Here is a 68,706-nt window from a genome sequence, read left to right as displayed (position 1 = left end):
GCGGGGAGAGAGGAGCAGCAGCGGGGGGGGAGGAGCAGCAGCGGGGGAGAGTAGCAGCAGCAGGGAGAGAGGAGCAGCAGCGTGGTGAGGGGAGCAGCAGCGGGGGGAGAGGAGCAGCAGCGGGGAGAGATGAGCAGCAGCGTGGAGAGAGGAGCAGCAGCGGGGCGAGGGGAGCAGCAGCGGGGGAGTAGCAGCAGCAGGGGAGAGGAGCAGCAGCGGGGGGAGAGGAGCAGCAGCGGGCCGAGGGGAGCAGCAGTGAGGAGAGAGGAGCAGCATCGGGGAGAGAGGAGCAGCAGCGGGGAGAGAGGAGCAGCAGCGGTGAGAGAGGAGCAGCAGTGGGGCGTGAGGAGCAGCAGCGGTGGGAGAGAAGCCGCAGTGTGGCGAGGGGAGCAGCAGCGGGGGGAGGAGCAGCAGCAGGGGGAGAGGAGCAGCAGCGGGGGGAGAGGAGCAGCAGCGGGGAGAGAGGAGCAGGAGCGGGGAGAGAGGAGCAGCAGCGGGGGGAGGGGTGCAGCAGTGGGGCGTGAGGAGCAGCAGCGGGACGAGAGGAGCAGCAGCGGGCGGAGAGGAGCAGGAGCGGGGAGAGAGGAGCAGCAGAGGGGAGAGAGGAGCAGCAGTGGGGAGAGAGGAGAAGCAGCGGGGAGAGAAGAGCAGCAGTGGGGAGAGAGGAGCAGCAGAGGGGAGAGAGGAGCAGCAGTGGGGAGAAAGGAGCAGCAGTGGGGAGAGAGGAGCAGCAGTGGGGAGAGAGGAGCAGCAGTGGAGAGAGAGGAGCAGCAGTGGGGAGAGAGGAGCAGCAGCGGGGGGCGGGGAGCAGCAGTGGGGCGTGAGGAGCAGCAGCGGGACGAGAGGAGCAGCAGCGGGCGGAGAGGAGCAGCAGCGGGGAGAGAGGAGCAGCAGCGGGGGAGAGGAGCAGCAGCGGGGAGAGAGGAGCAGCAGTGGGGAGAGAGGAGCAGCAGTGGGGAGAGAGGAGCAGCAGTGGGGAGAGAGGAGCAGCAGTGGGGAGAGAGGTGCAGCAGCGGTGGGAGGGGAGCAGCAGTGGGGAGAGAGGAGCAGCAGTGGGGAGAGAGGAGCAGCAGCGGGGAGAGAGGAGCAGCAGTGGGGAGAGAGGAGCAGCAGTGGGGAGAGAGGAGCAGTAGTGGCGATGAGAGGAGCAGCAGTGGGGAGAGAGGAGCAGCAGTGGGGAGAGAAGAGCAGCCGCGGGGGGGAGAGGAGCAGCAGCGAGAAGAGAGAGGAGCAGCAGCGCGGAGAGAGGTGCAGCAGCACGGAGAGAGGTGCAGCAGCGGGCGGAGGGGAGCAGCAGCGGGGGGAGGGGAGCAGCAGCGGGGAGAGAGGAGCAGCAGCGGGGGGAGAGGAGCAGCAGCGGGGAAGAGAGGTGCAGCAGCGGGGAGAGAGGAGCTGCAGCAGGGAGAGAGGAGCAGCAGCGGGGAGAGAGGAGCAGCAGCGGGGGGAGAGGAGCAGCAGCGGGAAGAGAGGTGCAGCAGCGGGGAGAGAGGAGCAGCAGCGGGGGAGAGGAGCAGCAATGGGGGAGAGGAGCTGCAGCGGGTAGAGAGGAGCAGCAGCGGGGGGAGAGGAGCAGCAGCGGGGGAGAGGAGCAGCAACGGGGGAGAGGAGCTGCAGCGGGTAGAGAGGAGCAGCAACGGGGTGAGAGGATCAGCAGCGGGGGGAGAGGAGCAGCAGCGGGGGGAGAGGAGCAGCAGCGGGGGGAGAGGAGCAGCAGTGAGAACGGAGAGGAGCAGCAGCACGGAGAGAGGTGCAGCAGCGCGGAGAGAAGAGCAGCAGCGGGAGGAGGGAAGCAGCAGCGGTGGGAGAGGCGCAGCAGCGGGGGGAGAGGAGCAGCAGCGGGGGGAGAGGAGCTGCAGCGGGGTGAGGGGAGCAGCAGCGAGAAGAGAGAGGAGCAGCAGCGCGGAGAGAGGTGCAGCAGCGCGTAGAGAGGTGCAGCAGCGGGGAGAGAAGAGTAGCAGCGGGTAAAGGGGAGCAGCAGTGGGGAGAGATGAGCAGCAGCGGTGGGAGAGGAGCAGCAGCGGTGGGAGAGGAGCAGCAGCGGGGGGAGAGGAGCAGCAGCGGTGGGAGAGGAGCAGCAGCGGGGAGAGAGGAGCAGCAGCGGCGGCAGAGGAGTAGCAGCGGGGGGAGAGGAGCAGCAGCGGAGGGACAGGAACAGCAGCGGGGAGAGGGGAGCAGCAGCGGCGGCAGAGGAGTAGCAGCGGGTAAAGGGGAGCAGCAGTGGGGAGAGAGGAGCAGCAGCGGAGAGAACTTAGCAGCAGCGGGGAGAGAGGTGCAGCAGCGGGGGGCGAGTAGCAGCAGCGGGGGGAGAGGAGCAGCAGCGGGGGGAGAGGAGAAGCAGCGGGGGGAGAGGAGCAGCAGCGGGGAGGAGCAGCAGCGGTGAGAGAGGAGCAGCATCGGGGAGAGAGGAGCAGCAGCAGGGAGAGAGGAGCAGCAGCGGGGGGAGAGGAGCAGCAGCGGGGAGAGAGGAGCAGCAGCGGGGGGAGAGGAGCAGTAGCGGGGGGAGAGGAGCAGTAGCGGGGAGAGAGGAGCAGCAGCGGGGAGAGAGGAGCAGCAGCGGGGGGGGAGGAGCAGCAGCGGGGGAGAGTAGCAGCAGCAGGGAGAGAGGAGCAGCAGCGTGGTGAGGGGAGCAGCAGCGGGGGGAGAGGAGCAGCAGCGGGGAGAGATGAGCAGCAGCGTGGAGAGAGGAGCAGCAGCGGGGCGAGGGGAGCAGCAGCGGGGGAGTAGCAGCAGCAGGGGAGAGGAGCAGCAGCGGGGGGAGAGGAGCAGCAGCGGGCCGAGGGGAGCAGCAGTGAGGAGAGAGGAGCAGCATCGGGGAGAGAGGAGCAGCAGCGGGGAGAGAGGAGCAGCAGCGGTGAGAGAGGAGCAGCAGTGGGGCGTGAGGAGCAGCAGCGGTGGGAGAGAAGCCGCAGTGTGGCGAGGGGAGCAGCAGCGGGGGGAGGAGCAGCAGCAGGGGGAGAGGAGCAGCAGCGGGGGGAGAGGAGCAGCAGCGGGGAGAGAGGAGCAGGAGCGGGGAGAGAGGAGCAGCAGCGGGGGGAGGGGTGCAGCAGTGGGGCGTGAGGAGCAGCAGCGGGACGAGAGGAGCAGCAGCGGGCGGAGAGGAGCAGGAGCGGGGAGAGAGGAGCAGCAGAGGGGAGAGAGGAGCAGCAGTGGGGAGAGAGGAGAAGCAGCGGGGAGAGAAGAGCAGCAGTGGGGAGAGAGGAGCAGCAGTGGGGAGAGAGGAGCAGCAGTGGGGAGAAAGGAGCAGCAGTGGGGAGAGAGGAGCAGCAGTGGGGAGAGAGGAGCAGCAGTGGAGAGAGAGGAGCAGCAGTGGGGAGAGAGGAGCAGCAGCGGGGGGCGGGGAGCAGCAGTGGGGCGTGAGGAGCAGCAGCGGGACGAGAGGAGCAGCAGCGGGCGGAGAGGAGCAGCAGCGGGGAGAGAGGAGCAGCAGCGGGGGAGAGGAGCAGCAGCGGGGAGAGAGGAGCAGCAGTGGGGAGAGAGGAGCAGCAGTGGGGAGAGAGGAGCAGCAGTGGGGAGAGAGGAGCAGCAGTGGGGAGAGAGGTGCAGCAGCGGTGGGAGGGGAGCAGCAGTGGGGAGAGAGGAGCAGCAGTGGGGAGAGAGGAGCAGCAGCGGGGAGAGAGGAGCAGCAGTGGGGAGAGAGGAGCAGCAGTGGGGAGAGAGGAGCAGTAGTGGCGATGAGAGGAGCAGCAGTGGGGAGAGAGGAGCAGCAGTGGGGAGAGAAGAGCAGCCGCGGGGGGGAGAGGAGCAGCAGCGAGAAGAGAGAGGAGCAGCAGCGCGGAGAGAGGTGCAGCAGCACGGAGAGAGGTGCAGCAGCGGGCGGAGGGGAGCAGCAGCGGGGGGAGGGGAGCAGCAGCGGGGAGAGAGGAGCAGCAGCGGGGGGAGAGGAGCAGCAGCGGGGAAGAGAGGTGCAGCAGCGGGGAGAGAGGAGCTGCAGCAGGGAGAGAGGAGCAGCAGCGGGGAGAGAGGAGCAGCAGCGGGGGGAGAGGAGCAGCAGCGGGAAGAGAGGTGCAGCAGCGGGGAGAGAGGAGCAGCAGCGGGGGAGAGGAGCAGCAATGGGGGAGAGGAGCTGCAGCGGGTAGAGAGGAGCAGCAGCGGGGGGAGAGGAGCAGCAGCGGGGGAGAGGAGCAGCAACGGGGGAGAGGAGCTGCAGCGGGTAGAGAGGAGCAGCAACGGGGTGAGAGGATCAGCAGCGGGGGGAGAGGAGCAGCAGCGGGGGGAGAGGAGCAGCAGCGGGGGGAGAGGAGCAGCAGTGAGAACGGAGAGGAGCAGCAGCACGGAGAGAGGTGCAGCAGCGCGGAGAGAAGAGCAGCAGCGGGAGGAGGGAAGCAGCAGCGGTGGGAGAGGCGCAGCAGCGGGGGGAGAGGAGCAGCAGCGGGGGGAGAGGAGCTGCAGCGGGGTGAGGGGAGCAGCAGCGAGAAGAGAGAGGAGCAGCAGCGCGGAGAGAGGTGCAGCAGCGCGTAGAGAGGTGCAGCAGCGGGGAGAGAAGAGTAGCAGCGGGTAAAGGGGAGCAGCAGTGGGGAGAGATGAGCAGCAGCGGTGGGAGAGGAGCAGCAGCGGTGGGAGAGGAGCAGCAGCGGGGGGAGAGGAGCAGCAGCGGTGGGAGAGGAGCAGCAGCGGGGAGAGAGGAGCAGCAGCGGCGGCAGAGGAGTAGCAGCGGGGGGAGAGGAGCAGCAGCGGAGGGACAGGAACAGCAGCGGGGAGAGGGGAGCAGCAGCGGCGGCAGAGGAGTAGCAGCGGGTAAAGGGGAGCAGCAGTGGGGAGAGAGGAGCAGCAGCGGTGGGAGAGGAGCAGCAGCTGTGGGAGAGGAGCAGCAGCGGGTAAAGGGGAGCAGCAGTGGGGAGAGATGAGCAGCAACAGGGAGATAGGAGCAGCAGCGGGGGAGAGGAGCAGCAACGGGGAGAGAGGAGCAGCAGCGGGGGGAGAGGAGCAGCAACGGGGGGAGAGGATCAGCAGCGGGGGGAGAGGAGCAGTAGTGGGGAGAGAGGAGCAGCAGTGGGGAGAGAGGAGCAGCAGTGGGGAGAGAAGAGCAGCCGCGGGGGGGAGAGGAGCAGCAGCGAGAAGAGAGAGGAGCAGCAGCGCGGAGAGAGGTGCAGCAGCACGGAGAGAGGTGCAGCAGCGGGCGGAGGGGAGCAGCAGCGGGGGGATGGGAGCAGCAGCGGGGAGAGAGGAGCAGCAGCGGGCGGAGAGGAGCAGCAGCGGGGAAGAGAGGTGCAGCAGCGGGGAGATAGGAGCTGCAGCAGGGAGAGAGGAGCAGCAGCGGGGAGAGAGGAGCAGCAGCGGGGGGAGAGGAGCAGCAGCGGGAAGAGAGGTGCCGCAGCGGGGAGAGAGGAGCAGCAGCGGGGGAGAGGAGCAGCAACGGGGGAGAGGAGCTGCAGCGGGTAGAGAGGAGCAGCAGCGGGGGGAGAGGAGCAGCAGCGGGGGAGAGGAGCAGCAACGGGGGAGAGGAGCTGCAGCGGGTAGAGAGGAGCAGCAAGGGGGGGAGAGGATCAGCAGCGGGGGGAGAGGAGCAGCAGCGGGGGGAGAGGAGCAGCAGCGGGGGGAGAGGAGCAGCAGTGAGAACGGAGAGGAGCAGCAGCACGGAGAGAGGTGCAGCAGCGCGGAGAGAAGAGCAGCAGCGGGGGGAGGGGAGCAGCAGCGGTGGGAGAGGCGCAGCAGAGGGGGAGAGGAGCAGCAGCGGGGGGAGAGGAGCTGCAGCGGGGTGAGGGGAGCAGCAGCGAGAAGAGAGAGGAGCAGCAGCGCGGAGAGAGGTGCAGCAGCGCGTAGAGAGGTGCAGCAGCGGGGAGAGAAGAGTAGCAGCGGGTAAAGGGGAGCAGCAGTGGGGAGAGATGAGCAGCAGCGGTGGGAGAGGAGCAGCAGCGGTGGGAGAGGAGCAGCAGCGGGGGGAGAGGAGCAGCAGCGGTGGGAGAGGAGGAGCAGCGGGGAGAGGGGAGCAGCAGCGGCGGCAGAGGAGTAGCAGCGGGGGGAGAGGAGCAGCAGCGGAGGGACAGGAACAGCAGCGGGGAGAGGGGAGCAGCAGCGGCGGCAGAGGAGTAGCAGCGGGTAAAGGTGAGCAGCAGTGGGGAGAGAGGAGCAGCAGCGGTGGGCGAGGAGCAGCAGCGGTGGGAGAGGAGCAGCAGCGCGGAGAGAGGTGCAGCAGCGCGTAGAGAGGTGCAGCAGCGGGGAGAGAAGAGTAGCAGCGGGTAAAGGGGAGCAGCAGTGGGGAGAGATGAGCAGCAGCGGTGGGAGAAGAGCAGCAGCGGTGGGAGAGGAGCAGCAGCGGGGGGAGAGGAGCAGCAGCGGTGGGAGAGGAGCAGCAGCGGGGAGAGAGGAGCAGCAGCGGCGGCAGAGGAGTAGCAGCGGGGGGAGAGGAGCAGCAGCGGAGGGACAGGAACAGCAGCGGGGGGAGAGGAGCAACAGCGGCGGCAGAGGAGTAGCAGCGGGTAAAGGGGAGCAGCAGTGGGGAGAGAGGAGCAGCAGCGGTGGGAGAGGAGCAGCAGCGGTGGGAGAGGAGCAGCAGCGGGGGGAGAGGAGCAGCAGCGGTGGGAGAGGAGCAGCAGCGGGGAGAGAGGAGCAGCAGCGGCGGCAGAGGAGTAGCAGCGGGTAAAGGGGAGCAGCAGTGGGGAGAGATGAGCAGCAACAGGGAGATAGGAGCAGCAGCGGGGGAGAGGAGCAGCAACGGGGAGAGAGGAGCAGCAGCGGGGGGAGAGGAGCAGCAACGGGGGGAGAGGATCAGCAGCGGGGGGAGAGGAGCAGTAGTGGGGAGAGAGGAGCAGCAGTGGGGAGAGAGGAGCAGCAGTGGGGAGAGAAGAGCAGCCGCGGGGGGGAGAGGAGCAGCAGCGAGAAGAGAGAGGAGCAGCAGCGCGGAGAGAGGTGCAGCAGCACGGAGAGAGGTGCAGCAGCGGGCGGAGGGGAGCAGCAGCGGGGGGAGGGGAGCAGCAGCGGGGAGAGAGGAGCAGCAGCGGGGGGAGAGGAGCAGCAGCGGGGAAGAGAGGTGCAGCAGCGGGGAGAGAGGAGCTGCAGCAGGGAGAGAGGAGCAGCAGCGGGGAGAGAGGAGCAGCAGCGGGGGGAGAGGAGCAGCAGCGGGAAGAGAGGTGCCGCAGCGGGGAGAGAGGAGCAGCAGCGGGGGAGAGGAGCAGCAACGGGGGAGAGGAGCTGCAGCGGGTAGAGAGGAGCAGCAGCGGGGGGAGAGGAGCAGCAGCGGGGGAGAGGAGCAGCAACGGGGGAGAGGAGCTGCAGCGGGTAGAGAGGAGCAGCAAGGGGGGGAGAGGATCAGCAGCGGGGGGAGAGGAGCAGCAGCGGGGGGAGAGGAGCAGCAGCGGGGGGAGAGGAGCAGCAGTGAGAACGGAGAGGAGCAGCAGCACGGAGAGAGGTGCAGCAGCGCGGAGAGAAGAGCAGCAGCGGGGGGAGGGGAGCAGCAGCGGTGGGAGAGGCGCAGCAGAGGGGGAGAGGAGCAGCAGCGGGGGGAGAGGAGCTGCAGCGGGGTGAGGGGAGCAGCAGCGAGAAGAGAGAGGAGCAGCAGCGCGGAGAGAGGTGCAGCAGCGCGTAGAGAGGTGCAGCAGCGGGGAGAGAAGAGTAGCAGCGGGTAAAGGGGAGCAGCAGTGGGGAGAGATGAGCAGCAGCGGTGGGAGAGGAGCAGCAGCGGTGGGAGAGGAGCAGCAGCGGTGGGAGAGGAGCAGCAGCGGGGGGAGAGGAGCAGCAGCGGTGGGAGAGGAGGAGCAGCGGGGAGAGGGGAGCAGCAGCGGCGGCAGAGGAGTAGCAGCGGGGGGAGAGGAGCAGCAGCGGAGGGACAGGAACAGCAGCGGGGAGAGGGGAGCAGCAGCGGCGGCAGAGGAGTAGCAGCGGGTAAAGGTGAGCAGCAGTGGGGAGAGAGGAGCAGCAGCGGTGGGCGAGGAGCAGCAGCGGTGGGAGAGGAGCAGCAGCGGGGGGAGAGGAGCAGCAGCGGTGGGAGAGGAGCAGCAGCGGGAGAGAGGAGCAGCAGCGGCGGCAGAGGAGTAGCAGCGGGTAAAGGGGAGCAGCAGTGGGGAGAGATGAGCAGCAACAGGGAGATAGGAGCAGCAGCGGGGGAGAGGAGCAGCAACGGGGGGAGAGGATCAGCAGCGGGGGGAGAGGAGCAGTAGTGGGGAGAGAGGAGCAGCAGTGGGGAGAGAGGAGCAGCAGTGGGGAGAGAAGAGCAGCCGCGGGGGGGAGAGGAGCAGCAGCGAGAAGAGAGAGGTGCAGCAGCGCGTAGAGAGGTGCAGCAGCGGGGAGAGAAGAGTAGCAGCGGGTAAAGGGGAGCAGCAGTGGGGAGAGATGAGCAGCAGCGGTGGGAGAGGAGCAGCAGCGGTGGGAGAGGAGCAGCAGCGGGGGGAGAGGAGCAGCAGCGGTGGGAGAGGAGGAGCAGCGGGGAGAGGGGAGCAGCAGCGGCGGCAGAGGAGTAGCAGCGGGGGGAGAGGAGCAGCAGCGGAGGAACAGGAACAGCAGCGGGGAGAGGGGAGCAGCAGCGGCGGCAGAGGAGTAGCAGCGGGTAAAGGTGAGCAGCAGTGGGGAGAGAGGAGCAGAAGCGGTGGGCGAGGAGCAGCAGCGGTGGGAGAGGAGCAGCAGCGGGGGGAGAGGAGCAGCAGCGGGAGAGAGGAGCAGCAGCGGAGGCAGAGGAGTAGCAGCGGGTAAAGGGGAGCAGCAGTGGGGAGAGATGAGCAGCAGCAGGGAGATAGGAGCAGCAGCGGGGGAGAGGAGCAGCAACGGGGAGAGAGGAGCAGCAGCGGGGGGAGAGGAGCAGCAACGGGGGGAGAGGATCAGCAGCGGGGGGAGAGGAGCAGCAGCGGGGGGAGAGGAGCAGCAGCGGGGAGAGAGGAGAAGCAGCGGGGACAGAGGAGCAGCAGCGGGGAGAGAGGAGCACAGCGTGGGGAGAGGAGCAGCAGCGAGAACGGAGAGGAGCAGCAGCACGGAGAGAGGTGCAGCAGCGGGGGGAGGGGAGCAGCAGCGGGGAGAGAGGAGCAACAGCGGGGGGAGAGAAGCAGCAGCTGGGGGAGAGGAGCAGCAGCGGGGCGAGTGGAGCAGCAGTGGGGCGAGAGGAGCAGCAGCGGGGCGAGAGGAGCAGCAGCTGGGGGAGAGGAGCAGCAGCGAGGGAAGAGGAGCAGCAGCTGGGGGAGAGGAGCAGCAGCGGTGGGAGAGGAACAGCAGCGGGGAGAGGGGAGCAGCAGCTGGGGGAGAGGAGCAGCAGCGGGGCGAGTGGAGCAGCAGTGGGGCGGGAGGAGCAGCAGCGGGGCGAGAGGAGCAGCAGCTGGGGGAGAGGAGCAGCAGCGAGGTGAGAGGAGCAGCAGCTGGGGGAGAGGAGCAGCAGCGGTGGGAGAGGAACAGCAGCGGGGGGAGGGGAGCAGCAGCGGTGGGAGAGGCGCAGCAGCGGGGGGAGAGGAGCAGCAGCGGGGGGAGAGGAGCTGCAGCGGGGTGAGGGGAGCAGCAGCGAGAAGAGAGAGGAGCAGCAGCGCGGAGAGAGGTGCAGCAGCGCGTAGAGAGGTGCAGCAGCGGGGAGAGAAGAGTAGCAGCGGGTAAAGGGGAGCAGCAGTGGGGAGAGATGAGCAGCAGCGGTGGGAGAGGAGCAGTAGCGGTGGGAGAGGAGCAGCAGCGGGGGGAGAGGAGCAGCAGCGGTGGGAGAGGAGCAGCAGCGGGGAGAGAGTAGCAGCAGCGGCGGCAGAGGAGTAGCAGCGGGGGGAGAGGAGCAGCAGCGGAGGGAGAGGAACAGCAGCGGGGAGAGGGGAGCAGCAGCGGCGGCAGAGGAGTAGCAGCGGGTAAAGGGGAGCAGCAGTGGGGAGAGAGGAGCAGCAGCGGTGGGAGAGGAGCAGCAGCGGTGGGAGAGGAGCAGCAGCGGGGGGAGAGGAGCAGCAGCGGTGGGAGAGGAGCAGCAGCGGGGAGAGAGGAGCAGCAGCGGCGGCAGAGGAGTCGCAGCGGGTAAAGGGGAGCAGCAGTGGAGAGAGATGAGCAGCAGCAGGGAGATAGGAGCAGCAGCGGGGGAGAGGAGCAGCAACGGGGAGAGAGGAGCAGCAGCGGGGGGAGAGGAGCAGCAACGGGGGGAGAGGATCAGCAGCGGGGGGAGAGGAGCAGCAGCGGGGGGAGAGGAGCAGCAGCGGGGAGAGAGGAGAAGCAGCGGGGACAGAGGAGCAGCAGCGGGGAGAGAGGAGCACAGCGTGGGGAGAGGAGCAGCAGCGAGAACGGAGAGGAGCAGCAGCACGGAGAGAGGTGCAGCAGCGCGGAGAGAAGAGCAGCAGCGGGGGGAGGGGAGCAGCAGCGGGGAGAGCGGAGCAACAGCGGGGGGAGAGGAGCAGCAGCTGGGGGAGAGGAGCAGCAGTGGGGCGAGTGGAGCAGCAGTGGGGCGAGAGGAGCAGCAGCGGGGCGAGAGGAGCAGCAGCTGGGGGAGAGGAGCAGCAGTGAGGGGAGAGGAGCAGCAGCTGGGGGAGAGGAGCAGCAGCGGTGGGAGAGGAACAGCAGCGGGGAGAGGGGAGCAGCAGCGGGGTGAGAGGAGCAGCAGCGGGGGAGAGGAACAGCAGCGGGGAGAGTGGAGCAGCAGCGGTGGGAGAGGAACAGCAGCGGGGAGAGGGGAGCAGCAGCGGGGTGAGAGGAGCAGCAGCGGGGGGAGAGGAACAGCAGCGGGGAGAGTGGAGCAGCAGCGGGGGGAGAGGAGCAGCAGTGGGGGGAGAGGAACAGCAGCGGGGGGAGAGGAGCAGCAGCGGGGGGAGAGGACCAGCAGCGGGGAGAGGGGAGCAGCAGCGGGGTGAGAGGAGCAGCAGCGGGGGGGAGAGGAGCAGCAGCGAGAAGAGAGAGGAGCAGCAGCGCGGAGAGAGGTGCAGCAGCACGGAGAGAGGTGCAGCAGCGGGCGGAGGGGAGCAGCAGCGGGGGGAGGGGAGCAGCAGCGGGGAGAGAGGAGCAGCAGCGGGGGGAGAGGAGCAGCAGCGGGGGGAGAGGAGCAGCAGCGGGAAGAGAGGTGCAGCAGCGGGGAGAGAGGAGCAGCAGCGGGGGAGAGGAGCAGCAACGGGGGAGAGGAGCTGCAGCGGGTAGAGAGGAGCAGCAGCGGGGGGAGAGGAGCAGCAGCGGGGGAGAGGAGCAGCAACGGGGGAGAGGAGCTGCAGCGGGTAGAGAGGAGCAGCAACGGGGGGAGAGGATCAGCAGCGGGGGAGAGAGGAGCAGCAGCGGGGGGAGAGGAGCAGCAGCGGGGGGAGAGGAGCAGCAGTGAGAACGGAGAGGAGCAGCAGCACGGAGAGAGGTGCAGCAGCGCGGAGAGAAGAGCAGCAGCGGGGGGAGGGGAGCAGCAGCGGTGGGAGAGGCGCAGCAGCGGGGGGAGAGGAGCAGCAGCGGGGGGAGAGGAGCTGCAGCGGGGTGAGGGGAGCAGCAGCGAGAAGAGAGAGGAGCAGCAGCGCGGAGAGAGGTGCAGCAGCGCGTAGAGAGGTGCAGCAGCGGGGAGAGAAGAGTAGCAGCGGGTAAAGGGGAGCAGCAGTGGGGAGAGATGAGCAGCAGCGGTGGGAGAGGAGCAGCAGCGGTGGGAGAGGAGCAGCAGCGGGGGGAGAGGAGCAGCAGCGGTGGGAGAGGAGGAGCAGCGGGGAGAGGGGAGCAGCAGCGGCGGCAGAGGAGTAGCAGCGGGGGGAGAGGAGCAGCAGCGGGGGGAGAGGAGCAGCAGTGAGAACGGAGAGGAGCAGCAGCACGGAGAGAGGTGCAGCAGCGCGGAGAGAAGAGCAGCAGCGGGGGGAGGGGAGCAGCAGCGGTGGGAGAGGCGCAGCAGCGGGGGGAGAGGAGCAGCAGCGGGGGGAGAGGAGCTGCAGCGGGGTGAGGGGAGCAGCAGCGAGAAGAGAGAGGAGCAGCAGCGCGGAGAGAGGTGCAGCAGCGCGTAGAGAGGTGCAGCAGCGGGGAGAGAAGAGTAGCAGCGGGTAAAGGGGAGCAGCAGTGGGGAGAGATGAGCAGCAGCGGTGGGAGAGGAGCAGCAGCGGTGGGAGAGGAGCAGCAGCGGGGGGAGAGGAGCAGCAGCGGTGGGAGAGGAGGAGCAGCGGGGAGAGGGGAGCAGCAGCGGCGGCAGAGGAGTAGCAGCGGGGGGAGAGGAGCAGCAGCGGAGGGACAGGAACAGCAGCGGGGAGAGGGGAGCAGCAGCGGCGGCAGAGGAGTAGCAGCGGGTAAAGGTGAGCAGCAGTGGGGAGAGAGGAGGAGCAGCGGTGGGCGAGGAGCAGCAGCGGTGGGAGAGGAGCAGCAGCGGGGGGAGAGGAGCAGCAGCGGTGGGAGAGGAGCAGCAGCGGGAGAGAGGAGCAGCAGCGGCGGCAGAGGAGTAGCAGCGGGTAAAGGGGAGCAGCAGTGGGGAGAGATGAGCAGCAACAGGGAGATAGGAGCAGCAGCGGGGGAGAGGAGCAGCAACGGGGAGAGAGGAGCAGCAGCGGGGGGAGAGGAGCAGCAACGGGGGGAGAGGATCAGCAGCGGGGGGAGAGGAGCAGTAGTGGGGAGAGAGGAGCAGCAGTGGGGAGAGAGGAGCAGCAGTGGGGAGAGAAGAGCAGCCGCGAAGGGTAGAGGAGCAGCAGCGAGAAGAGAGAGGAGCAGCAGCGCGGAGAGAGGTGCAGCAGCACGGAGAGAGGTGCAGCAGCGGGCGGAGGGGAGCAGCAGCGGGGGGAGGGGAGCAGCAGCGGGGAGAGAGGAGCAGCAGCGGGGGGAGAGGAGCAGCAGCGGGGAAGAGAGGTGCAGCAGCGGGGAGAGAGGAGCTGCAGCAGGGAGAGAGGAGCAGCAGCGGGGAGAGAGGAGCAGCAGCGGGGGGAGAGGAGCAGCAGCGGGAAGAGAGGTGCCGCAGCGGGGAGAGAGGAGCAGCAGCGGGGGAGAGGAGCAGCAACGGGGGAGAGGAGCTGCAGCGGGTAGAGAGGAGCAGCAGCGGGGGGAGAGGAGCAGCAGCGGGGGAGAGGAGCAGCAACGGGGGAGAGGAGCTGCAGCGGGTAGAGAGGAGCAGCAAGGGGGGGAGAGGATCAGCAGCGGGGGGAGAGGAGCAGCAGCGGGGGGAGAGGAGCAGCAGCGGGGGGAGAGGAGCAGCAGTGAGAACGGAGAGGAGCAGCAGCACGGAGAGAGGTGCAGCAGCGCGGAGAGAAGAGCAGCAGCGGGGGGAGGGGAGCAGCAGCGGTGGGAGAGGCGCAGCAGAGGGGAAGAGGAGCAGCAGCGGGGGGAGAGGAGCTGCAGCGGGGTGAGGGGAGCAGCAGCGAGAAGAGAGAGGAGCAGCAGCGCGGAGAGAGGTGCAGCAGCGCGTAGAGAGGTGCAGCAGCGGGGAGAGAAGAGTAGCAGCGGGTAAAGGGGAGCAGCAGTGGGGAGAGATGAGCAGCAGCGGTGGGAGAGGAGCAGCAGCGGTGGGAGAGGAGCAGCAGCGGGGGGAGAGGAGCAGCAGCGGTGGGAGAGGAGGAGCAGCGGGGAGAGGGGAGCAGCAGCGGCGGCAGAGGAGTAGCAGCGGGGGGAGAGGAGCAGCAGCGGAGGGACAGGAACAGCAGCGGGGAGAGGGGAGCAGCAGCGGCGGCAGAGGAGTAGCAGCGGGTAAAGGTGAGCAGCAGTGGGGAGAGAGGAGCAGCAGCGGTGGGCGAGGAGCAGCAGCGGTGGGAGAGGAGCAGCAGCGGGGGGAGAGGAGCAGCAGCGGGAGAGAGGAGCAGCAGCGGAGGCAGAGGAGTAGCAGCGGGTAAAGGGGAGCAGCAGTGGGGAGAGATGAGCAGCAGCAGGGAGATAGGAGCAGCAGCGGGGGAGAGGAGCAGCAACGGGGAGAGAGGAGCAGCAGCGGGGGGAGAGGAGCAGCAACGGGGGGAGAGGATCAGCAGCGGGGGGAGAGGAGCAGCAGCGGGGGGAGAGGAGCAGCAGCGGGGAGAGAGGAGAAGCAGCGGGGACAGAGGAGCAGCAGCGGGGAGAGAGGAGCACAGCGTGGGGAGAGGAGCAGCAGCGAGAACGGAGAGGAGCAGCAGCACGGAGAGAGGTGCAGCAGCGGGGGGAGGGGAGCAGCAGCGGGGAGAGAGGAGCAACAGCGGGGGGAGAGAAGCAGCAGCGGGGCGAGTGGAGCAGCAGTGGGGCGAGAGGAGCAGCAGCGGGGCGAGAGGAGCAGCAGCTGGGGGAGAGGAGCAGCAGCGAGGGAAGAGGAGCAGCAGCTGGGGGAGAGGAGCAGCAGCGGTGGGAGAGGAACAGCAGCGGGGAGAGGGGAGCAGCAGCTGGGGGAGAGGAGCAGCAGCGGGGCGAGTGGAGCAGCAGTGGGGCGGGAGGAGCAGCAGCGGGGCGAGAGGAGCAGCAGCTGGGGGAGAGGAGCAGCAGCGAGGAGAGAGGAGCAGCAGCTGGGGGAGAGGAGCAGCAGCGGTGGGAGAGGAACAGCAGCGGGGGGAGGGGAGCAGCAGCGGTGGGAGAGGCGCAGCAGCGGGGGGAGAGGAGCAGCAGCGGGGGGAGAGGAGCAGCAGCGGTGGGAGAGGAGGAGCAGCGGGGAGAGGGGAGCAGCAGCGGCGGCAGAGGAGTAGCAGCGGGGGGAGAGGAGCAGCAGCGGAGGGACAGGAACAGCAGCGGGGAGAGGGGAGCAGCAGCGGCGGCAGAGGAGTAGCAGCGGGTAAAGGTGAGCAGCAGTGGGGAGAGAGGAGCAGCAGCGGTGGGCGAGGAGCAGCAGCGGTGGGAGAGGAGCAGCAGCGGGGGGAGAGGAGCAGCAGCGGTGGGAGAGGAGCAGCAGCGGGAGAGAGGAGCAGCAGCGGCGGCAGAGGAGTAGCAGCGGGTAAAGGGGAGCAGCAGTGGGGAGAGATGAGCAGCAACAGGGAGATAGGAGCAGCAGCGGGGGAGAGGAGCAGCAACGGGGAGAGAGGAGCAGCAGCGGGGGGAGAGGAGCAGCAACGGGGGGAGAGGATCAGCAGCGGGGGGAGAGGAGCAGTAGTGGGGAGAGAGGAGCAGCAGTGGGGAGAGAGGAGCAGCAGTGGGGAGAGAAGAGCAGCCGCGGGGGGGAGAGGAGCAGCAGCGAGAAGAGAGAGGAGCAGCAGCGCGGAGAGAGGTGCAGCAGCACGGAGAGAGGTGCAGCAGCGGGCGGAGGGGAGCAGCAGCGGGGGGAGGGGAGCAGCAGCGGGGAGAGAGGAGCAGCAGCGGGGGGAGAGGAGCAGCAGCGGGGAAGAGAGGTGCAGCAGCGGGGAGAGAGGAGCTGCAGCAGGGAGAGAGGAGCAGCAGCGGGGAGAGAGGAGCAGCAGCGGGGGGAGAGGAGCAGCAGCGGGAAGAGAGGTGCCGCAGCGGGGAGAGAGGAGCAGCAGCGGGGGAGAGGAGCAGCAACGGGGGAGAGGAGCTGCAGCGGGTAGAGAGGAGCAGCAGCGGGGGGAGAGGAGCAGCAGCGGGGGAGAGGAGCAGCAACGGGGGAGAGGAGCTGCAGCGGGTAGAGAGGAGCAGCAAGGGGGGGAGAGGATCAGCAGCGGGGGGAGAGGAGCAGCAGCGGGGGGAGAGGAGCAGCAGCGGGGGGAGAGGAGCAGCAGTGAGAACGGAGAGGAGCAGCAGCACGGAGAGAGGTGCAGCAGCGCGGAGAGAAGAGCAGCAGCGGGGGGAGGGGAGCAGCAGCGGTGGGAGAGGCGCAGCAGAGGGGAAGAGGAGCAGCAGCGGGGGATGAGGAGCTGCAGCGGGGTGAGGGGAGCAGCAGCGAGAAGAGAGAGGAGCAGCAGCGCGGAGAGAGGTGCAGCAGCGCGTAGAGAGGTGCAGCAGCGGGGAGAGAAGAGTAGCAGCGGGTAAAGGGGAGCAGCAGTGGGGAGAGATGAGCAGCAGCGGTGGGAGAGGAGCAGCAGCGGTGGGAGAGGAGCAGCAGCGGGGGGAGAGGAGCAGCAGCGGTGGGAGAGGAGGAGCAGCGGGGAGAGGGGAGCAGCAGCGGCGGCAGAGGAGTAGCAGCGGGGGGAGAGGAGCAGCAGCGGAGGGACAGGAACAGCAGCGGGGAGAGGGGAGCAGCAGCGGCGGCAGAGGAGTAGCAGCGGGTAAAGGTGAGCAGCAGTGGGGAGAGAGGAGCAGCAGCGGTGGGCGAGGAGCAGCAGCGGTGGGAGAGGAGCAGCAGCGGGGGGAGAGGAGCAGCAGCGGGAGAGAGGAGCAGCAGCGGAGGCAGAGGAGTAGCAGCGGGTAAAGGGGAGCAGCAGTGGGGAGAGATGAGCAGCAGCAGGGAGATAGGAGCAGCAGCGGGGGAGAGGAGCAGCAACGGGGAGAGAGGAGCAGCAGCGGGGGGAGAGGAGCAGCAACGGGGGGAGAGGATCAGCAGCGGGGGGAGAGGAGCAGCAGCGGGGGGAGAGGAGCAGCAGCGGGGAGAGAGGAGAAGCAGCGGGGACAGAGGAGCAGCAGCGGGGAGAGAGGAGCACAGCGTGGGGAGAGGAGCAGCAGCGAGAACGGAGAGGAGCAGCAGCACGGAGAGAGGTGCAGCAGCGGGGGGAGGGGAGCAGCAGCGGGGAGAGAGGAGCAACAGCGGGGGGAGAGAAGCAGCAGCTGGGGGAGAGGAGCAGCAGCGGGGCGAGTGGAGCAGCAGTGGGGCGAGAGGAGCAGCAGCGGGGCGAGAGGAGCAGCAGCTGGGGGAGAGGAGCAGCAGCGAGGGAAGAGGAGCAGCAGCTGGGGGAGAGGAGCAGCAGCGGTGGGAGAGGAACAGCAGCGGGGAGAGGGGAGCAGCAGCTGGGGGAGAGGAGCAGCAGCGGGGCGAGTGGAGCAGCAGTGGGGCGGGAGGAGCAGCAGCGGGGCGAGAGGAGCAGCAGCTGGGGGAGAGGAGCAGCAGCGAGGGGAGAGGAGCAGCAGCTGGGGGAGAGGAGCAGCAGCGGTGGGAGAGGAACAGCAGCGGGGGGAGGGGAGCAGCAGCGGTGGGAGAGGCGCAGCAGCGGGGGGAGAGGAGCAGCAGCGGGGGGAGAGGAGCTGCAGCGGGGTGAGGGGAGCAGCAGCGAGAAGAGAGAGGAGCAGCAGCGCGGAGAGAGGTGCAGCAGCGCGTAGAGAGGTGCAGCAGCGGGGAGAGAAGAGTAGCAGCGGGTAAAGGGGAGCAGCAGTGGGGAGAGATGAGCAGCAGCGGTGGGAGAGGAGCAGTAGCGGTGGGAGAGGAGCAGCAGCGGGGGGAGAGGAGCAGCAGCGGTGGGAGAGGAGCAGCAGCGGGGAGAGAGTAGCAGCAGCGGCGGCAGAGGAGTAGCAGCGGGGGGAGAGGAGCAGCAGCGGAGGGAGAGGAACAGCAGCGGGGAGAGGGGAGCAGCAGCGGGGAGAGAGGAGCACAGCGTGGGGAGAGGAGCAGCAGCGAGAACGGAGAGGAGCAGCAGCACGGAGAGAGGTGCAGCAGCGGGGGGAGGGGAGCAGCAGCGGGGAGAGAGGAGCAACAGCGGGGGGAGAGAAGCAGCAGCTGGGGGAGAGGAGCAGCAGCGGGGCGAGTGGAGCAGCAGTGGGGCGAGAGGAGCAGCAGCGGGGCGAGAGGAGCAGCAGCTGGGGGAGAGGAGCAGCAGCGAGGGAAGAGGAGCAGCAGCTGGGGGAGAGGAGCAGCAGCGGTGGGAGAGGAACAGCAGCGGGGAGAGGGGAGCAGCAGCTGGGGGAGAGGAGCAGCAGCGGGGCGAGTGGAGCAGCAGTGGGGCGGGAGGAGCAGCAGCGGGGCGAGAGGAGCAGCAGCTGGGGGAGAGGAGCAGCAGCGAGGGGAGAGGAGCAGCAGCTGGGGGAGAGGAGCAGCAGCGGTGGGAGAGGAACAGCAGCGGGGGGAGGGGAGCAGCAGCGGTGGGAGAGGCGCAGCAGCGGGGGGAGAGGAGCAGCAGCGGGGGGAGAGGAGCTGCAGCGGGGTGAGGGGAGCAGCAGCGAGAAGAGAGAGGAGCAGCAGCGCGGAGAGAGGTGCAGCAGCGCGTAGAGAGGTGCAGCAGCGGGGAGAGAAGAGTAGCAGCGGGTAAAGGGGAGCAGCAGTGGGGAGAGATGAGCAGCAGCGGTGGGAGAGGAGCAGTAGCGGTGGGAGAGGAGCAGCAGCGGGGGGAGAGGAGCAGCAGCGGTGGGAGAGGAGCAGCAGCGGGGAGAGAGTAGCAGCAGCGGCGGCAGAGGAGTAGCAGCGGGGGGAGAGGAGCAGCAGCGGAGGGAGAGGAACAGCAGCGGGGAGAGGGGAGCAGCAGCGGCGGCAGAGGAGTAGCAGCGGGTAAAAGGGAGCAGCAGTGGGGAGAGAGGAGCAGCAGCGGTGGGAGAGGAGCAGCAGCGGTGGGAGAGGAGCAGCAGCGGGGGGAGAGGAGCAGCAGCGGTGGGAGAGGAGCAGCAGCGGGGAGAGAGGAGCAGCAGCGGCGGCAGAGGAGTCGCAGCGGGTAAAGGGGAGCAGCAGTGGAGAGAGATGAGCAGCAGCAGGGAGATAGGAGCAGCAGCGGGGGAGAGGAGCAGCAACGGGGAGAGAGGAGCAGCAGCGGGGGGAGAGGAGCAGCAACGGGGGGAGAGGAGCAGCAACGGGGGGAGAGGATCAGCAGCGGGGGGAGGGGAGCAGCAGCGGTGGGAGAGGCGCAGCAGCGGGGGGAGAGGAGCAGCAGCGGGGGGAGAGGAGCTGCAGCGGGGTGAGGGGAGCAGCAGCGAGAAGAGAGAGGAGCAGCAGCGCGGAGAGAGGTGCAGCAGCGCGTAGAGAGGTGCAGCAGCGGGGAGAGAAGAGTAGCAGCGGGTAAAGGGGAGCAGCAGTGGGGAGAGATGAGCAGCAGCGGTGGGAGAGGAGCAGTAGCGGTGGGAGAGGAGCAGCAGCGGGGGGAGAGGAACAGCAGCGGGGAGAGGGGGCAGCAGCGGGGGGAGAGGAGCAGCAGCGAGGGGAGAGGAGCAGCAGCTGGGGGAGAGGAGCAGCAGCGGTGGGAGAGGAACAGCAGCGGGGGGAGGGGAGCAGCAGCGGTGGGAGAGGCGCAGCAGCGGGGGGAGAGGAACAGCAGCGGTGGGAGAGGAGCAGCAGCGGGGAGAGAGGAGAAGCAGCGGGGACAGAGGAGCAGCAGCGGGGAGAGAGGAGCACAGCGTGGGGAGAGGAGCAGCAGCGAGAACGGAGAGGAGCAGCAGCACGGAGAGAGGTGCAGCAGCGGGGGGAGGGGAGCAGCAGCGGGGAGAGAGGAGCAACAGCGGGGGGAGAGAAGCAGCAGCTGGGGGAGAGGAGCAGCAGCGGGGCGAGTGGAGCAGCAGTGGGGCGAGAGGAGCAGCAGCGGGGCGAGAGGAGCAGCAGCTGGGGGAGAGGAGCAGCAGCGAGGGAAGAGGAGCAGCAGCTGGGGGAGAGGAGCAGCAGCGGTGGGAGAGGAGCAGCAGCTGGGGGAGAGGAGCAGCAGCGAGGGGAGAGGAGCAGCAGCTGGGGGAGAGGAGCAGCAGCGGTGGGAGAGGAACAGCAGCGGGGGGAGGGGAGCAGCAGCGGTGGGAGAGGCGCAGCAGCGGGGGGAGAGGAGCAGCAGCGGGGGGAGAGGAGCTGCAGCGGGGTGAGGGGAGCAGCAGCGAGAAGAGAGAGGAGCAGCAGCGCGGAGAGAGGTGCAGCAGCGCGTAGAGAGGTGCAGCAGCGGGGAGAGAAGAGTAGCAGCGGGTAAAGGGGAGCAGCAGTGGGGAGAGATGAGCAGCAGCGGTGGGAGAGGAGCAGTAGCGGTGGGAGAGGAGCAGCAGCGGGGGGAGAGGAGCAGCAGCGGTGGGAGAGGAGCAGCAGCGGGGAGAGAGTAGCAGCAGCGGCGGCAGAGGAGTAGCAGCGGGGGGAGAGGAGCAGCAGCGGAGGGAGAGGAACAGCAGCGGGGAGAGGGGAGCAGCAGCGGGGAGAGAGGAGCACAGCGTGGGGAGAGGAGCAGCAGCGAGAACGGAGAGGAGCAGCAGCACGGAGAGAGGTGCAGCAGCGGGGGGAGGGGAGCAGCAGCGGGGAGAGAGGAGCAACAGCGGGGGGAGAGAAGCAGCAGCTGGGGGAGAGGAGCAGCAGCGGGGCGAGTGGAGCAGCAGTGGGGCGAGAGGAGCAGCAGCGGGGCGAGAGGAGCAGCAGCTGGGGGAGAGGAGCAGCAGCGAGGGAAGAGGAGCAGCAGCTGGGGGAGAGGAGCAGCAGCGGTGGGAGAGGAACAGCAGCGGGGAGAGGGGAGCAGCAGCTGGGGGAGAGGAGCAGCAGCGGGGCGAGTGGAGCAGCAGTGGGGCGGGAGGAGCAGCAGCGGGGCGAGAGGAGCAGCAGCTGGGGGAGAGGAGCAGCAGCGAGGGGAGAGGAGCAGCAGCTGGGGGAGAGGAGCAGCAGCGGTGGGAGAGGAACAGCAGCGGGGGGAGGGGAGCAGCAGCGGTGGGAGAGGCGCAGCAGCGGGGGGAGAGGAGCAGCAGCGGGGGGAGAGGAGCTGCAGCGGGGTGAGGGGAGCAGCAGCGAGAAGAGAGAGGAGCAGCAGCGCGGAGAGAGGTGCAGCAGCGCGTAGAGAGGTGCAGCAGCGGGGAGAGAAGAGTAGCAGCGGGTAAAGGGGAGCAGCAGTGGGGAGAGATGAGCAGCAGCGGTGGGAGAGGAGCAGTAGCGGTGGGAGAGGAGCAGCAGCGGGGGGAGAGGAGCAGCAGCGGTGGGAGAGGAGCAGCAGCGGGGAGAGAGTAGCAGCAGCGGCGGCAGAGGAGTAGCAGCGGGGGGAGAGGAGCAGCAGCGGAGGGAGAGGAACAGCAGCGGGGAGAGGGGAGCAGCAGCGGCGGCAGAGGAGTAGCAGCGGGTAAAAGGGAGCAGCAGTGGGGAGAGAGGAGCAGCAGCGGTGGGAGAGGAGCAGCAGCGGTGGGAGAGGAGCAGCAGCGGGGGGAGAGGAGCAGCAGCGGTGGGAGAGGAGCAGCAGCGGGGAGAGAGGAGCAGCAGCGGCGGCAGAGGAGTCGCAGCGGGTAAAGGGGAGCAGCAGTGGAGAGAGATGAGCAGCAGCAGGGAGATAGGAGCAGCAGCGGGGGAGAGGAGCAGCAACGGGGAGAGAGGAGCAGCAGCGGGGGGAGAGGAGCAGCAACGGGGGGAGAGGAGCAGCAACGGGGGGAGAGGATCAGCAGCGGGGGGAGGGGAGCAGCAGCGGTGGGAGAGGCGCAGCAGCGGGGGGAGAGGAGCAGCAGCGGGGGGAGAGGAGCTGCAGCGGGGTGAGGGGAGCAGCAGCGAGAAGAGAGAGGAGCAGCAGCGCGGAGAGAGGTGCAGCAGCGCGTAGAGAGGTGCAGCAGCGGGGAGAGATGCAGCAGCGCGTAGAGAGGTGCAGCAGCGGGGAGAGAAGAGTAGCAGCGGGTAAAGGGGAGCAGCAGTGGGGAGAGATGAGCAGCAGCGGTGGGAGAGGAGCAGTAGCGGTGGGAGAGGAGCAGCAGCGGGGGGAGAGGAACAGCAGCGGGGAGAGGGGGCAGCAGCGGGGGGAGAGGAGCAGCAGCGAGGGGAGAGGAGCAGCAGCTGGGGGAGAGGAGCAGCAGCGGTGGGAGAGGAACAGCAGCGGGGGGAGGGGAGCAGCAGCGGTGGGAGAGGCGCAGCAGCGGGGGGAGAGGAACAGCAGCGGTGGGAGAGGAGCAGCAGCGGGGAGAGAGGAACAGCAGCGGCGGCAGAGGAGTAGCAGCGGGGGGAGAGGAGCAGCAGCGGAGGGAGAGGAACAGCAGCGGGGAGAGGGGAGCAGCAGCGGCGGCAGAGGAGTAGCAGCGGGTAAAGGGGAGCAGCAGTGGGGAGAGAGGAGCAGCAGCGGTGGGAGAGGAGCAGCAGCGGTGGGAGAGGAGCAGCAGCGGGGGGAGAGGAGCAGCAGCGGTGGGAGAGGAGCAGCAGCGGGGAGAGAGGAGCAGCAGCGGCGGCAGAGGAGTCGCAGCGGGTAAAGGGGAGCAGCAGTGGAGAGAGATGAGCAGCAGCAGGGAGATAGGAGCAGCAGCGGGGGAGAGGAGCAGCAACGGGGAGAGAGGAGCAGCAGCGGGGGGAGAGGAGCAGCAACGGGGGGAGAGGATCAGCAGCGGGGGGAGAGGAGCAGCAGCGGGGGGAGAGGAGCAGCAGCGGGGAGAGAGGAGAAGCAGCGGGGACAGAGGAGCAGCAGCGGGGAGAGAGGAGCACAGCGTGGGGAGAGGAGCAGCAGCGAGAACGGAGAGGAGCAGCAGCACGGAGAGAGGTGCAGCAGCGCGGAGAGAAGAGCAGCAGCGGGGGGAGGGGAGCAGCAGCGGGGAGAGCGGAGCAACAGCGGGGGGAGAGGAGCAGCAGCTGGGGGAGAGGAGCAGCAGTGGGGCGAGTGGAGCAGCAGTGGGGCGAGAGGAGCAGCAGCGGGGCGAGAGGAGCAGCAGCTGGGGGAGAGGAGCAGCAGTGAGGGGAGAGGAGCAGCAGCTGGGGGAGAGGAGCAGCAGCGGTGGGAGAGGAACAGCAGCGGGGAGAGGGGAGCAGCAGCGGGGTGAGAGGAGCAGCAGCGGGGGGAGAGGAACAGCAGCGGGGAGAGTGGAGCAGCAGCGGGGGGAGAGGAGCAGCAGTGGGGGGAGAGGAACAGCAGCGGGGGGAGAGGAGCAGCAGCGGGGGGAGAGGACCAGCAGCGGGGAGAGGGGAGCAGCAGCGGGGTGAGAGGAGCAGCAGCGGGGGGGAGAGGAGCAGCAGCGAGAAGAGAGAGGAGCAGCAGCGCGGAGAGAGGTGCAGCAGCACGGAGAGAGGTGCAGCAGCGGGCGGAGGGGAGCAGCAGCGGGGGGAGGGGAGCAGCAGCGGGGAGAGAGGAGCAGCAGCGGGGGGAGAGGAGCAGCAGCGGGGAAGAGAGGTGCAGCAGCGGGGAGAGAGGAGCTGCAGCAGGGAGAGAGGAGCAGCAGCGGGGAGAGAGGAGCAGCAGCGGGGGGAGAGGAGCAGCAGCGGGAAGAGAGGTGCAGCAGCGGGGAGAGAGGAGCAGCAGCGGGGGAGAGGAGCAGCAACGGGGGAGAGGAGCTGCAGCGGGTAGAGAGGAGCAGCAGCGGGGGGAGAGGAGCAGCAGCGGGGGAGAGGAGCAGCAACGGGGGAGAGGAGCTGCAGCGGGTAGAGAGGAGCAGCAACGGGGGGAGAGGATCAGCAGCGGGGGAGAGAGGAGCAGCAGCGGGGGGAGAGGAGCAGCAGCGGGGGGAGAGGAGCAGCAGTGAGAACGGAGAGGAGCAGCAGCACGGAGAGAGGTGCAGCAGCGCGGAGAGAAGAGCAGCAGCGGGGGGAGGGGAGCAGCAGCGGTGGGAGAGGCGCAGCAGCGGGGGGAGAGGAGCAGCAGCGGGGGGAGAGGAGCTGCAGCGGGGTGAGGGGAGCAGCAGCGAGAAGAGAGAGGAGCAGCAGCGCGGAGAGAGGTGCAGCAGCGCGTAGAGAGGTGCAGCAGCGGGGAGAGAAGAGTAGCAGCGGGTAAAGGGGAGCAGCAGTGGGGAGAGATGAGCAGCAGCGGTGGGAGAGGAGCAGCAGCGGTGTGAGAGGAGCAGCAGCGGGGGGAGAGGAGCAGCAGCGGTGGGAGAGGAGCAGCAGCGGGGAGAGAGGAGCAGCAGCGGCGGCAGAGGAGTAGCAGCGGGGGGAGAGGAGCAGCAGCGGAGGGACAGGAACAGCAGCGGGGAGAGGGGAGCAGCAGCGGCGGCAGAGGAGTAGCAGCGGGTAAAGGGGAGCAGCAGTGGGGAGAGAGGAGCAGCAGCGGTGGGAGAGGAGCAGCAGCGGTGGGAGAGGAGCAGCAGTGGGGGGAGAGGAGCAGCAGCGGTGGGAGAGGAGCAGCAGCGTGGAGAGAGGAGCAGCAGCGGCGGCAGAGGAGCAGCAGCGGGGGAGAGGAGCAGCAACGGGGAGAGAGGAGCAGCAGCGGGGGGAGAGGAGCAGCAGCGGTGTGAGAGGAGCAGCAGCGGGGGAGAGGAGCAGCAACGGGGAGAGAGGAGCAGCAGCGGGGGGAGAGGAGCAGCAACGGGGGGAGAGGATCAGCAGCGGGGGGAGAGGAGCAGCAGCGGGGGGAGAGGAGCAGCAGCGGGGAGAGAGGAGAAGCAGCGGGGACAGAGGAGCAGCAGCGGGGAGAGAGGAGCACTGCGTGGGGAGAGGAGCAGCAGCGAGAACGGAGAGGAGCAGCAGCACGGAGAGAGGTGCAGCAGCGCGGAGAGGAGAACAGCAGCGGGGGGAGGGGAGCAGCAGCGGGGAGAGAGGAGCAACAGCGGGGGGAGAGGAGCAGCAGCTGGGGGAGAGGAGCAGCAACGGGGCGAGTGGAGCAGCAGTGGGGCGAGAGGAGCAGCAGCGGGGCGAGAGGAGCAGCAGCTGGGGGAGAGGAACAGCAGCGGGGAGAGGGGGCAGCAGCGGGGGGAGAGGAGCAGCAGCGAGGGGAGAGGAGCAGCAGCTGGGGGAGAGGAGCAGCAGCGGTGGGAGAGGAACAGCAGCGGGGGGAGGGGAGCAGCAGCGGTGGGAGAGGCGCAGCAGCGGGGGGAGAGGAGCAGCAGCGGGGGAGAGGAGCTGCAGCGGGGTGAGGGGAGCAGCAGCGAGAAGAGAGAGGAGCAGCAGCGCGGAGAGAGGTGCAGCAGCGCGTAGAGAGGTGCAGCAGCGGGGAGAGAAGAGTAGCAGCGGGTAAAGGGGAGCAGCAGTGGGGAGAGATGAGCAGCAGCGGTGGGAGAGGAGCAGCAGCGGTGTGAGAGGAGCAGCAGCGGGGGGAGAGGAGCAGCAGCGGTGGGAGAGGAGCAGCAGCGGGGAGAGAGGAGCAGCAGCGGCGGCAGAGGAGTAGCAGCGGGGGGAGAGGAGCAGCAGCGGAGGGACAGGAACAGCAGCGGGGAGAGGGGAGCAGCAGCGGCGGCAGAGGAGTAGCAGCGGGTAAAGGGGAGCAGCAGTGGGGAGAGAGGAGCAGCAGCGGTGGGAGAGGAGCAGCAGCGGTGGGAGAGGAGCAGCAGTGGGGGGAGAGGAGCAGCAGCGGTGGGAGAGGAGCAGCAGCGGGGAGAGAGGAGCAGCAGCGGCGGCAGAGGAGCAGCAGCGGGGGAGAGGAGCAGCAACGGGGAGAGAGGAGCAGCAGCGGGGGGAGAGGAGCAGCAGCGGTGTGAGAGGAGCAGCAGCGGGGGAGAGGAGCAGCAACGGGGAGAGAGGAGCAGCAGCGGGGGGAGAGGAGCAGCAACGGGGGGAGAGGATCAGCAGCGGGGGGAGAGGAGCAGCAGCGGGGGGAGAGGAGCAGCAGCGGGGAGAGAGGAGAAGCAGCGGGGACAGAGGAGCAGCAGCGGGGAGAGAGGAGCACTGCGTGGGGAGAGGAGCAGCAGCGAGAACGGAGAGGAGCAGCAGCACGGAGAGAGGTGCAGCAGCGCGGAGAGGAGAACAGCAGCGGGGGGAGGGGAGCAGCAGCGGGGAGAGAGGAGCAACAGCGGGGGGAGAGGAGCAGCAGCTGGGGGAGAGGAGCAGCAACGGGGCGAGTGGAGCAGCAGTGGGGCGAGAGGAGCAGCAGCGGGGCGAGAGGAGCAGCAGCTGGGGGAGAGGAACAGCAGCGGGGAGAGGGGGCAGCAGCGGGGGGAGAGGAGCAGCAGCGAGGGGAGAGGAGCAGCAGCTGGGGGAGAGGAGCAGCAGCGGTGGGAGAGGAACAGCAGCGGGGGGAGGGGAGCAGCAGCGGTGGGAGAGGCGCAGCAGCGGGGGGAGAGGAGCAGCAGCGGGGGAGAGGAGCTGCAGCGGGGTGAGGGGAGCAGCAGCGAGAAGAGAGAGGAGCAGCAGCGCGGAGAGAGGTGCAGCAGCGCGTAGAGAGGTGCAGCAGCGGGGAGAGAAGAGTAGCAGCGGGTAAAGGGGAGCAGCAGTGGGGAGAGATGAGCAGCAGCGGTGGGAGAGGAGCAGCAGCGGTGGGAGAGGAGCAGCAGCGGGGGGAGAGGAGCAGCAGCGGGGGGAGAGGAGCAGCAGCGGGGAAGAGAGGTGCAGCAGCGGGGAGAGAGGAGCTGCAGCAGGGAGAGAGGAGCAGCAGCGGGGAGAGAGGAGCAGCAGCGGGGGGAGAGGAGCAGCAGCGGGAAGAGAGGTGCAGCAGCGGGGAGAGAGGAGCAGCAGCGGGGGAGAGGAGCAGCAACGGGGGAGAGGAGCTGCAGCGGGTAGAGAGGAGCAGCAGCGGGGGGAGAGGAGCAGCAGCGGGGGAGAGGAGCAGCAACGGGGGAGAGGATCAGCAGCGGGGGAGAGAGGAGCAGCAGCGGGGGGAGAGGATCAGCAGCGGGGGAGAGAGGAGCAGCAGCGGGGGGAGAGGAGCAGCAGCGGGGGGAGAGGAGCAGCAGTGAGAACGGAGAGGAGCAGCAGCACGGAGAGAGGTGCAGCAGCGCGGAGAGAAGAGCAGCAGCGGGGGGAGGGGAGCAGCAGCGGTGGGAGAGGCGCAGCAGCGGGGGGAGAGGAGCAGCAGCGGGGGGAGAGGAGCTGCAGCGGGGTGAGGGGAGCAGCAGCGAGAAGAGAGAGGAGCAGCAGCGCGGAGAGAGGTGCAGCAGCGCGTAGAGAGGTGCAGCAGCGGGGAGAGAAGAGTAGCAGCGGGTAAAGGGGAGCAGCAGTGGGGAGAGATGAGCAGCAGCGGTGGGAGAGGAGCAGCAGCGGTGTGAGAGGAGCAGCAGCAGGGGGAGAGGAGCAGCAGCGGTGGGAGAGGAGCAGCAGCGGGGAGAGAGGAGCAGCAGCGGCGGCAGAGGAGTAGCAGCGGGGGGAGAGGAGCAGCAGCGGAGGGACAGGAACAGCAGCGGGGAGAGGGGAGCAGCAGCGGCGGCAGAGGAGTAGCAGCGGGTAAAGGGGAGCAGCAGTGGGGAGAGAGGAGCAGCAGCGGTGGGAGAGGAGCAGCAGCGGTGGGAGAGGAGCAGCAGCGGGGGGAGAGGAGCAGCAGTGGTGGGAGAGGAGCAGCAGCGGGGAGAGAGGAGCAGCAGCGGCGGCAGAGGAGTAGCAGCGGGTAAAGGGGAGGAGCAGTGGGGAGAGATGAGCAGCAGCAGGGAGATAGGAGCAGCAGCGGGGGAGAGGAGCAGCAACGGGGAGAGAGGAGCAGCAGCGGGGGGAGAGGAGCAGCAACGGGGGGAGAGGATCAGCAGCGGGGGGAGAGGAGCAGCAGCGGGGGGAGAGGAGCAGCAGCGGGGAGAGAGGAGAAGCAGCGGGGACAGAGGAGCAGCAGCGGGGAGAGAGGAGCACAGCGTGGGGAGAGGAGCAGCAGCGAGAACGGAGAGGAGCAGCAGCACGGAGAGAGGTGCAGCAGCGCGGAGAGAAGAGCAGCAGCGGGGGGAGGGGAGCAGCAGCGGGGAGAGAGGAGCAACAGCGGGGGGAGAGGAGCAGCAGTGGGGCGAGAGGAGCAGCAGCGGGGCGAGAGGAGCAGCAGCTGGGGGAGAGGAACAGCAGCGGGGAGAGGGGGCAGCAGCGGGGGGAGAGGAGCAGCAGCGAGGGGAGAGGAGCAGCAGCTGGGGGAGAGGAGCAGCAGCGGTGGGAGAGGAACAGCAGCGGGGGGAGGGGAGCAGCAGCGGTGGGAGAGGCGCAGCAGCGGGGGGAGAGGAGCAGCAGCGGGGGAGAGGAGCTGCAGCGGGGTGAGGGGAGCAGCAGCGAGAAGAGAGAGGAGCAGCAGCGCGGAGAGAGGTGCAGCAGCGCGTAGAGAGGTGCAGCAGCGGGGAGAGAAGAGTAGCAGCGGGTAAAGGGGAGCAGCAGTGGGGAGAGATGAGCAGCAGCGGTGGGAGAGGAGCAGCAGCGGTGGGAGAGGAGCAGCAGCGGGGGGAGAGGAGCAGCAGCGGTGGGAGAGGAGCAGCAGCGGGGAGAGAGTAGCAGCAGCGGCGGCAGAGGAGTAGCAGCGGGGGGAGAGGAGCAGCAGCGGAGGGAGAGGAACAGCAGCGGGGAGAGGGGAGCAGCAGCGGTGGGAGAGGAGCAGCAGCGGTGGGAGAGGAGCAGCAGCGGGGGGAGAGGAGTAGCAGCGGGTAAAGGGGAGCAGCAGTGGGGAGAGAGGAGCAGCAGCGGTGGGAGAGGAGCAGCAGCGGTGGGAGAGGAGCAGCAGCGGGGGGAGAGGAGCAGCAGCGGTGGGAGAGGAGCAGCAGCGGGGAGAGAGGAGCAGCAGCGGCGGCAGAGGAGTAGCAGCGGGTAAAGGGGAGCAGCAGTGGGGAGAGATGAGCAGCAGCAGGGAGATAGGAGCAGCAGCGGGGGAGAGGAGCAGCAACGGGGAGAGAGGAGCAGCAGCGGGGGGAGAGGAGCAGCAACGGGAGGAGAGGATCAGCAGCGGGGGGAGAGGAGCAGCAGCGGGGGGAGAGGAGCAGCAGCGGGGAGAGAGGAGAAGCAGCGGGGACAGAGGAGCAGCAGCGGGGAGAGAGGAGCACAGTGTGGGGAGAGGAGCAGCAGCGAGAACGGAGAGGAGCAGCAGCACGGAGAGAGGTGCAGCAGCGCGGAGAGTAGAGCAGCAGCGGGGGGAGGGGAGCAGCAGCGGGGAGAGAGGAGCAACAGCGGGGGGAGAGGAGCAGCAGCTGGGGGAGAGGAGCAGCAGCGTGGCGAGTGGAGCAGCAGTGGGGCGAGAGGAGCAGCAGCGGGGCGAGAGGAGCAGCAGCTGGGGGAGAGGAGCAGCAGCGAGGGGAGAGGAGCAGCAGCTGGGGGAGAGGAGCAGCAGCGGTGGGAGAGGAACAGCAGCGGGGAGAGGGGAGCAGCAGCGGGGTGAGAGGAGCAGCAGCGGGGGGAGAGGAACAGCAGCGGGGAGAGGGGAGCAGCAGCGGGGGGAGAGGAGCAGCAGTGGGGGGAGAGGAACAGCAGCGGGGGGAGAGGAGCAGCAGCGGGGGGAGAGGACCAGCAGCGGGGAGAGGGGAGCAGCAGCGGGGTGAGAGGAGCAGCAGCGGGGGGAGAGGAGCAGCAGCGAGGAGAGAGGAGCACCAGCGGGGATAGGGGAGCAGCAGTGGGGGAAAGGAGCCGCAGCTGGGAGAGGAGCAGCAGCGGGGCGAGAGGAGCGGCAGCGGGCGGAGAGGAACAGCAGCGGGGGAGATGAGCAGCAGCGGGGCGAGAGGAGCAGTAAGGGGGTGAAGGGAGCAGCAGCGGGGAGAGAAGAGCAGCAGCGGGTGATGTGTTGGGTTGGCTGGGTCGATGTGGGTTGCACTTGATGCAGTGTAGCGAGAGACAGACCTCCAACACTTGATAAGATGCAACATGATTTTATTTAACATCTAAACTATTATACATGTTCAACTGTGGGTTGACACTATGCTGACTTGTCTGGAGACCTGATACTAGCCAAACCAGACTTGCTAGCTACCACATGGTGTTTGCACTGCCCAGCTCACTAACTCTGACTGTCTCAGAGGCTGGGTCCCGAGAGAGCGGGAAAACTGGTGCCCTCTGGCTTTATAGTGGTCGTGTCCTGTCTGGGGATTGGCTGCTCTGTTCTGTGTGCTTACTGGTCACCCTGTGTGTCAGTCACTGCCTGTCTGCACTCCATTGTATACATAGATGTATATTATGACATCTCCCCATCTTTTTGTTTTGTTCTGTATTGTGTGTGTTGAGATAATAAATATTAAGGTGCATGTGCGTGTGGATGTGTATATATGCGTGACTATATACAGAATGTGCTAAAATGACCTTCTGTACACAGGAAGGTGTCGCTAGTGCAGATATGGGGCAGATGAAACGGTAAAAAATGATATTTACAGAGGTCAAAACGATAAGGTAACACAGTTGTGCAAAACGTTCAGTCTATAAGGTTAGTCTCTGCGGCGGGCGACAAATTCTGGTTGACCGCCTCAAGGGTGGATCAGGGGCCGTCTGCACTTGGATAGGCGGGACCGCCGCCAATGCGGTTGTCGCAGAGGTCGGCAGGATTGCTGGTAGATCGGTGGCCTCGTGGTAGGGCACGTCCGGAGGAAGCATTGTGTGAGGCGGGACATCATGGTTGGGTGGTGGGCGTGGAACTCTGCGCAGCGCCCGTCTGTTGCATCGTAGGAAAGAGCCATCAGCCATGCAGACGAGGAACGATCTCAGGGCCACTTGCTTAACCACCACAGCCGGGCCGACCAGCCACCGTAAGGCAACGGCACACGAACACGATCAGTTGGGGCCAGCTCGGGGAGATCCGCGGCATGAGCGTCGTATGCTGATTTCTGTTGGGCCTGAGACTGCTGCATCTTTTGTATGACCGTGAGGTGGTCATGCGATTCATGAGCATCTGCGCGGGAGACAACCCAGTGGGCAGCGGGGATGCTCTGTATGCCAGCAGCGCCAGGTTGAAGTCGGAACCTGAGTCTGCAGCCTTGCATAGTAATCTCTTGACAATATGGACCCCTTTTTCAGCCTTCCCGTTTGACTGCGGGTAGTGGGGGCTGGAGGTTACGTGACGGAATTTGTATAGGCGGGCAAAATCAGACCATTCCTGGCTGTAAAAACAGGAACCGTTGTCACTCATCACCGTGAGCGGTATCCCATGCCTGGCAAATGTTTCTTTGCATGCTTTAATCACCGCCTTCGACGTGAGGTCGGACAGTTTCACCACTTCAGGGTAATTGGAGAAGTAGTCGACCAGGAGGGCATAGTCACGCCCCTTGGCATGGAAAGGTTCAACACCGACTTTGGACCATGGGGAGATCACTATCTCATGTTGCTGCAGAGTTACTTTGGGTTGAGCTGGCTGAAATTTCTGGCATGTGGGGCAGTTGAGGACTGTGTTGGCAACGTCCTGGCTGATACCCGGCCAATAGACTGCCTCTCGAGCTCAGCGTCAACATTTCTCGACCCCCAGGTGACCCTCATGGAGTTGGCCGAGCACCATAGCTCGCATGTTCTGCGGAATCACAATCCTATCGAACTTCATGAGGATGCCGTCCACCACCGTCAAGTCGTCCTTGATGTAAAACTGGGGACACTGTCCCTTCTGCCAGCCATTCGTGAGGTGCTGCATCAAACGCTATGGCAGAGGATCCTTGACCATTTCCTCACGATTTGGATGACCCTCTCATCAATGGCCGGAAGGTTGGAGGCACACAATTGCACCTGTGCATCGATTTGGCAGACAAAGTCAGTTTGTTCACAGGGTGCGGTGATAGACCTGGAAAGGGCATCTGCAACAATGGGTTCTTTGCCTGGCGTGTAGACAAGTTCAAAGTCATAGCGGCGTAGCTTGAGAAGGATTCGTTGTAACCGAGGCGTCGTGTCATTCAAATCCTTCTGGATTATGTGGACTAATGGCCTGTGGTCCGTCTCAACCGTGAATTTTGGGAGGCCATACACATATTCGTGAAATTTGTTGATTCCTGTTAGGAGGCCCAGGCATTCCTTCTCGATCTGAGCGTACGATTGCTCAGTGGGCGTCATGGTTCTGGAGGCATACGCAACTGGGGCCCATGAGGAGTCATCCCGTTGGAGGAGCACCGCCCCAATACCGTCAGTGGATATTTTGGTCTCTTTGGTAGGGTCGAAGAACGCTGTGGTGAGTTTTGCCCGCAGCTCACGCCATTCGTTCTCATGAGTGGGCAGCCACTGGAATTCCGTCGATATTTTGACGAGATGGCGGAGGGCTGTGTTGTGTGCTGCCATGTTGGGAATGAACTTCCCGAGGAAGTTGACCATCCCTAGAAAACGGAGGACCACCATCTTGTCCTCTGGGGTCTTCATGGCGTTGATCGCCGAGACCTTGTCAGCATCTGGCCACACCCCTTGCTGCGAGATGTTGTCACCAAGGAATTTGATTTCTGATTGACCGAACGAGCACTTGGCTCTGTTGAGTCGGAGGCCATGCTCATGGATTCTGTGGAATACCTGCTTGAGGCGATCGATGTGTTTTTGAGGAGTTGTGGACCAGATTATGACATCGTCAACATACACGTGCACCCCCTCGATACCCTCCATCATCTGTTCCATGATGCGGTGAAATACCTCTGAGGCAGAGATGATGTCAAAAGGCATCCGGTTGTAGCAGTAGCGTCCGAACGGGGTATTGAATGTGCACAGCTTGCGACTGGATGCATCCAGCTGTATTTGCCAGAACCCCTTGGAGGCGTCCAGCTTCGTAAAGAGTTTGGCATGAGCCATCTCGCTGGTCAACTCCTCTCGTTTTGGTATCGGGTAATGTTCCTTCATGATGTTGCGGTTTAAATCCTTGGGGTTGATGCAGATTCGAAGCTCCCCTGACGGCTTCTTGACACAGACCATGGAGCTGACCCAGTCCGTGGGTTCTGTGACCTTTGATATGATGCCCTGGTCCTGGAGGTCCTGTAACTGCTGTCGTGTTGGGTGTTCCGCTATACAGACGAACCAACACGGTTGCAGATGGTACAACTCTGTTTTATTACTATCAATAACAACATCTGTAAACTTATGACTGGTTTGTTCTTTACCCTTTAACCTGTGGACCCAGCCCTTACACTATCTTGGAGAGGCACTCAGCACATGGTGAATGTCTGAGTGGCTTGCTGTGAGCTCTGTGCCCTGAGCTGTCTCCTGCTGGAATCAGCGGGAACTGTGGTGTTCCCCGTTTTATAGTGCGTGTGCCCTTGCTTGTGATTGGCTGTGATGTTGCGTGTGTGTTGATTGGTCCGTTGATCTGTCCACCAGTGTGTATGTGTGTTTGCACCATGATGTTTCTCTGAATATCATGACAACTGCTGCTTGAGGCGGTCCTTGAGGGGTGCCAGCACCCGACGTGGTGCGTGGATCACAGGGGTGGCGTTCGGTTTGAGCAGGATTTTGTATCGGTATGGGAGTGTGCCCATTCCGTCGAGCATGCTGCGTGATGATGTCATCAATTTCAGCCTGGAAGTTCTCATCAGGTGAGGCTGTCGCCTGTGAGGATGACATGGTGTGGACTCGCTGAGCCAAGTTCAGGAGTTTGCAGGCCCGAGCACCGAGCAGGGCTGCTCTGTCAGGTCCCACGATCTCAAATCGCAGTGTCGCTTTAAATGACTTATTGGAAACTTCGAGTTGGCATGAGCCCCTGGTAGCCCCTGCCATTGTAGTCAAGGAGCTGGCAGGCCGGTGGAAGAATGCTTGGTCTGACGCGGATGGTGTCGAGATCGGATTTGGAGATGAGGTTCGCCGATGCGGCGGTGTCCAGTTTGAACCGGATGCAAGCCTTGTTGACTGTGAGGACAGCACACCACTCGTCGTCGGGATCCACGCTGAGGATCGGGAGGTGCTTCGCTGTCTTGGAGAAAGGCAGCGCATGCTTCGTAATGATGCCCACGCGGTATGGAGATTTGAGGCACGCAGCATCAGGATCTGTTGGGCTGTCGGGGTCTGGCACAGCCTGCTGTATTGAACGGATGCTTCTGCGCCGCGGCTGGGATCGCTGGATGCTGGGCAGTGGAGCAGATCTGCAAAGGGCTGCGTAGTGGCCAAGCTTGCCACACTGTAGACACCGGCGTGATTTTGCCGGACATGCCGCTTTAAATGGGTGGAGCCACAATTCGGACACGTCATAACGCCAACGTCAGCGCGTTCCGTTCGCCATCGCGCATGCGCAGTATGGTCGAATGACGTACGCACCTGCACAGTCTGGTCGTCAGTCTCGCTGTCCCCTCGGTTGTGACGCGCATGCGCAGGGGCCCGGGAAAAGCGCGCGGAATGGCCACTCTCGTCGATACTTAGGCCCTGCATTTGTGCGATGGCTGCACCCGTTCCGCCTCGTGGGAGGTTAGCTTTGCCGTTTCTGCCGCCCTGATGTGGGAGTACCGATTGTTAGCATGTTCGTGGAGAACGCACGTTTCGATGGCGATGGTGAGGGTGAGCTGCTCGACTTTCAGGAGCTGCTGGTGAAGGGAATCGGAGTGGACCCCGAAAACGATCTGATCCCGGATCATGGAATCAGTGGTCGAGTCATAGTTACATGACTGCGCGAGGATGCGGAGATGGGTCAGAAAGGACTGAAAAGGTTCATCCTTACCCTGAGGCCTCTGCTGGAAAACGTACCGTTCAAAGCTCTCATTCACCTCAATGTCGCTGTGGCTGTCGAACTTCAGTAGGACTGTTTTAAATTTCGTCTTGTCTTCGCCTTCAGCGAATGTAAGGGAGTTGTAGATGTGGATGGCATGGTCCCCGGCTGTGGCGAGGAATAGTGCGATTTTCCTGGCGTTCGATGCGGCCTCGAGGTCGGTGGCTTCTAGATAGAGTTGGAACTTTTGTTTGAAGATCTTCTAATTTGCACCGAGGTTGCCGGCGATGCGGGGCTGCGGAGGAGGGCGGACGTTTTCCATGTCACCGGATGGCTGTTTGCTGGTCAACGTTGATTCACTCAAGGTAGGTCTGTCTGTTTGCTGGTCAACGCTGATTCACAAGGTAGGTCCGTCTGTTTGCTGGTCAACGCTGATTCACTCAAGGTAGGGCCGTCAATTTTCAGCCTCGCTCACTGGTACCATGATGTGTTGGATAGGCTGGGTCGATGTGGACTGCACTTGATGCAGTGTAGCGAGAGACAGACCTCCAACACTTGATAAGAAGCAACACGATTTTATTTAACATCTAAACTATTATACATGTTCAACTGTGGGTTGACACTATGCTGACTTGACTGGAGACCTGATACTAGCCTAACCCGACTTACTAGCTACCACATGGTGTTTGCACTGCCCAGCTCACTAACTCTGACTGTCTCAGAGGCTGGGTCCCGAGAGAGCGGGAAAACTGGTGCCCTCTGGCTTTATAGTGGTCGTGTCCTGTCCGGTGATCGGCTGCTCTGTTCTGTGTGCTTACTGGTCATCCTGTGTGTCAGTCACTGTCTGTCTGCACTCCACGCAGACACGGGGAGAATGTGCAGACTCCGCAGACAGTAACCCAAGCCGGGAATCAAGCCTGGGACCCTGGCGCTGTGAAGTCATAGTGCTAACCACTGTGGTACCGCGCTGCCCTTACCATGCAGTTTTGTGTGGCAGAAGTGGGCTGGTAGGGCACGTTTGTTTTCCAGATGTTTAGTCTTGAGGCTCATTCTCTCATATGCCTCGGTGAATGTGTCGTCAATGGTTTGTAGCTTGCCCTTTGAATATGCGCACACACAGACGGCGTCTGCATATTGCGGCCACATGACAGACATTTGGGTGGCCAGGAGGTGTCAGAGGTTGACCAGTTTTCCACTTGTGCGGTAGGTTAGCTCCACTCCAGCGGGGAGATTCAGGTTAACGGGGTGGAGTGTTACGGCAAAGAAGCTGGAGAAGAGCACTGGTGTTGCAGTCGCTTCAGGTGGCTGGGGAAGTGGGTCCGGCGCAGCCCCAGGGGTGGACTCCGGGAGCGGCTCTTCCTGACCTTCATTCCTGCGGACTGGTGTGCCGGGTGGAAGGGAGCGCGGGAACCAAATGGGCGCGGGGGCGCTGGGCATGGGAGAAAGAGCGGGGTACAGCGCGGGGGGTACTGTGGACGTAGTGGTGGCGGAGCCTGCGGGCGCAAGGCCTCGGAGGGAGACGGTATCCTGTCGACCATCGGGGTGCTCAACATATGCGTAGTGCGGGTTTGAGTGCAGGAACTGGACCCTCTCTACCAGGGGATCGGTCTTCTGGGTCCGAACGTGTTTCCAGAGGAGAACCGGACCCGGTGTCATCAGCCAGGGTGGGAGCGAGGCCCCTGAGGTAGTTCCCCGAGGGAAAATAAACAAGCGGTCATGAGGAGTCTGGTTTGTAGCCGTGCAAAGGAGGGACCTAATAGCATGGAGCGCATCGGGGAGGACTTCCTGCCAGTGGGAAACCGGGAGATTCCAGACCGTCACGTTCTCCCTCTCCAGCTGTCCGTTTCCCCGGGGGTTGCAACTGGTAGTCTTGCTCGAGGCGATGCCTTTACTGAGCAGGCACTGACGCAGTTCGTCGCTCATGAACGACGAGCCCCTGTCGCTGTGGACGTAGTTGGGGAAACCAAACAGAGTGAAGACACTGTGCAGGGCTCTGATAACAGTGGGGGTGGTCATATCAGGGCACGGGACGGGAAACGGGAAACGGGAGAACTCAGTGATAATATTGAGAAAGTCGGTATTGCGATTATTCAAGGGAAGGGGCCCTTTGAAATCGATACTGAGGCGTTCAAAGGGCCGGGATGCCTTTACCATGTGGGCCTTATCCGGTGAGTACAAGTGCGGTTTACACTCCGCACAGATTTGGCAGTTCCTGGTTACAGCTTTGACCTCCTCGGTGGAGTAGGGCAGGTTGCGGGCCTTGTTATAATGGGCGAGCCGGGTGACCCCCGGGTGGCAGAGGTCGTCCTGGATAGCCTGTAGTCGGTCCTCTTGCGCACTGGCGTATGTGCCGCGGGACAGGGCATCTAGGGACTCGTTGAGCTTCCCAGGACGATATACTATATCGTATTTATAGGTGGAGTGTTCGATCCTCCACCTCAAGATCTTATCATTCTTGATCTTGCCCCGTTGCATATTGTCAAACATGAAGGCAACCGATCGTTGGTCGGTGACGAGGGTAAACCTCCTACCAGCGAGGTAGTGCCTCCAGTGCCGCACAGCTTCCACGATGGCTTGGGCCTCTTTTTCGACCGAGGGGTGTCGAAGTTCAGAGGTGGTGAGGGTGCGTGAAAAAAACGCAACCAGTCTGCCTGCTTAATTGAGAGTGGCGGCGAGAGCGACCTCTGATGCGGCGCTCTCCACCTGAAAGGGGACGGACTCGTCCACTGCGCGCATCGCGGCTTTGGCGATGTCCGCCTTGATGCAGTTGAAGGCCTGGCGGGCCTCGGCTGCCAGAGGGAAAAGGGTGGCCTTAAATAGTGGGCGGGCTTTGTCCCCATACTGGGGGACCCACTGGGCGTAGTAGGAAAATAATCCAAGGCACCTCTTGAGGGCCTTGGGACAGTGAGGGAGAGGGAGTTGCAGGAGGGGGCGCAGACGGTCAGGGTCGGGCCCGAGGACTCTGTTTTCCACGACGTCGCCGAGGATGGCTAGCCTGGTGGTGCGGAAAACGCATTTCTCCTTATTATAGGTGAGGTTGAGGATTTGGGCGGCTTGGAGAAATTGGTGGAGGTTGGCGTCGTGGACCTGCTGATCATGGCCACAGATGGTGACATTGTCCAAGTATGGAAACGTGGCCCGCAGCCCGTACTGGTCCACCATTCGGTCCATCGCTCGTTGGAACACCGAAACCCCGTTCGTGACGCCAAAGGAGACCCGGAGGAAATGGAAAAGGCGGCTGTCTGCCTCAAACGCCGCATAGTGGCAGCTCCGGGCGGATTGGGAGCTGGTGGTCTGCAGACTTCAGATCCACCGTGGAGAACACGCGGTAGTGCGCGATCTGATTTACCATGTCTGCAATCCGGGGAAGGGGGTACGCATCGAGATGCGTAAACCGGCTAATGGTCTGGCTGTAATCAACCACCATCCGGAACTTCTCCCCGGTCTTGACGACCACCACCTGAGCTCTCCAGGGGCTATTGCTGGCCTCTATGGCTCCTTCCCGCAAGAGACGCAGGACCTCAGACCTAATAAATATTCTGTCCTGCATGCTATATCGCCTGCTGCAAGTGGCTACTGGCTTGCAATCAGCGGTGAGATTAGCGAAGAGGGAAGGAGGTTCGACTTTCAGAGTGGCTAGGCTGCACACAGTGAGTGGGGGCAGGGGTCCGCCAAAGCTAAGCGTCAGGCTCTTGAGATTACATTGAAAATCGAGCCCTAAAAGGAGGGGGGCGAAGAGGTCTGGGAGCACGTACAGCTGGAAATTAGTGTACTCAGCGCCCTGTACCGCTAAGGTTACCATGGTGCACCCTCGGATTTTTACCGAGTGCGACCCGGAGGCAAGGGAAATTGTTTGTTGCGCCAGGAATATCGGGAGCGAACAGCGGCTTACACAAGATGCGGGTGGATGAAATTCTCAGTACTCCCGGAGTCTAACAGGCAAGGTGTCTCGTACCCGTTAACCCGGACAGCCATCATTGAGCTCTTGAGGTGCTTGGGTCTCGACTGGTCCAAGGTGACTGTGCTGAGGTGAGGGTAACCGGCGGCGTGGTCAGCTGTGCTGGGGCAGCCCCCCGGTGACTGTCCGTGCAGGTCGTACGCGTCGAGCGGCATAGCAGACGGCGTCCAAGATGGCGTCCCCCGTTGATCAAGCGTGGTGGGCGTCGAGGAAGATGGCGTCCGAGATGGCGGCCCCCGTGGATCGCACGTGGCTGGCCGCGTGGGGGAGGATGGCCAAAATGGCGGCTCCCGTGAGTCGCACGTGCTGTGCGGAGTCGGAGTCGGCAGGCACGCTGCCACATTGCGAGGTCTGCGGGCCTGAGAATCGATAGTCCGGGTCTGAGAGTTCGCGTGCTTAGGCTTGGCGAGGCAGACCTTGGCGAAGTGCCCTTTTCTGCCGCAACTGTTGCAGTGCGTGTTGCGGGACGGACAGTGCTGTCGAGGGTGTTGAGGCTGGCCGCAAAAATAACAAGGCAACCCCCCCATGATGAGCGGGTGGGCACGCAGCACAGGCCTGGGGTAGTCTCTGATCGGGAGTCCACGAGGGGGTCGAGTGTTCAGCCGGAAATGCTGTGAGGCTCTGGAAAGCGACCTCCAATGAAGTCGCCAGTTTCACCGTCTCGTCCAGGTCCTGGGCCCCTTTCTCGAGCAGTCGCTACTGCACGTAATTTGATCTGACCCCCGCAACATAGACGTCTTGTACGGCGAGCTCCATGTGCTGAGTGGCCGTAACGGCCTGATAGTTGCAGTTGCGTGCGAGGGTTTTGAGGTCGCGCAGATAGTCGTCGATTGACTTCCCGGGGCACTGGCATCGAGTAGTGAGAATATGTCGTGCATAGACCTCGTTTACAGGCCGCACGTAGATGTGCTCCAGGATTGCGAGAGCGGCGGTATATGAGGTGGCCTCTTCGAGTTGCACAGAAATGCGGTCACTCACCCGTGCGTGGAGGAGACTCAATTTTTGTGCGTCCGTGACGGATGGCGTCGTCGATGCGGCAAGGTAGGCCTTGAAACACCGCAGCCAGTGTGAAAAAATTTCCTTCGCCTCCGCGGCCTGTGGATCGAGTTCCAGTCTGTCAGGTTTGAGGGCTGACTCCATAATCGTTTTTGTTCAGATAGTTAATTAAATTGATGCGACCATCAATTCACTCAAGGACTCGTGTCGGAGTAAAACAGTGGTTTTAATTAACTATCAACTTTGCCTGCCTACGACTGGTACATACTGAGGACAGTCCCACAGGCCAGCTACTCTTATACTCCTTCAAAGGGGCGGAGCCATGGGCTGAGCCCGTACATGCTCCAACATCCTCCAACATCTCCCCCTGTGGGTGAAGCCATACAATGGCCCACAGATAAAACCCACAGGGTTAATAACATAGAACATAACTGGTGAATTAACTGTATTTACAAACATAGAACATAACTGGTGAATTAACTGTATTTACATTCACCACAGTCGGCATGTATTGGAATCGTACGAGGAACACGTGCCGCTGGTGCTAGCCCATTAATGGGACCTGAATTGATCCAGGACCAGCACCACATTTGTGCTTGTTGGGACTCCTGATTCAGTCCCAACATCAGCACTTAGACTCTCAAACGGAGAATCCAATCCAGAGTGTTCAAACACCGAGACCTCATATCCAGCTCCAAGCTCATGGTCTACAGATCAGTCATGGTCATCGCTCTGCTGTGTGCATCAGAAACATGGACAATGTGCACCAGACACTTCAAATCCCTGAAATCACCAATATTGCCTCCCCAAAATCCTGCAAACCCGCTGGCGATCAGGAAAGGCGATTGGGCGGAGAATCAGTCGTGAGGCCAAAATTGTGGCCGGTGCCCACCAGCCTCGACAGCAGCGTCAATGTGTTCTACTACTTACGTACAGTGAACGGCGTTGGCATACAATAGCGGGCCTGACCCGGTATTCTGGGGGGCCTCTGCGATGCTCCGCCAGGAGGAATTGCCGATGGTGTGTTTCACTTGTGCTTTCAAATAACGGGAACCAGGCGCCAAGGCCGATGAGTGAGAGAGAGGAGGTAAGACATGCAGAGGCACGACCGAGAATTGCTGGTCCTGACACTGGCAGGGCTGGCTGGTGGGGGGGGATGCCTGCCAAGCCCAGGGGGTGCAATGGCGGGTGACCAGGGGCCGTGGGGCTGGGCTGACCGTGGTTGCGAAGAGTGACACTGGCCATATGGGTGCCCCACCCTACCACCCCAGCACCCACCGTGCACCCCACCACCCCTGCACCCCAGCACCCACCGTCCACCCCCCTCAACCCTACAGGAGGGCCCTGGATGGTGCCGCAGAGTGTACCACTGGCATGGGTGGTGCCAGCCATCGGTGCCCCTGGCATCAGGGACATGTGCTTGGGGCAGAGGCCCCCATGGTGCCGGGCACCAACCAGGGGTGGGGAGGGCAGAGTGCCGGGGGAAAGGCTGGGGGTGTGTGTAGGGATGGGGAGGAGGAAGGGGAGGTGGACATGAAGGGGCAAGGGCTGCAGTGCAGACCAGAGCCACTGTGTAGCCCAATGGACCTGGTTGGGCACAGGGCTATGCACTGACATGTCTGCCTTTCACCCCCTGCAGACAATCGACTTCGGAATCCAACCAGGAATGGTGACCTTCATCCTGGTCGCCGCAGCCCTGGAAGATGCTCTAAGACTGTACGAGCTGGAGCTGCTCGAGGAGGACCCTGCAGAAGCAGTGCCTGCCCCAGAGGAACAGGATGCAGCCAGTGAGTATGGGGAGATGGCCGCCAAACAGGCCAAGGAGGAGGTGGGGAGGAGATGCCGCATGAGGCCTCCTGTGTACCATGAGTGCCTGTCATTCGAGGACCTCTCGGACCGGGCATGCCATCGAAGGCTCTGGCTGAGCAGGGGATCAGGTCATCTCCCTGCAAAACAGATATACCGCTTTGGATACTGTTGAGGGAGATGGCTCACCAGGGGAAGGCAGCAGCAGCCAGGTTCATGGCACTGTGGCTGGCTCTGCTGCACAGTTGGGTAGGAAGAAGACTGGCATGGCTATAGTGATAGGGGACTCAATCGTAAGGGGAATAGACAGGCGGTTCTGCGGACGCAATCGAGACTCCAGGGTGGTATGTTGCCTCCCTGGTGCAAGGGTCAAGGATGTCTCGGAGCGGCTGGCAGACATTCTGGGGGGGAGGGTGAACAGCCAGCTGTCGTGGTGCACATAGGCACCAACGGTAAGGTAAAAAACGGGACGAGGTCCTACAAGCTGAATTCAGGGAGTTAGGAGTTAAACTAAAAAGTAGGACCTCAAAGGTAGTAATCTCAGAATTGCTACCAGTGCCACGAGCTAGTCAGAGTAGGAATGTCAGGATAGATAGGATGAATGCGTGGCTCAAGAGATGGTGCAAGAGGGAGGGATTCAAATTCCTGGGGCATTGGAACAGGTTATGGGGGAGGTGGGACCAGTACAAACCAGACGGTCTGCACCTGGGCAGGACTGGAACTGATGTTCTGGGGGGGTGTTTGCTAGAGCTGTTGGGGAGGGTTCAAACTAATGTGGCAGGGGGATGGGAACCGATGCCGGAAGTTGGAAGGTAGTAAAACAGGGACAGAAACAAAAGGCAGTAAGGGAGCAAGTGTAAGGCAGAGAAGCCATAGTCAAAAATCAAAAAGGGCGACAGTACAAGGTACAGTGACTGAGGGGAGCTCAGTTAATAGGCGCAGAAATACTGAAAGGAATAAAACGGGAAATAAAAACATTAATGGTAAGCGACGCGGCAGGTTGTTACATGAAGATATGGGTTCAACGACAAGGAAAATTAGGAGAAAAGCTAAGAGGAAATATAACTTAGGAGAGGTTGCTGATCGAGGTGTTAAGATTCAAAACAGAGGTAAAAAAGCCAACATAAGTGTACTTTACCTGAAGGCTCGTAGTATTCGGAATAAGGTAAATGAGTTGATGACGCAAATCATCGTGAATGACTATGATTTTACGTAAATTAAGAAAGCAAATGCAATGTTGTCATTCATCTCAAGAGGCTTGGAATATAAAAGCAGGGATGTACTTCTGAAGCTTTATAAAGCATTAGTTAGGCCCCATTTAGAATACTGTGAGTAACTTTGGGCCCCACACCTCAGGAAGGACATACTGGTACTGGAGCGGGTCCAGCGGAGATTCACACGGATGATCCCAGGAATGGTAGGCCTAACATACGATGAACGTCTGAGGATCCTGGGATTATATTCATTGGAGTTTAGGAGGTTGCGGGGAGATCTAATAGAAACTTACAAGATAATGAATGGCTTAGATAGGGTGGACGTAGGGAAATTGTTTCCATTAGCAGGGGAGACTAGGACCCGGGGGCACAGCCTTAGAATAAAAGGGAGTCACTTTAGAACAGAGATGAGGAGAAATTTCTTCAGCCAGAGAGTGGTGGGTCTGTGGAATTCATTGCCACAGAGGGCGGTGGAGGCTGGGACGTTGAGTGTCTTTAAGACAGAAGTTGATAAATTCTTGATTTCTCGAGGAATTAAGGGCTATGGAGAGAGAGCGGGTAAATGGAGTTGAAATCAGCCATGATTGAATGGTGGAGTGGACTCGATGAGCCGAATGACCTTACTTCCGCTCCTATGTCTTATGGTCTTATGGTCTTATTTTGTGGCCATCATTGAAACATGGTTAAAGGATGGTCACGACTGGGAGTTAAACTATTCGGAAGGACAGAGTGGATGGTAAGGGAGGTGGTGTAGCTCTGTTATTTAAGGATGACATCTGGGCAATAGTAAGGGATGACATCGGTGCTATGGAGGATAAGGTTGAATCCATTTGGACGGAAATCAGGAATAGTAAGGCGAAAAAGTCACTGATAGGAGTAGTCTATAGACCACCAAATAGTAACATTATGGTGGGGCAGGCAATAAACAAAGAAATAACGGATGCATGTAGAAATGGTACAGCAGTTATCATGGGGGATTTTAATCTACATGTCGATTGGTTTAACCAGGTCGGTCAAGGCAGCCTTGAGGAGGAGTTTATAGAAAGTATCCACGATAGTTTCCGAGAACAGTATGTAATGGAACCTACGAGGGAACAAGCGGTCCTAGATCTGGTCTGTGTAATGAGACAGGATTGATTCATGATACCGTAGTTTGGAATCCTCTCGGAAGGAGCGATCACAATATGGTGGAATTTAAAATACAGATGGAGGGTGAGAAGGTAAAATCAAACACTAGTGTTTTGTGCTTAAACAAAGGAGATTACAATGGGATGAGAGAAGAACTCGCTAAGGTAGAACTGGGAGCAAGGATTTTATGGTGAAACTGTTGAGGAACAGTGGAGAACCTTCCAAGCGATTTTTCACAGTGCTCAGCAAAGGTTTATACCAACAAAAAGGAAGGATGGTAGAAAGAGGGAAAATCGACCATGGATATCTAAGGAAATAAGGGAAAGTATCAAATTGAAGGAAAAAGCATACAAAATGGCATCAATTAATGGGAGACTAGAGGACTGGGAAATGTTTAGGGGGCAACAGAAAGCTACTATAAAAGCTATAAAGAAGAGTAAGATAGATTATGAGAGTAAACTTGCTCAGGATATAAAAACAAATAGTAAAGGTTTCTACAAATATATAAAATAAGAGTGGCTAAGGTAAATATTGGTCGTTTAGAGGATGAGAAGGGAGATTTAATAATGGGAGATGAGGAAATGGCTGAGGAACTGAACAGGTTTTTTGGGTCGGTCTTCACAGTGGAAGACACCAATAACATGCCAGTGACTGATAGAAATGAGGCTATGACAGGTGAGGACTCTGAGAGGATTGTTATCACAAAGGAGGTAGTGATGGGCAAGCTAATGGGGCTAAAGGTAGACAAGTCTCCTGGCCCTGATGGAATGCATCCCAGAGTGCTAAAAGAGATGGCTAGGGAAATTGCAAATGCACTAGTGATAATTTACCAAAATTCACTAGACTCTGGGGTGGTCTCGGCGGATTGGAAATTAGCAAACGTGACACCACTGTTTAAAAAACGAGGTAGGCAGAAAGCGGGTAATTATAGGCCAGTGAGCTTAAATTTGGTCGTAGGGAAGATGCTGGAATCTATCATCAAGGAAGAAATAGCGAGGCATCTGGATGGAAATTGTCCCATTGGGCAGACGCAGCATGGGTTTATAAAGGGCAGGTCGGGTCTAACTAATTTACTGGAATTTTTTGAGGACATTACCAGTGCGGTAGATAACGGGGAGCCAATGGATGTGGCATATCTGGATTTCCAGAAAGCTTTGACAAGGTGCCACACAAAAGGTTGCTGCATAAGATAAAGATGCATGGCATTAAGGGTAAAGTAATAGCATGGATAGAGGATTGGTTAATTAATAGAAGCAAAGAGTGGGGATTAATGGGTGTTTCTCTGGTTGGCAATCAGTAGCTAGTGGTGTCCCTCAGGGATCAGTGTTGGGCCCACAATTGTTCACAATTTACATAGATGATTTGGAGTTGGGGACCAAGGGCAATGTGTCCAAGTTTGCAGACGACACCAAGATGAGTGGTAAAGCAAAATGTGCAGAGGATACCGGAAGTCTGCAGAGGGATGTGGATAGGCTAAGTGAATGGGCTAGGGTCTGGCAGATGGAATACAATGTTGACAAATGTGAGGTTATTCATTTTGGTAGGAATAACAGCAAAAGGGATTATTATTTAAATGATAAAATATTAAAATATTAAAACATGCTGCTGTGCAGAGAGATCTGGGTGTGCTAGTGCATGAATCGCAAAAAGTTGGTTTACAGGTGCAACAGGTGATTAAGAAGGCGAATGGAATTTTGTCCTTCATTGCTAGAGGGATGGAGTTTAAGACTAGGGAGGTTATGCTGCAATTGTATAAGTTGTTAGTGAGGCCACACCTGGAGTATTGTGTTCAGTTTTGGTCTCCTTACTTGCGAAAGGACATACTGGCACTGGAGGGTGTGCAGAGGAGATTCACTACGTTAATCCCAGAGCTGAAGGGTTTGGATTACGAGGAGGGGTTCAGTAGACTGGGACTGTACGCGTTGGAATTTAGAAGGATGCGGGGGGATCTTATAGAAACTTAGAAAATTATGAAGGGAATAGATAGGATAGATGCGGGCGGGTTGTTTCCACTGGCTGGTGAAAGCAGAACTAGGGGGCATAGCCTAAAATAAGGGGAAGTAGATTTAGGACTGAGCTTAGGAGGAACTTCTTAACCCAAAGGGTTGTGAATCTTTGGAATTCCTTGCCCAGTGAAGCAGTTGAGGCTCCTTCAATAAATGTTTTGAAGATAAAGATAGATAGTTTTTTGAAGAATAAAGGGATTAAGGGTTCGGGCCGGAAAGTGGAGCTGAGTCCACAAAAGATCAGCCATGATCTCATTGAATGGCGGAGCAGACTCGAGGGGCCAGGTGGCCTACTCCTGCTCCGAGTTCTTATGTTACTGTCTGGGAATGGAGCAGACAGACAGTGTTACTGTCTGGGAATTGAGCAGACAGACAATGTTACTGTCTGGGAATGGAGCAGCCAGACAATGTTACTGTCTGGGAATGGAGCAGCCAGACAGTGTTACTGTCTGGGAATTGAGCAGACAGACAGTGTTACTGTCTGGGAATTGAGCAGCCAGACAGTGTTACTGTCTGGGAATTGAGCAGACAGACAGTGTTACTGTCTGGGAATTGAGCAGACAGACAGTGTTACTGTCTGGGAATGGAGCAGACAGATAGTGTTACTGTCTGGGAATTGAGCAGCCAGACAGTGTTACTGTCTGGGAATGGAGCAGACAGATAGTGTTACTGTCTGGGAATTGAGCAGACAGACAATGTTACTGTCTGGGAATGGAGCAGCCAGACAATGTTACTGTCTGGGAATGGAGCAGACAGACAGTGTTACTGTCTGGGAATTGAGCAGACAGACAGTGTTACTGTCTGGGAATGGAGCAGACTGACAGTGTTACTGTCTGGGAATTGAGCAGACAGACAATGTTACTGTCTGGGAATTGAGCAGCCAGACAGTGTTACTGTCTGGGAATTGAGCAGACAGACAATGTTACTGTCTGGGAATTGAGCAGACAGACAATGTTACTGTCTGGGAATGGAGCAGCCAGACAATGTTACTGTCTGGGAATAGAGCAGACAGACAGTGTTACTGTCTGGGAATTGAGCAGACAGACAGTGTTACTGTCTGGGAATGGAGCAGACTGACAGTGTTACTGTCTGGGAATTGAGCAGACAGACAGTGTTACTGTCTGGGAATGGAGCAGACTGACAGTGTTACTGTCTGGGAATTGAGCAGACAGACAATGTTACTGTCTGGGAATTGAGCAGCCAGACAGTGTTACTGTCTGGGAATTGAGCAGACAGACAATGTTACTGTCTGGGAATTGAGCAGACAGACAATGTTACTGTCTGGGAATGGAGCAGCCAGACAATGTTACTGTCTGGGAATAGAGCAGACAGACAGTGTTACTGTCTGGGAATTGAGCAGACAGACAGTGTTACTGTCTGGGAATGGAGCAGACTGACAGTGTTACTGTCTGGGAATTGAGCAGACAGACAATGTTACTGTCTGGGAATTGAGCAGCCAGACAGTGTTACTGTCTGGGAATTGAGCAGACAGACAATGTTACTGTCTGGGAATTGAGCAGACAGACAGTGTTACTGTCTGGGAATTGAGCAGACAGACAGTGTTACTGTCTGGGAATGGAGCAGACAGACAGTGTTACTGTCTGGGAATCGAGCAGACAGACAGTGTTACTGTCTGGGAATGGAGCAGACAGACAGTGTTACTGTCTGGGAATTGAGCAGCCAGACAGTGTTACTGTCTGGGAATTGAGCAGACAGACAGTGTTGCTGTCTGGGAATTGAGCAGACAGACAGTGTTGCTGTCTGGGAATGGAGCAGACAGACAGTGTTACTGTCTGGGAATTGAGCAGACAGACAGTGTTGCTGTCTGGGAATTGAGCAGACAGAAATGTTACTGTCTGGGAATTGAGCAGACAGACAGTGTTGCTGTCTGGGAATGGAGCAGACAGACAGTGTTACTGTCTGGGAATTGAGCAGACAGACAGTGTTGCTGTCTGGGAATGGAGCAGACAGACAGTGTTACTGTCTGGGAATTGAGCAGACAGACAGTGTTGCTGTCTGGGAATTGAGCAGACAGACAGTGTTACTGTCTGGGAATTGAGCAGACAGACAGTGTTGCTGTCTGGGAATGGAGCAGACAGACAGTGTTACTGTCTGGGAATGGAGCAGACAGACAGTGTTACTGTCTGGGAATTGAGCAGACAGACAGTGTTACTGTCTGGGAATTGAGCAGACAGACAGTGTTACTGTCTGGGAATTGAGCAGACAGACAGTGTTACTGTCTGGGAATTGAGCAGACAGACAGTGTTACTGTCTGGGAATTGAGCAGACAGACAGTGTTACTGTCTGGGAATTGAGCAGACAGACAGTGTTACTGTCTGGGAATGGAGCACACAGACAATGTTACTGTCTGGGAATGGAGCAGACAGACAGTGTTACTGTCTGGGAATTGAGCAGCCAGACAGCGTTACTGTCTGGGAATTGAGCAGACAGACAGTGTTACTGTCTGGGAATTGAGCAGACAGACAGTGTTACTGTCTGGGAATTGAGCAGCCAGACAGCGTTACTGTCTGGGAATTGAGCAGCCAGACAGCGTTACTGTCTGGGAATTGAGCAGACAGACAGTGTTACTGTCTGGGAATTGAGCAGACAGACAGTGTTACTGTCTGGGAATTGAGCAGCCAGACAGTGTTACTGTCTGGGAATTGAGCAGACAGACAGTGTTACTGGTTGCTGACACCGCCTCATGCAGTCCCTGACTCTGTGACTGCATCTCCATTATCGATGGAACCGCCCTTTCCAGAATTCCGAAATCCGCCTTGGAAGGCAGCTAGTCGGTGGTATTGGGCCGCCCATGACCGTCGCCCCCTCAGGGATGCCGACCTGCACCCCATGTTGTAGAGCACGTGTGTGTTATGCACCAGATAGTGCAGATAGTGCCCGAGGAGGTTCTTCACTAAAGTGCCCAACCGAGGTAAGGGAGTTGGAGACAGCTGTTTCGGGAAGTCAGAGCCATCCCCTGACTGCTGCTCCAGGGTGTCCCTGACTGCTGCTGCAGGGTGTCCCTGACTGCTGCTGCAGGGTGCCCTTGACTGCTGCTCCAGGGTGTCCCTGACTGCTTGTGGCGCACAAAGACTCCGTGAGACAAATAGAGTGAAGTCGATGAGGCTTTATTAAGCGTGTCTGTTCCCCAGCAGCCCGATAGTAAACTGGCCTGCGGGGGAAGGCACCGGCTTCTTATACTTCGCCTTCAGGGCGGAGTATGAGGTCAACGGCCAACCAGGACCCGGGATCTGTCAGCCAATGACATTAGGGCTTCCAGTCCCACATGACCCCCAATACATACTACCACATTCACCCCTTGTCAAAAATGAACCCGGCGGGGTGATGCTTCGTATGGTGGTAAGGGTTTACAGTACTGGTCCTGGGAGGATAGAACAGTTACATGGTAGTACCGTATTGGACAGTATCGTCCTGTTACAACTATTTACAGAGGATATAGGAAAAACAAAATGTTCATTGGACAGTCCATCTTTGTTTTACATCGACGCCACGAGTCGGTCGGGCGGTCTGGTCGTCCGTGTCGATCGCCTCGGCCCCGGCGGTGGTGGTGGTGCTTGTACCAGCGTTGTCGCCTCCGGGAGCCGCACGGTTTCAGCTGTCGGTGCAAAGGGGAGGGGGACTGATCCTCCTGGGAAGGGGGCCGTCGCGGGGTGCGGCGGTGGCAGGAAGGGGGGCGGTTGGGTTGATGGTGCCGGGGGGGTGTGCGTGGTGCCGGCGGGCGCCAGATCCCACAGGGAGACCGTGTCCTGTCGGCCGTCGGGGTACTCCACGTAGGCGTACTGGGGGTTTGCGTGGAGGAGGTGAACCCTTTCGACCAACGGGTCCGCCTTATGTGCCCGCACGTGCTTTCGGAGCAGGATGGGTCCTGGGGCCGCCAGCCAGGTCGGCAGCGACGTTCCAGAGGAGGACCTCCTAGGGAAGACAAGGAGACGCTCGTGAGGCGTTTGATTAGTGCTCGTACATAATAACGACCGGATGGAATGGAGAGCGTCCGGGAGGACCTCCTGCCACCGTGAAACTGGGAGATCCCTGGACCATAGGGCCAGTAGGACGGCCTTCCAGACCGTGCCGTTCTCCCTTTCTACTTGCCCGTTCCCCCGGGGGTTGTAGCTGGTCGTCCTGCTTGAAGCTATACCCTTGCTGAGCAGGAACTGGCGCAGCTCGTCACTCATGAAAGAGGACCCCCTGTCGCTGTGGACGTATGCGGGGTAACCGAACAGTGTGAATATGCTGTTCAGGGCTTTAATGACTGTGGCCGCGGTCATGTCGGAGCAGGGAATGGCAAAAGGGAAGCGGGAGTATTCGTCCACTACATTAAGGAAATACGCGTTGCGGTCGGTGGAGGGGAGGGGCCCTTTGAAATCGAGACTGAGGCGTTCAAAGGGACGGGAAGCCTTAATCAGGTGCGCTCCATCTGGCCTGAAAAAATGCGGTTTGCATTCTGCGCAGATGTGGCAGTCCCTTGTGACTGTACGGACCTCCTCTAAGGAGTATGGGAGATTGCGGGACTTGATGAAGTGGTAAAACCGAGTGACCCCCGGGTGGCAGAGGTCCTCGTGGAGGGCTTGGAGGCGGTCAATTTGTGCGTTGGCACATGTCCCGCGGGATAGGGCATCAGACGGCTCGTTCAGCTTTCCGGGCCGGTACAAGATCTCATAGTTGAAGGTGGAGAGTTCGATCCTCCACCGCAAGATCTTGTCGTTCTTGATCTTGCCCCGCTGTGCATTATCGAACATGAAGGCTACCGACCGTTGGTCAGTGAGGAGAGTGAATCTCCTGCCGGCCAGGTAATGCCTCCAATGTCGCACAGCTTCCACTATGGCTTGGGCTTCCTTTTCCACTGAGGAGTGGCGGATTTCTGAGGCGTGGAGAGTTCGGGAGAAGAAGGCCACGGGTCTGCCCGCTTGGTTAAGGGTAGCCGCTAGAGCTACGTCAGAGGCGCCGCTCTCGACCTGGAAGGGGAGGGACTCGTCGATGGCGCGCATCGTGGCCTTTGCGATGTCCGCTTTGATGCGGCTGAAAGCCTGGCAAGCCTCTGTCGACAGCGGGAAAGTCGTGGTCTGTATTAGGGGGCGGGCCTTGTCTGCGTACTGGGGGACCCACTGGGCGTAGTATGAAAAGAACCCCAGGCAGCGTTTCAGGGCTTTTGGGCAGTGCGGAGGGGAAATTCCATGAGTGCGCGCATACGTTCGGGGTCGGGGCCTATTATCCCATTGCGCACTATGTAGCCCAGAATGGCTAGCCGATCGGTGCTAAAAACGCACTTGTCCTCGTTGTACGTGAGGTTCAAGGCTTTGGCAGTCTGGAGGAATTTTTGGAGGTTGGCGTCGTGGTCCTGCTGATCGTGGCCGCAGATGGTTACATTGTCGAGGTACGGGAACGTGGCCCGTAACCCATGTTGATCAACCATTCGGTCCATTTCTCGTTGGAAGACCGAGACGCCGTTTGTGACGCCAAAAGGGACCCTTAGGAAGTGGTATAATCGCCCGTCTGCCTCGAAGGCTGTGTACTTGCGGTCACTTGGGCGGATGGGGAGCTGATGGTAGGCGGACTTGAGGTCCACGGTGGAGAAGACTTTATACTGGGCAATCCGATTGACCATGTCGGATATGCGGGGGAGAGGGTACGCATCTAGTTGTGTGTACCTGTTGATGGTCTGGCTATAGTCAATGACCATCCTTTGTTTCTCCCCTGTCTTCACTACTACTACCTGCGCTCTCCAGGGACTATTGCTGGCCTGGATTATGCCCTCCTTTAGTAGCCGCTGGACTTCGGAGCGAATGAAGGTCCGGTCCTGGGCGCTGTACCGTCTGCTCCTAGTGGCGACGGGTTTGCAATCCGGGGTGAGGTTCGCAAACAAGGACGGGGGTTGCACCTTGAGGGTGGCGAGGCCGCAGATAGTGAGTGGGGGTATGGGGCCGCCGAATTTAAACGTAAGGCTCTGTAGGTTACATTGAAAATCTAAGCCCAGCAAGGTGGGGGCACAGAGTTGGGGAAGGATGTTAAGTTTGTAGTTTTTGAATTCCCTCCCCTGTACCGTTAGGGTAACTATGCAGAATCCCTGGATCTGTACGGAGTGGGATCCTGCAGCTAGGCAAATCTTTTGTGCGCTGGGGAAGGTAGTTAAGGAACAGCGTCTTACCGTGTCGGGATGTATAAAACTTTCCGTGCTCCCGGAGTCGACTAGGCATGGCGTCTCGTGGCCGTTAATTAGGACCGTTGTCGTCGTCGTCTGGAGAGTCCGGGGCCGAGCCTGATCGAGTGTAACCGAAGCGAGCCGTGGTTGTAGTAGTGGGGTGGGGTCCATTGTTGCCGTCCAAGATGGCGTCGGGGATGGACAAAATGGCCACCCCCATACCTCGCCCGTAGCTGAGGGGTCACAAGATGGCGTCGGGGGTGGACAAAATGGCCGCCCCCATGCGTCGTACAGGTTGGGGGCGGTCCAAGATGGCGGGGCCCCTCCTCCCCTCGTGGTGGTCGGGACCCAAAATGGCGGCGTCTGCGGGTCGCACATTGAGTGCTGGGGTGTCTGGGGGGCGCTAGGACCGCGCGGAGTTCCTGCATTGCGAGCGCCCGGGCCGCGGGCGCTAGGACCGCGCGGAGTTCCTTGGCTGCGAGCGCCAGGGCCGCGGGCGCTCGGACCGCGCGGAGCTCCCTCGCCAGGGACAGCGGTGGTCGGGGCCAAGGCCGGCGGGTCAGTACTGCGAGCGCTGGGACCGTGAGGAGGTCCCTCGCCGGGGACGGAGGTGATCGGGGTCCAGGTAAGTTGTATTGCCGGCGGGTCAGGCGTGGGGCGCGGGACGGGGGTGAGGGCCCAGGTCGGCGGCGCTGGCGGGTCAGGCGTGGGGCGCGGGACGGGGGTGAGGGCCCAGGTCGGCGGCGCTGGCGGGTCAGGCGTGGGGCGCGGGACGGGGGTGAGGACCCAGGTCGGCGGCGCCGGCGGGTCAGTCGTGGGGCCGCGAGCGCTGGCACCGCGCGGAGCTCCCTCGCTGGGGACAGCGGTGGTCGGGGCCCAGGCCGGCGGGTCAGGCGTGGGGCGCGGGACGGGGGTGAGGGCCCAGGTCGGCGGCTCCGGCGGGTCAGTCGTGGGGCCGCGAGCGCTGGCACCGCGCGGAGCTCCCTCGCCGGGGACAGCGGTGGTCGGGGTCAAGGTAGGTGGCGCCGGCGGGTCAGGCGTGGGGTGCGGGACGGGGGTGAGGGTGGCGTTCGGGATGCGAAAAACCCCCTCCTCTCCGTGGAGAGTGTTGGCCGGCACCCAAATCGGGAGCGCCGGCGGCGGGTCGTACATGGGCTGCGGGGAGGGGGTTTGGGGAGCGTAGGCGGCGTGCAGGGCTCCCAGTTCTCCCGGGGCCGCGGTGGTCGGGACCCAAAATGGCGGCGCCTGCGGGTCGCACATGGCGTGCTGGGGGGGTTGGGAGCCATAGACTGCCTGTAGGGCTCCCTGTTCTCCCGGGACGGCGGCGACCACGCGGGATCGGCACACCACCGCATAGTGGCCCTTTTTTGCCGCAGCTTTTGCAGATGGCTGCGCGGGCCGGACAGCGTTGTCGGGGGTGCTTCGCCTGGCCGCAGAAATAACAGCGGGCGCCCCCGGTGCGACTCGGCGTTTGGACTGCGCAAGCCTGTGGGGTGTCCGGGGGGGGGGGGGGGGGGGTAGGGGGTTTGCCGCGGCGGGTACGTACGGGGCCCAATGGCCTGCCGCGCGGTCGGGGCCGTAGGCGCGGGTATTACGCGCGGCTACGTCCAGCGAGGCTGCCAGAGCCCGTGCCTCTGAGAGTCCTAGTGACTCTTTTTCTAGAAGTCTTTGGCGGATTTGGGAGGATTGCATACCTGCAACAAAAGCATCGCGCATTAACATGTCCGTGTGTTCGTTTGCGTTCACCGACGGGCAGCTGCAGGCTCGTCCCAAAATCAGCAGCGCGGCGTAGAACTCGTCCATCGATTCTCCGGGAGCTTGCCGTCTTGTCGCGAGCTGGTAGCGAGCGTAGATTTGGTTAACTGGGCCAACGTAGAGACTTCTCAGTGCTGTGAAGGCCGTCTGGAAATCGCGGGTGTCTTCAATGAGGGTGAAAATCTCCGTGCTCACCCTCGAGTGCAGGACCTGCAGTTTTTGTTCGTCTGAGACTTGGCCTGTGGTCGATGTGATGTAGGCCTCAAAGCAAGTCTGCCAGTGTTTGAAGGCTGCTGCCGCATTCACTGCGTGGGGGCTGATCCTCAGGCATTCTGGAATGATCCTGAGCTCCATAGTCCTTTTTAGGCACGCTTAATAAATTGTGGCGCACAAAGACTCCGTGAGACAAATAGAGTGAAGTCGATGAGGCTTTATTAAGCGTGTCTGTTCCCCAGCAGCCCGATAGTAAACTGGCCTGCGGGGGAAGGCACCGGCTTCTTATACTTCGCCTTCAGGGCGGAGTATGAGGTCAACGGCCAACCAGGACCCGGGATCTGTCAGTCAATGACATTAGGGCTTCCAGTCCCACATGACCCCCAATACATACTACCACACTGCTGCTCCAGGGTGTCTCTGACTGCTGCTGCAGGGTGTCCCTGACTGCTGCTCCAGGGTGTCCCTGACTGTTGCTGCAGGGTGTCCCTGACTGCTGCTGCAGGGTGTCCCTGACTGCTGCTCCAGGGTGTCCCTGACTGCTGCTGCAGGGTGCCCTTGACTGCTGCTCCAGGGTGTCCCTGACTGCTGCTGCAGGGTGCCCTTGACTGCTGCTCCAGTGTGTCTCGGGCTGCGGTTCGAGGGTTCCCATTGCTGTCCCTGTCATAATATGCACTCATGCACATAATGAGGTAAAGGCAGGCAATGACAGACACCCAGGTTAGCCAATCAACACACAGGACAGAACACAACCAATCACCAGACAGAACACTAGAGGGGGGGCTTCCTACTATAAAATACACAAGGCAGCAGCACTCTGCCTCTTTCCACTGGTGGCAACTGTAGTGACAGTCAGGGTGTATATATCAGTTAGCACCTTCTACACATGGCTCAGAGCTAGTCTGGTCTAGTTAGTTGGAGTTAGCACACTTAGAGTAGTCGAGTGTCAACTCACAGCAAGCCGTGTGTACTGTTACAGAAGTTCAATAAATCGTATTGAACCAACGTCTAAGTTTGGTGTCTGCTTTCCAGTACAACTGCATCCAGTTGCAGTCCGTGTTACCCCAGGGTGAACAACACGACAGTCCCTGTCCTCTTCCTCGCTGCTATCCGCTTGGAGTTGTGATTGGGTCTAGAAGGGTCCACCTTGTTGTCAGGTGATCCTGCAAGACACAAGACATGACGCATGATTGGTCAAACCCAACTCTGGCGTATCCGACACTGTTTTCATTGGAATCGCTCGTGTTCCATGTGTCGCCGCTGCTCGCCCATTAACGGTTGATGAATTGCTCCGGGAGCTGCACCAATTTTGCTGTCGTATCATGAGCAGGCGTGACCCTCTATTCTCTGGGGTCTCCGCGATTCACTGTCTCCAATGGGCCTCACAGCTCCAGGGTCCTGGGTTCAATTGCAGCCTCAGGTGACCGTCTGACGGAGCGGTTCACTTGTGGTTTCAAAATTTGTGAACCTGGCATCATGGCTGCTGAGCAAGAGAGAGAAGAGGTAGGACACAGAGAGGAGCGACCTCGGCCTGCCAGGGCCGGGGGAGGGGATGGAGCAGGCCGAGCAGCCGGGGTGCCCCCCCCACAGGACTGGGACGGTGCCCAGGCACCGACCGCCATTACAGCGGCCATCTTGCTGCGCACCCACTGACCACCAACCTTGACCCCTGGTTCTACACAGTGACACCGGCTGTATGGGTGCGCCCACCCCCGCACCCCACCCTCCTGCCACAGTGCACCGCCTCGTCCCAAACCGGTCTCCCCTCACCGGGGGACCACCCAGGGCCAAACCCACGGCGGCTCCAGTGAGGACAGTGCTAGATACGGGGATAAAGTGCAAACTCCACACAGACGGTTACCTGAGGCTGCAATTGAACCCAGGACCCTGGAGCTGTGAGGCAGCAGTGCTAACCACTGTGCCGCCATGCCGCCCTTCCAGACCCTTCAGAATGTAAGCCTCATGCAAGGAGAACCCAAACAGACAGCAGTCTCCAGAGTTCAGCTCTGTAACAGTCATTTTGTAAATACATTCCTGAGTGAATGTAATATTCAAATAATTATATCTCTGTTCTAATAAAAATCTAATCTTCTGACAGTTATTAAATAAATATTTAATTGCGTTATTGAGTTAAATCATTAAATACCAACCAGATTTCATAGGCACATAATTTACTGACTGACATGCCTTCAACACATAAATAATGTTCAATGTTCCCATTCCCTCAGAGCAAGTAGTTATTAAAGAAATAGGCACAAAAATAATGACCGGGTTCACGAGTATACCGATAAGACCAATTGTTAATCAATGTATAAGAGAATAATGATGAATTTCAAACTGAAATACATGGATGCGCTTTAATCAATAGCTCACTGCACAAATCAAACAAATTGTCACTTGCCCTGGTTTCATTATTCCTTCTTCATCTGGGAGCCACCTCACTCTGTCCCTTTTCTTTCTTGAGTCGCATTTATCACTGTTCTTTCCTGCTCAGTTTCTTCCAGCAGTTTCCAAGCACTTCCATAGTCTTCCCCGTCCACTTCCCAGCGACTCCTGCTTCCTGGCCATGGCCTGCCACTGACTGAGCACTGTGACTTTGGACGTCCTCGATTTGCATTGCTGCACCACGAACACAGCTCCGTTACATCCATCCATTTTCTGGGCCTTGTCTTGCTCATTTCCCCCTGCCTGATTCCCTGGAGTCCAGCTGGGTGCTGAAATCCCAAGGTTGGCTGGGGGTTGTTGCTGCACCTGAGTTTGTGCAACACGTCCGTCCCGCTATCCGGGGACATCCTCTTGGCTACAAATCTTTCTTTAAATTAATTTACGGGATGTGGGAGTCGCTGGTTAGGCCAGCATTTTTTTGCTCATCCCTAGTTGCCCTTGAGAAAGTGAGCTGCCTTCATGAACCACTGCAGGTGTAGATACACCCACTATGCTGTTAGGGAGGGAGCACCTTCCGAAACCCCTCTCTTCCATCCTCAACTGAACAAAGTGCCAGGTTCTTATGAAACTTTTATCACAAAGATTGAGACCATCATTCAGCTGCCCTAATTGCCTCCCTCCCTTGCTCTTGCCTACTGGAAATATCTTCACCTCAGGTCCCTAAACTGAATTCCTATCTTCCTCTCGATTCTCTCCAACCCCTTCCCTTAATACCCTCTCCAATCTCTTTTTATCGAAGTGTTATGATCCCTGGGGTGTTCAACAGAACAAAGGAACCAAATGTACCTAACGGCCCCAACGGGGAACCCAAAGGACAAGATATCACCTTTAAAAACTTTTACTTTAAGAATCAAATGAAAAACAACATGAATTTGCTGTGAATTATCAGGCACGATATAGGCAATATAAAAGAATTACACATTAAATAGTAGATACAACAAAGATAGATCTCTGGGCAGTTCACTCAGCATATATGGCATTAATTCCAGCAGCAAGCCATGAGCAGCATGGTGGCACAGTGATTAGCACTGCTGCCTCACAGTGCCAGGGACTCGGGTTCAATTCCGGCCTTGGGTGTCTGTGTGGGGTTTGAGTGGATTTCCTCCGGGTGCTCTGGTTTCCTCCCACAGTCCAAAGATGTGCAGGTTAGGTGGATTGACCATGCTAAATTGCCCCTTAGTGTCCAAGGATGTGTAGGTTAGGTGAGGCTGTGATCTCTTTTATCCATCAATGTGTTGTGCACTGAGAGATGCTGCACAGATCCCCTGTTGAACCCTGGAAAGTCCCAGAGCCAAAGAAATTGAGCGCTGTCGACACCTTCAAAGACACTGGCAAAGGACCACATTGGTAGGGGGATGCCTCCAACCCCACGTGGCTTCAGGTCTTCACGATGAATGTGGCATATATGATGTACCAGATCTTGGGACAAGTGAAAATGTCCAGCATTGCCTCTCATTCATTTGTCAATGGGAAACTCTTCTACAGTAAACCCTAAGTCTGGCGAGTTATTTCCATTGTCTGGGTCTCTTCTCCTGACCCTCCTGCTCATGCTCTGGCTCCCCTTGACCAGCTGCCTCAGCCAGGGCGTCCTGCTAGAGCTGCACCATCTCCATTGCATTCAGACCCTGACAAAGGCAGAATTGAGCACTGGATCTATTGCTCTTTATTGCCTTCTCTCTAAAATGAAACCTCAAAGACATTAATGATCGAGAGATCAAGAGAGTGAAGCTCAGAATATGAAACCTATGGTAACGAAGAATCCATGGCTTTTCCTGTTTTACTTGCATTGTGGCAGATGCAGCATTCTCCCTGAGATGCCAGCACACATCAAGGTGACCAAGATGGCACCCAAGATATGTAACATCTGGAGCCCTGTATGGGATGATAAAGTGTAAATGAGATATGTGATCCAATCTCTGATGCGGCATAGTAATGACCAATCAGTTGCTCGTGGCCAATGTGTGGATGCACTTTGCCCCATTATGAAAGTCAATTCTGGTGAACACCCTTCATTGATGGAATGCCATACATAATGCAGCTGTGTCCCCTTTCCTGTTGCCTGCATTCCCAAATTCTTAACTCCTGTGTGTTACTCCTGAGATGCAGCGACGGTTATGTTCAGCCACAGATTTCGGAGTACCCCTTTAACAGCACTAATGAAAGCATTGGCTTTCAATGGCTTTCTTTCCAAAGTAGTCTTCCTCCATTCTCTCTCTGCAGCCCCAGAAGGGACCCCTTAGCCCAGCAGTGTGCTCCTCCCACACTGCCTCAGGCCTTTCCTGATCAGATTCGCTGGAACTTTTGATTTAAAACTGCACGATAACTGTGCTACAGCAAGATGGTGGCTCTTTACGATTACTTTGAAATAAACTTTGGTGCTTCCTCTCACTGCTTGTGAGAGAATAAATAAAATAAAAAATATCTTCCTGTACAACCTCCTTACAACCTAGAATGCAGCCCATTGACTGCATGCCGCATCTCTGAATTTGCCCAGATGGATGGCCTGCTAGAAGTTCAGACAATTGATGTGTTGGGTGTTCTGGGTCACAAACAGGTCACCAACACTTGAAGTGGTGCAACTCTATTTTATTATAAGGTTAACTATATTAACATACTTGAACTGTGGGTAAATGCAATACCAGCTTTAACTGGTGACCCTTGCCTAGTCCTAACCAGGTGATGCACTCAGCACATGGTGAATGTCTGTGTTGCAGGCTGTGAGCTCTGTGCTCTGAGCTGGCTGCTACTAGAATGAGCGGGAACTCTCCTGTCCCCTGTCTTTATAGTGCGTGTGCTCTCACTGGTGATTGGCTGTGGTGTTGTGTATGCTGATTGGTCCCCCTGCATGTCTATCAGTGTGTGTGTGTGTGTCTGCACCATAATATACTGGTGTATATTATGACATCCCCCCTTTTATATAAAGAAGATGTGCCTGCGTGACAATAAATATTGTGTAGTGAATGTACCTGACTATGTGTGTGCGTGTTATTTACATGACTATGTACATGAGGCTAATCTATTTGCACGGGAAGGTGCCTGGTGCAGGGAAATAGGGTGTCACACCAACAACGAAATGAACATTATATGCAAACTACTGGAACGATGAAGCAGGATAACAGAACAGATCAAAGAGCCCAACATCGTAAAACTCATAAGTCAAGTCTCTGAGGTGGGCGACAAATTCTGGTTGACCTCCTCAAGGGTGGGTCAGGAGCCACCGGCTGAGGAACAGGCTGGGCCACGGCAGAGTGAGGAGGATGCAGAGTATTCGGAATCTCCACATAGTCCAGGTTGGAGACAACAGGAGGACGTGGCACCGGTGGAGGATCACGTAGCGCGCGTGGAACGAGACAAAGGGCACGCCGATTGTAACGGCGAATGGAACCATCTGGCAGACAAACCAGGAATGAGCGGGGAGCCACCTGCCGAAAAACCACAGCAGTTGCAGACCAGCCACCCTCTGGAAGATGGATGCGGACGTTGTCATCCGGCGCCAGAGCAGGGAGATCAGTCGCCCGAGCGTCATGCGTCAACTTGTGTTGTGTACGAGACTGTTGCATCCGCTGAAGGACCGGAACGTGGTTGAGGTCTGGGACGTGAATGGACGGCACCGTGATCCTGAGGGTGCGACCCATGAGCAGCTGGGCTGGTGATAGGCCCGTGGAGAGTGGGGCCGAACGATAGGCCAGCAGGGCGAGGTAGAAGTCGGATCCTGCATCGGCAGCCTTGTAGAGGAGCTTTTTGACGATGTGGACGCCCTTTTCCGCTTTGCCATTGGATTGGGGGTGCAGGGGACTGGATGTCACATGCACAAAGTTGTACCTGCTGTCAAAGTTGGACCATTCCTGGCTCGCGAAGCAGGGGCGATTGTCCGACATCACAGTGAGTGGGATGCTGTGAGGAGCAAAGGTCTCCTTGCAGGCACGGATGACCGCCGATGATGTGATGTCATGCAGGCGTACGACCTCCGGGTAGTTCGAAAAATAGTCTACAATCAGAACATAGTCTCTGCCGAGCGCATGCAACAGGTCAACGCCTAACTTAGACCAAGGGGATGTGACCAACTCATGGGGCTGTAGGGTCTCACGTGGTTGGGCCGGCTGGAACCGCTGACAGGTGGGGCAGTTGAGCACTGTGTTGGCGATGTCCTCATTAATGCCTGGCCAATTCACAGCCTCTCGAGCCCTCCGTCGGCACTTCTCCACGCCAAGATGGCCCTCGTGTAGCTGTTCCAAAACGAGCTGGCGCATGCTGTGCGGGATCACGATGCGGTCCAGCTTCAGGAGGACACCATCGACTACTGCCAGATCGTCTCTGATATTGTAAAACTGCGGGCATTGGCCTTTGAGCCACCCGTCCGTCATGTGGCGCATGACACGCTGTACTAGGGGGTCAGCCGCGGTCTTGCGGCGAATGTGGATAAGGCGTTCATCCGTGGCCGGCAGATTGGAGGCCGTGAAGGCCACATGGGCGTCAACCTGGCAGACAAACCCCTCTGGGTCACATGGGGTGTTGACTGCCCTGGACAGAGCGTCAGCTATGATCAGGTCCTTGCCCGGGGTGTATAGGAGCTGGAAATCGTACCGCCGGAGTTTAAGCAGAATGCGCTGGAGGCGAGGGGTCATATCATTCAGGTCTTTTTGTATAATGTTGACCAGCGGGCGATGGTCGGTCTCGACAGTGAATTGGGGGAGACCGTTACCGTAATCATGAAATTTGTCGACCCCAGTCAACAGGCCCAGGCACTCCCTTTCGATCTGCTGTTCCGTGGGGGTCATGGCACGTGATGCATATGCAACGGGGCCCATGATGAGGCCTCAGCGCGTTGCAGGAGCACCGCCCCAATGCCGGATTGGCTGGCATCCGTTGAAATTTTTGTTTCCTACGTGGGATCAAAAAATGCCAATACCGGGGCCGTGGTAAGCTTGGTCTTAAGCTCCTCCCATTCGCGCTCATGGCCGGGAAGCCATTGGAAGTCTGTCGTCTTCCTGACCAGGTTCCGGAGAGCTGTGGCATGGGAGGCGAGGTTGGGGATGAACTTCCCCAGGAAGTTGACCATGCCCAAAAATCGGAGGACCGCCTTCTTATCCGCTGGCTTCTACATGGCCGTGATGGCTGCCACCTTGTCCTCATCTGGCCACACACCCAACCGGGAGATGTGGTCCCCTAGGAACTTGAATTCCGTCTGGCCGAGGGAACATTTGGCTCTGTTTAGGCGAAGGCCTTGGTCCCGTATTCGTTTGAAAACGAGCTGGAGGTGACTGATGTGCTCCTGCGGGGTGGTGGACCAAATGGTGATGTCGTCAACATAGACGCGCACACCCTCAATGCCCTCCATCATTTGCTCCATGATCCGGTGGAATACTTCTGATGCCGATATAATCCCAAACGGCATCCTGTTGTAGCAGTATTTGCCAAACGGGGTATTAAAGATACACAGCTTTCTGCTGGACCTGTCTAGTTGAATTTGCCAGAATCCTTTTGAGGCATCAAGTTTGGTGAAGATGTTGGCCCGAGCCATCTCGGAAGTGATCTCCTCGCGCTTGCGGATTGGGTAATGCTCCCTCATTATGTTGCGATTCAGATCCTTTGGGTCAATGCAGATCCGGAGCTCGTCGGAAGGCTTCTTTACGCACACCATGGAACTGACCCAGTCGATTGGTTCCGTCACTCTGGAGAGCACTCCTTGGTCCTGGAGGTCCTGCAGCTGCTGCTTGAGGTGGTCCTTGAGGGATGCTGGGTGAGGGGCATGAACCACAGGCGTGGTGTTTTGTTTCAGCAGGATTTTGTAAGTGCATGGAAGCGTGCACATGCCTTCGAAAACGTTGCGGTGCTGGTCGATGATGGCACTGAGTTGCGCCATGAAGTCCGCATCCTGGAAGGCAGACGTGTCCTCTGGAGAGAGAGTGTACTCGTTGAACGAGGTTTAGGAGTTTGCACGCCTGTGCGGCAAGCAGAGAGTCCTTCGAGGAGCCCACGATCTTGAAGGGAAGGATGGCTTTTCGCGAGTTGTGCGTCACTTCGAGTTGGCATGAACCGGTAGCAGGAATGACGTTGCCATTGTAGTCCACTAGTTGGCAGGTCGACGGAAGAATGGTTGGTTTAACCCCAAGGGTCTGAAAGGCTGACCACGCTAGGAGATTAGCGGAAGCACCAGTGTCCAGGCGGAATCGTATCTGGGATCGGTTGACCGTCAGGGTGGCACACCACTCGTCGTCTGGATCAATGCTGTGCACTGACAGCGGCCGGTGGTTTTGATTCGGGGACAGCCTGTTCTTTGTTATAACAGCGACTCGAAAAGTCTCCCTCGGGTCCTCGGTGTCACTGGTCTGCGGGAAGTCGGAATCGGACTCGGCTTGGGGGTAGGTAACTGCTTGTTGCAGGGTTCTTCGGAGGTTTGTTTCATTTCCTGGTTCAATTTGAGGCATTGTGCTGTCATTCCAGGTGAAGGCAGGTTGTTTTACAGCTTTAAAAGATTTTTTCTTTGATTTAGGACCTTTCCCCTTTAAATGGGCGTGGTACGGGGCCTCTGACGTCATGACGCGCGTGACGTAGCACGTAGGAGGCGTTTGCACATGCGCAGATCGCGGTTCCTTTACTGATGGCAGTTTTCGTGATTGCGCATGCACGGCGTCGCGCGACTGCGCAAGTGCAGTCCCTTTAGAAAGATGGCCGCCGACCAAAATCGTTCTCTGCTCCGGGATTTCGGCCTCGAGGTGAGTTCTGGTGCTTCTCTTACCTTTCCTTGCTGGTTGGAGTGTGTTTTCCTCACAGTATTTGCCGAATTTGTCCAGGACTGCCTGGTAGTCGCTCCTGTTTTGCCCCTTGGAGAACTTGAATTTTTAAAAGATTTCTTCTGCTCTGGCACTGGCGATGGTGAGGAGAAGCTCTGTTTTTTTCAGGATCGGCCAGGTCTTCTAGTTCGGCTGCCAGCAGGAAGATTTCAAACTTTTGCCGGAATGCCCGCCAGTTTTCGCGGAGATCGCCGTGGCACTGGAGCTGCTGCGGAACCCGGATCCTGAACATCTTGCCTGGGTATCATTGCTGGTTGTCACTGTACGCTGAGGTATGGCTATCTGGACTGAACCAGTTCACTCCTGGTATCATGATGTGTTGGGTGTTCTGGATCACAAACAGGTCACCAACACTTGAAGTAGTGCAACTCTATTTTATTATAAGGTTAACTATATTAACATACTTGAACTGTGGGTAAATGCAATACCAGCTTTAACTGTTGACCCTTGCCTAGTCCTAATCAGGTGATGCACTCAGCACATGGTGAATGTCTGTGTTGCAGGCTGTGAGCTCTGTGCTCCGAGCTGGCTGCTACTAGAATGAGCGGGAACTCTCCTGTCCCCTGTCTTTATAGTGCGTGTGCTCTCACTGGTGATTGGCTGCGGTGTTGTGTATGCTGATTGGTCCCACTGCATGTCCATCAGTGTGTGTGTGTGTCTGCACCATAATATACTGGTGTATATTATGACAACAATATGAGAGCAGGTTTTAGACCAAACCAGCCAATGGGAAGCTGACAGGATCAAATTGGTCGCCGTTTTTAGACTCTGCCCCATTTTACTTTCTGCTAACTTTAAAAGAAAATCAAATCCAGTTGGCAGTTGGAGCTGAGATGGGGCAAGTGTTAAGGAAGGATAAGTGATGCTGGAATGGGAACCCACCCGTCTGGCCTCATCAAAAATATACAAGGCATTTATTGGTCCGTTTATAACCGTCCAGCTCCAGTGTTTATTTAAAGACAACCGGTTAGGTCACTTACGCCTGAGCAAAGGGGTACAGAATGTGTATTCTCCACCCATTGTGTGTCGACATACAATTGTGGTCCTATTAGCCTGTTTTTGTAATGCCCCTGGACACGCGGTGGTTGCGATTCCAGCAGCGGGGACCAGGTGTGGGGTGCAGCACTCCAACTTTCAGGTCACTGCTGCCTAGTTTCCACCCAACAGACTGAGTTATGATTGGTCCTAACATGTCCAACTGATGCAGAATGACAATGATTCAAATATTGAGCTGCATAACCAAAGCTGTACAAGTTAGAGGACGTAATGATGGAATTGTCCAGGGTCATTTCCAGACCATTTCTGGTCACCGGAAAACCAGGGAGATATTCAAACACTGGAGGCTGTACATAGAGGAGTCACAAGGCTGATCTCCAGTAGCAGAGGTCTGAGTTATGGGGGAAGACTGGTGAGACACAGACCTCCTTATTGACAGAAGTGGTTCATGCTGTGGGTGGTTGTGTGGGTGGGGGGGAGTCAGTGGTGGGGGGCATCGTTCTGGTCATGAAGTGTTTTCACATATGCAGTGGAGTTATAACTCCACAGTGTACAACTTTCCATCCTTGACAGGTTCCCACCCAAAGGTCAGTATGATTCTTCTGGTTTGGGCATGGGGTGTTCTTGAATAGGCCACAGCTCCTCTTCAGCTGCTTTTCAGAGCCTGCGGGTTCTAAAACCTGACACCTGGGGGAGTGGATTCTGATCTGGGGAGTGGGTTCAATCCCAGACTCCAGAAATGATCTGATCTGTAAACTCAGGTGGGGGATCTAATGCTGGGGTGGATTGCCCAGTCCCTGATCTTGGGGGTAGTCTGATCCTGACTCCAGAGTATCTTTTTTTCTATTGAAGGGTGGGGGGGGGGGGTTCTGATAGGGAGGGATCTAACCCAAGGGAAGATGGTAAGCTTATGGGGCATCATGTGGCAGTACTCCAGCTTCTCCTGGCCGACAAGCAGTGTCTGAAAGCTGTCCCACCTTCCTTGAGCTGATACGTTTCCCACTGCCTGGGAAATCCAGCTGGTGAGGATTAAACCTACAAAGAAGATTCATTAAATCTCAGGCTGCCAGCCTCATTACAATATTTAAATCGCCAATCAGCTCCGGGTACTGGGTTGTCTTCCTACTCCTCTTTCAGTCTCCATTAAACCGGGAGGTGGGCTGGCTTTGGCCGAGTTTGAGATTTAAAACACTTGAACCCCCAAACTACTTCTTTTTTTGGGGGGAGGGGGGTTAACATTTTGCCCTTGGGGTTTTCAACCTGGGAAGGAGGTATCTGAGAGATGATCTTATAAGGGACAATAACATTGCGAACAATATGTAAAAGGGTACTATAGAACAGTGGAGGACCTACATTTTTGAGGCCCTGAAGCTTGAACTGTTATGGGAGCCCCGTCTCAACCAGCAATGAGGTCTGGGTAACTACTGTTATCTTCTTCAATGGGGTTGTTCCACGACAGATCACCACAAATTTAAAAAAAAATGTAACCACTACATCTCAGATTTTGATTAAAATTGCTGTACTGGATTATCTCACATGTCAAAGTCACTGGTGTGAATAAAAATGTCCTGTGCCTTATAGTTTCCGAGTTATGGGGGGATGAAAATCAGGGAAATGTTATATACATGCATGGTGCATCATAGAATGATGAAATATAACATAGAAAAGACCATAGTCAATATAATCTTTTATTTTAGACACCTATGAGAATACATACTACATGAAGCACATTTTTCAAAATACGTTTCCTTCTGTTTTTTCTAGCAACATATTCACATACAGTTTTGTCATATGGGAGCTTCCTTGCAATGTCATTTTCTAGAGACAATATGCAGAAAGAATTTAAGCGCTCTTCAGTCATGGTAGACCAAAATTTGTTCTTTATAAAGGATAGCTTTGAAAAATTCCTTTCTGCTTCACAGCTCGAGATAGGCATTGTCAAGTACAGCTTAAGTGCCTCTCCCGCCGCCGAGAATCAAACCACCTCTCTTACCGGTGGGACAAGACAGCGTGGGCGGGCTCCGGGGTCCTGGGGGGGACGCGGGGCGATCTGGCCCACAATCGGGGCCCACCGATCCGCGGGCAGCCTGTGCCGTGGGGGCACTCTTTTCCTTCCGCCTTCGCCATGGTCTCCACTATGGCGGAGGCGGAAGAGACCCCCTCCACTGTGCATGCGCGGGGATACCGTGAGCGGCCGCTGACGCTCCCGCGCATGCGCCGCACGGCAAAGTCAGTTTCACGCCGCGCCGGTCGGCGGGCCCCCCCCCCCCGCGATTCTCCGGCCCGGATGGGCCGAAGTCCCGCTGCTAAAATGCCTGTCCCGCCAGTGTAGATTAAACCACCTACCTTACCGGCGGGACAAGGCGGCGCGGGCGGGATCCGGGGTCCTGGGGGGGGCGCGGGCCGATCTGGCCCCGGGGGGTGCCCCACGGTGGCCTGGCCCGCGATCGGGGCCCACCGATCTGCGGGCGGGCCTGTGCCGTGGGGGCACTCTTTCCCTTCCGCCTTCGCCACGGTCTCCACCATGGCGGAGGCGGAAGAGACTCCCTCCACTGCGCATGCGCGGGAATGCCGTCAGCGGCCGCTAACGCTCCCGCGCATGCGCCGCCCGGAGATGTCATTTCCGTGCCAGCTGGCGGGGCACCAAAGGCCTTTTCCACCAGCTGGCGGGGCGGAAATTCGTCCGGTGCAGGCCTAGCCCCTTAAGGTTGGGGCTCGGCCCCCCAAGATGCGGAGCATTCCGCACATTTGGGGCGGCACAATGCCCGACTGATTTGCGCCGTTCTGGGCACTAGTCGGCGGACATCGCGCCCAAACCGGAGAATTTCACCCAAGCTCTTTAGAGAAAAATGTAGATTGCCCTGTGTGTTTAAAGGCCCCCATCTTCGTGGCAACCCAGAGAAGAAAACATACAGCTCCTGCAAAATGCCAAAATAGTCAACAACGTCAGGTACAGTAGACACTGCCTTTTCTCCAACAAGGTTAAGTGAATGGGCTGCACATGGTACATAGTCTGCGCACCTGTTAATGTTTTTAAAGAGTGCTTGCCGTCCTTTCTCCGAGCCCTTCATGTTAGATGCATTATCGTAGGACTGACCACAGATATTTTCAAGTGAAAGCTTATGTTCACCCAGGACTTGTTGTATTTTGTGAACAAGGTCGTAGATGAATGGTTTTCTATCGGTAAAAATGTTAAAGATCTCTCACAGGGTTTTTCCATTATAGCAGAATCGAACCACAATCACCAGCTGGTCAACATGTGTCAGGTCAGGCATACAGTCAACAATAATAGAGTAGTATTAACATCCTTAATTTGAACGTTTTTTCGTTTACGGCTAGCCTACATGATATTTTAATAACCTTTTAATTTTTATTTTAACTATTATTTTGTGTTGAATTACACTATATTATTAATATTATTATTTTTGCAAAACCCCTTCTCATACAGTAGACCCAACATTTTTAAGCAATGTGGACTAAAGTCGCTTCTGGGGCCCCTCCGGGATTAGGGGCCCTGAAGCTAAAGATTCATTAGTTTCATAGTAGATCTGCCCCTGCTATAGAATGCTACAAAGAACAAATTACAAAGAAAAGTACAGCACAGGAACAGGCCCTTCGACCCTCTGTGCTGCCCATCTAACCTAAAACCTTCTACATTTCCAGGGTCCGTATCCCTCTATTCCCATCCTCATCATGTATTTGCCACGATGCTGCTTAAACGTCACTATCATACCTGCTTCCACCTCCTGTGGCAGCGGGATCCGGGCACCCACTACCCTCTGTGTAAAAAACTTCCCTCGCACATCTCCTCTAAACTTTGCCCCTCGCACCTTAAACCTGTGTCTCCTCATAATTGACTCTTCCACCCTGGGAAAAAACCTCTGGCTATCCACTCTGTTTATGCCCCTAATAATTTAGCAGACTTCGATCAGGTCGCCCCTCAACCTCCCTCAATCAAGTGAGAACCAACTAAGTTTATCCTCATAGCCAATGCCTTTCATACCAGGCAACATCCTGGTAAATCTCCTCTATATCCTCTCCAAAGCCTCCACGTCCTTTTGGTAGTGTGACGACCAGAATTGAACACTATGGCCGGGATTCTCCGAGCCCACGCTGGCTCGGATAATCGGAGTTGATGCCGAGAATGCCTGCGATGCCGGTCTGACGCCGGGACGTGATTCTCTGGTGACCGGAGAATCGCTGTCAGCAGCGCGCGCAGTCGACGCGGCGCGTTCGGGGGCCGTTGAAAGAGGCCCCAGCGGTGATTCTCCACGGTCGACCGGCCGAGTTTCCACCGGCGTGGTTCTAACATGGTTCCACCTGGTGGGAGCTCAGACCCGCGGCCGCGATGGCCATCCTGGTGGGGGGGGGCGAGGGATCAGACTCCGGGGGGACCTCCATGACAGCCAGGCCCGCGATCGGGGGCCTCCAATGGGCAAGCACGCGCGATCCGGAGGGGGCCTACCTTCTTCCACGCCGACCCGCTGTGTGGCTCCGCCATGTTGCGTGGGCCCGGCACGGAAGCGGCCATCGCGCACATGCGCGGACCCGCGGCCGACAGTGCAGGGCCACGTATTGTCGCCAGCGCTGCGTGCAGCACTCCGCCGCTGTGCTGGCCCCCTGTGGGCCACGGAATCGTTGCACCAGGAGGGCCGTTGATGCCGGCGTGAAACGCTCCGGTGTTTATGCCGGCGTCAACACTTAGCCATGATTTTAGAGAATCCTGGCGCATATTCCAAGCCTGGCCTAACTAAGGTTCTATAGAGCTGCAGCATGACTTGACAATTTTTATACTCAATGCCCCATCCGATGAAGGCACGCATGCCGTATGCCTTCTTGACTACCTTCTCCACTGGCGTTGCCACTTTCAGTGACCTGTACACCTAGGTCCTTCGGCCTGTCAATACTCTCAAGGGTTCTGCCGTTTACTGTATATTTCCCACCTGTATTAGACCTTCCAAAATGCATTATCTCACATTTGTCCGGATTAAACTCCATCTGCCATCTCTCCGCCCAAGTCTCTAACCAATCTATATCCTGCTGTATCCTCTGACAGTCCCCATCGCTAACTGCAATTCCGCCAATCTTTGTGTCATCCGCAAACGTACTAATCAAACCAGTTACATTTTCCTCCAAATGATTTATATATACTATGAACAGCAATGGTCCCAACACTGATTCCTGCAGAACACCACTAGTCACAGCCTTCCATTCAGAAAAGCACCGTTCCACTGCTACCTTCTGGCTTCCATGACCGAGCTAATTCTGTATCCACCTTGCCAACGCACCTCTGATCCCATGTGGCTTCACTTCACTAACCTGTGTGAGTAGGACATGAGTTCACAGGTAGTATATGATGGGAGAATAATACAGCAGCTTGCCTTTACCTTCAGCAAGTTTATTCTACACACAGCTCAGTAGAGATGCAATCTCCTTATGGTTCCCAGCTAAGTCCATTTCTACTTTTTTGGAGGTTGAGCCAATAATAATCACCTGTCTTTAATAAGGCAATTTAACTTATCAATGCAATTGCCAAAGTGTACTCTTGCTGATACATCAACACTAGTCAAAGATAACTTTGAGACTGATAATGAGAGAAGCATTGAACTGAGAGGCATTAACCCTTGGATTGGACAGAGTAGGGGAGCGGAAAACTCTGGGATTGTTCGAGAAATAAGTAG

This window comes from Scyliorhinus torazame, chromosome 9 (assembly GCF_047496885.1).
Source record: "Scyliorhinus torazame isolate Kashiwa2021f chromosome 9, sScyTor2.1, whole genome shotgun sequence".
Lineage (NCBI taxonomy): Eukaryota > Metazoa > Chordata > Chondrichthyes > Carcharhiniformes > Scyliorhinidae > Scyliorhinus > Scyliorhinus torazame.
This window is presented reverse-complemented; position numbering follows the sequence as displayed.